We start from the raw sequence: 60,948 nt of genomic DNA, 5'->3' as shown, positions 1-60,948 counted from the left end.
CTGTGGGTTCAAAGGAGTTGTTTAGTGTGTTGCGGTTTGGACACCACCTGTGTCTTGTAGTCAGTCATCTGGGACATTATCTGTCCTTTGCCATGCCTTCCATGGGAGCCATTTTGTGGTGGTGCCCAGAAAAGTCTCTTAAATTGCTAATTGTATGCACAACCCCCAAAAGGTTGCCTGCTCTGCTGTAGATAGATTTTTGCACTGAAAACAGTTCTAGCTGTTTAAATGTTCCTTGATTAACCCCTGAGATAATATAAATAACGACAATAAAGGTCACTGAGTTGCATCAGAATGATTAGAATAGCTTAAAATAGATGCACATACAGGAGGGATTCTTCTCATGTAGGCCCATTTCACTTCTTGTGTCTTCTCACTCCCATCCTCCTGTTAATTTATGGAATAAATCTTCATCAAGTGTTTCATTCTGGTCTTTGGAGCGGGTCGACAGGAAAATATAGCCTCCAATGTACTCGTGAATGACCTTACAATCTGCACTCAGGCAAGCAAATGCAATGGATACGTTCTGATCAAACTCAATGGCGACCTGAAAGGGAGATGCAAAAGTGCATGAATACATACAGTGAATTAACATGCCAAGAGTGGAACAGCAATTCTGGTTTTCATTGTTTTATAAGGAGAACCACACCTCAAAAGCTGAAAGGGCCAAACGCTGTGTGAGGCAACAGACACAAAACAGTCTCTCAACAATTCATTTATTAAAATACCAGTGAAGCTGCAGCCCAGGATGATAAAAGGTCTTCACCCTGCCTTCCCTTGCCATGGTTAAGCTCAAAACCATCCATGGTCAGGCTCTTTGCACTCCCATGCGCACCCCAGAGAACAGATACAGGGGGAATCCGTATCTTTTCCCTTCCAGGGAAGAACGCAACATGGAGGGGGCAATTTGAAAGACTAAATGGCAGGGGAGGAATGGGGTTTGACCCTTTTTCTCTCCTGCCATTTTTCTACCCAATACATAGGGTTTTAAAGGGGAAGCAGTTGTAGGAGTTGTTTTTGTCACCCTGCCAACAAAAGTTCGTATAGTCAAGGCTATGGTTTCCCTGTTGCTATGAATGGCTGTGAAAGTTGGACCATAAGGAAGGCTGAGCGCTGAAGAATTGAGGCCTTTGATTTGTGGTGCTGGAGGAGACTCCTGCGAGTCCCTTGGACCACAAGATGATCAAACCGGTCAGTCCTAGAGATCATCCCTGACTGCTCTTTAGATGGCCAGATACTGAAGATGAAACTCACATACTTTGGCCACCTAATGAGAAGGAAGGACTCCCTGGAGAAGAGCCTAATGCCGGGAACAATAGATGGCAAAAGAAGAAGGGGGTGGCAGACAATGAGGTGGCTAGATGGAGTTACTGACACAGTCGGTGTGAGCTTAGGTGGACTCTGGGGGATGATGGAGGACAGGAAGGCCTGCAGGAAAGTTGTCCATGGGGACAACTTGACTTCACGAATAATGAAATGAAGTTGTAGGAGCATTTGCAGCCTCCCACAATCACTTTTCATTTTAATTATGATACTTCCATCCTGTCATTATGTAATTCTTTCTGCCATGTGCTAAAGCCTGTAGCCCTGAGGTTTTGCCTCCCTGTTGTCGAGTCAGCGACGTGCTGCGTGAACTATTTCAGCTCCTCTACCCTGAATTTATTGACACATTCCAGCAATGATCTTTTGTAACTCACAAAAGAAACAAAGCAGTTATATCCTTTAATCACATGGATTCTAATTTAGTGTTTATATGTGTGCAAAAGGGTGTTCCTGCTCCCTCCTTCCTTTGCATAGCAGCCATCCTCTAGCCACCTTGGAAAAACCACACTAAGTGTGGGTCACCCAGCTGGGAGGGGAGGCTGTGCTAGGGGTGCTGATTCCCCCAAATCAGGCAGGTGCACCTTTTGTCTGCAGTGTCTCTGATCCTCTGTCTAGCATTTTCAGGGGGGTAGAGGGGCTGCTGTGGTGATGAGGTGAGGGGGCATCTGCTACTGAAACACTGCAAAGGGCGGGATACAACAAACAAACAAATGAATATTGCCAGATACAGTGGTACCTTAGCTCACAAACTTAATCCATTCCAGGACTCTGGTCATGACCCAAATTGGTTTAAATTTCCCCATAAGGTTCAATGTAAATAAGGTTAATCTGTTCTGTAACTATTTTTTTTTAATCAGAAAAATGTGAAGCAAAGTGACAAAGAACAACAAAGATCGCGGCCATCTCCTCACCCCCACCCCGAGCATGAGCATGGCCATCTCCCCACCCCACAGCATGACCATGAACGTGGGCACACTTGTGCAAGAAAGATGGGCATGAACTTGGCCATCTCCCCCCTGCCCCCAGCATGATCACGACCATCTCTCCACTGGGGAGATGGCACTCCAATGCGGAGTTCGTGACCTGAGTCAAAATTTTTATGAAAGTTTTGTTCACAACCCGGTTTGGTCGTGAACTGAGCACTGATGCCTAAGCCCCAAATAAAAGCCATAGTGAATAAGGCCTTAAGAAATCTGTGTTACACATGCATACTGGAAGAACTGCTCAGTTATGAATGACATGTGCAATGGATGCAAGGATTCCTAACTGCAGTGGGTGCATTTATTATGCAATCCCACATCCATCCTCAAACTGTAGTTTCACCCTTATCTGCCAAAAACCTTTTGACACAAGTAACCTCTACCAGTGGTGCTCCAGGGAACACTGGGCCTCACCTGCCGGATCTCCCAGTTGACATTCCACTGCTTCATGTTTGAGAATCTCCATGTTGTGATTGGGTCCCCTGTGGCTGTGTCGATCCTTATCAGGCGGTTATAAGAAATCCCCAGCAGATCATCTTTCTTGCTCCCTTTAAATCTACATGGGAAGAATTAGCCATCAATTCATTCTCTCCACAGCCCTGGCCACCCCAGTTGTGCACGATGACTGCGTAAGAACTCCTTCCTGCTACTCTGTCCAGACCAAGGGGTCAAGGGAGAGAAAGCTGGAGCTCTTTTCAGCACTACAGTGAACTAACAGTGTGTATTAGGGTTTTATGCTTGAGGGTACATGCTCGCTGTCCCTCTTTCCATCCTGGAAAGCTGGATAGGGTGCAAACAAGGAGAGATTCCTTCCCTTCCAGAGAAGGTGGGGGGCTTCAGGGCCAGGCAGGAAGCCCTCCAGACTGCTGTCTGTGCAGAGCAAGTGGGATGGGGCTGAAAAAAGTGTGGCTGGCGCTCAGTCTAATCCTCATTTACCCCATAGCTGTAGACTGGATGGCCGATTATAGCACAGAAATGGTGATACAAAAGGTTTAGTCCCACCTACATTTTGCCTCACAGACAGGGGTATTGACAGAAGGCATCATTATGCCTATCTCAGGTCAGTAAAAGTCAGTGAGGGGAGGGAACAGGAGGTTCAAATGACAACACACACTCTTTATCACTGGGAAAAATCAGTGGTTCTTGACCTCACCTAAATTTTCCAAAAAACACTTTGAAGCTTATTTAGGTTTGTTCCATTATTATTTTTGATCTGTATTTTCTGCTTATTTGAGCAGGAAATGTGCACATTTTGAATGGGAAAAGTGTATACTTAACACGTGCATTTTTGTAAGTGCACTTTTCTCCCTATCAGTTAAAGTGAGGAAATGCATTACTCTTTTGAAAAGATGTGAACTAAAAGACACATTTTTGGAACACAATTGAAAACCTGGGGATTTACTAACATTTTCTTAAAAAAAAAAATACTCCTGCTCACATTTGCCTTGAGGATGTATTTGCACAGATTTGTGAACAGAAACAGAATTCTTGCGCATCCTGAAAACTTTTACTGCTCTTGTCACTTGGTGAACTTTTATTTCCCTCTACTGGCCAAAAAGAAACATTAAGCTATATTTGGCCCACTTGTCCTAAAGCCTAAGTATCACTGCCAGAAAGTTGTCTGCATTTCATACAAAGTCATATATGTACATTAAAAGCAACTGGCAAGGAGGAAAAATAATAGAAAAGGGCCAGGGTGGAGTGGTGGCGAGTGTGCTGGACTGGGGGCCTGGGAGATCCAGGTTCTAGTCCCCACTCGGCCATGAAGCTTCCTGGGTTACTTTGGGCCAGCCCTCACACTCAGCCTAACCTACCTCACAGGGTTGTTGTGAGGGTGTCCAGACAAGTTACATGCCCTCTCTAAGGCTCCCAGGTTTCCCTCTGTTCCTTTAATTCTTTTTCTTAACCCTTAAAATCTGTTAAGAACAAAAAACACAACACTTTTTGATTGACAGTACTAGGAACCCTTCATCTAGAAGCACCCATAGAAAGTTTTGGAAGCATTTCTAGTTCATTAAGAAAACAGATTTTTCTCCTAGTGTTGAAAATGTTTTGAGCTCTACTCCTGATTAAGTGGTAGCAATGCAATATTATAGCAGTTACATAATAGTTGAGAGGTGAACTCTCTTCTCATCTCGTCTCTTCTCTGGGACAATTAGCACTGGTATGCTATTTGACAGTCTATTTTTAAAATAGGCTGTACACCGGTGAGTGTATCCAAATTTAAACCTCCCCACCACCTCAATTGGTTTTCTATATACTATTATTTTTTATTTTTTATAAATAAAAGAGGGAAAAAACAAGAAAAAGTAAAATAAAAAAGATACCATGAGACCTTACCTAAAAATTACATATAGCACTAAATGCAAGAAATTACACAAGGAGTCAACAATTATTATTACTTCTGTCAATTCTATAACTACAGCTTTGACTTAATAATTCTTGGTTATTAAAAAAAGATTTAACATGGGTATCAAGTAAATAGTAACTCACTTTACAACATATCCACAAACCCACCAGCAATTAATAATTGATTTTTCCCTTTTTCCCAGATAAAATAATATCATAATTGGAGGAAAGTTTTCAAAAAGAAGGGCCCTGCTTTAAAGGAGGCAGATGCAGCAAGTGTCCACTGCCAAACAGTAGCTAGCTTTTGTTTTTGCTTTTTGCTTTTTGCTTTTTGCTGTGCATGCATTCTTCTGTGAAGGTCTGGTTTTTGTGCAGGTGAATTTTTGAAGCAAGGGTCGGAGCTGGGCGTTGGGCCATGTTCTCTGATCTCATTCCCTTGGAATTTGAGAAATATTTGCCTGTGGTGAACAAACAGTGCTCACCTCAGCACTGCTAGCTGAGGGATTATCAAGCTCTGCCCCATGGTCCAGGAACCAATCTGAAGGGATCGGCGGCACATCCCACTTCTTTGTGGTTAATTCTGGGGTGGCACTGACAGCAAGCTTCAAGGTAAAATGCGCAGTGGGGGCAGGCAGAGGGGATTTCATTTTGATTCAGTGTGAAGCAATAAAATCTCAACTACAAGTAGTCCGCTTAACTCTGATTTTTTATTTTTGGACAACATGTGCTTGCTTTTGCAATAATTGGTCTGAACCCAAGAAGATGGGCATCGGTTTACTTCTTGCTGGTCAGCAGGATTAAATACTGCCTGCACAATTTCCTTATATCTCTGTAAATAAAGCAGCCAGGGGCTTAGTGGTCTCTCTCTCCTTCTCCCTCAAAAGTTTCAAGTGCAAGGAAAGGGCATCAAAAATCACCCCATACAATGTCCTCTCAATACCACAAATACGGCTCTATGACCTTCCACTCTCAAAGTCTAGTAGCAGTTCAGAAATGCCAGGGAACCCTGATAATAACTGTAAACGACAGTTTCTTAATGTACAGCAGTTATCAAGACCTGGGAAAATAACACACGTGAAAAGATTCAGAAACATAATGCCAATTTCTAAGAGACTTAACAGATTGAGTTCCTTAAAAACATTTCGTGTCTTTCAGTGACATTCTTCAATCCTACAGGAGTTTTAGGGAAGCTCAGGGCTTGGATTAGATGCTGTACAATAAGAGTAGAAAATAAAGCATTTTGGTTTATCCACTTCCAGCGTGAAAAGTGTCCCCTGGAGGAATTAAAAGTTCTGCTTGCCACCTGCAATATGTACGAGTATGCACGGAATGAATTGCCTGACATTTACTCGGTACTAGGAGCAGAGAAAGCTTCCAGTCTGATATGAGTCTCAGCATATAGCATCCTTCAGTGGTCCGTCTCTTGCATTCGCTAGGCTGTCCAGGGCAGGAGGTGAGGGGTTGCCATTTTAATTTTCCACAATGCCCTGGAATGACTGCAACTCAGGGACACTGAGGGAAACTGAAATGGTGGCTGTCTTGTTGCACAATGTTGTGCCAGAAAAGAAAATATTATTAGGTGTGGGGAAAGGTAGTTGCCTAAGAATACCACATTGTGAAGCTGGGTGTGACTAGGAAAACCTTATATTGTATATAAGAGGAAATAGGAGGCTCACAGAAAAAACAAAACAAAATGGAAAAATCATTTTGAGAACCTTATGGAGTCAGAACTGTCTGAATTATATTGTAGCTGTTGCATGCTTAATTTTAAAAAGTGGCAAAAGGACTCTGAGAATCTTTTGCCACTATAAAATTAAGAAAGTGTGATATTATGTTTACCTTACAATGTAGTATGATAAGCCAAACTCGGGAAGGGACTGCCATGCCTGTATAAACCTTAATTTGGCTTCCATCAGAGACATGTGGGCGATGTTTTGGTGAGCTTCCAGAATACGAGCCGCCAACTAAGGGAAGAAAGAAGGGGAAAAACACAGGTGTTGGCTAACAGATGCAGGAAATGAAAGATGTGTGTTAAGCAAATGACTTCTCAGGCAGGCAAAGTGTGCAGATGTTACTCCCTTAAGGAAGAAAATTGGCCTCCGGGGATTGAATGCTTTGTGAAGAGCAGCCAAAACAGCATGGGGAAGAGGGGCTCCTGTAACATGCAGGAAAACGCTGGTTGAGCCCCTGCTTTGCATACAGAATATCCCAGGTTTGATCCCCAGCAGCTCCAGGCAGGGCTGGAAAAGGAGCTGCCTGAAACCTTGGTAAGCCACTGCTGTCGGTCAGTGTCAACATACTGGGCTAGATGGACCAAGGATCTGACAGGCTCCTAAACTGAGGGCAGCTCTTTCCACATGGGTGCCTTCCCAAGGAATCAACACCTCATGGCCTCGTGGCAGGAAGGAACACGGGTAGGTCTTATTTCCTACCAGCTTTTGTGCCTCTTTCCTCCCCTCTCCCACTGCAGGATGTGAAGCTCAAGATCAAAATGACATGCAGTGTTCCAGGGGACTGGGAGATAAGGATTTCCTGGATTATTATTCTGGCAGATGGCAGCAGAGTTGGCTGGTACAAGAGCTGTTGCACTTACAGTGCTGTGATACACAATCCTGCAATCATCATGAAGTGAAGTAAAGAGAGCTGGATTTCAAGATGGTCTGCACTTTTGAGGAATTTGTTCTCCCTTAGGGTGCTCCCCCCCACACCCAGCCCCATCATCATCATTCATATTTTCAAAATGGGGAACTAAGTCACAGAGCTGGATCAAGGGAAGTCATGAATATAAAAGATGGTTGTTCACCTGGCAACTTTAAAAATAATCATGAACAGTAGGAAAACACAAACAGTGTGGAGCAAGGCCTGATAATCTGCAGAAGGACAGTCATTCCTCGGTTAGGAATAATGCTACTGTGAAAGATATGGGAGAGGGGCTGTGAAGGAAGCTCAAGTCTCCACAGGCCAGGCAGGGAACCACTGTGGGCTGCAGCCAGAGGGTTCCCTATACCTGATTTATGGGACCATTTTAATGCTTCATTCATGAAATATATTCTGAGTAATATTTCTTGATGTCAGTGAAGTTCACATCTTTGAGGTGCCTTACCTAGAATCAAATCACTGGTCCACCTGCCTGGCAGCAGCTCACAGGGGCCCTGGGTGGGCAGAGTCTTTCAACAGGGATGGCCTTTTTCACCCTGGCCCAGCTATCCAGGATCCTCATGGTAGAAATTGAACCTGGGACCTTATCCTTTATTTGTTTATTCAACTTATATGCTGCCCCATTAGCCTTAGGCTCTCTAGGCAGTTCATAACACACACAGAATGTTACGTTTCTGCATACAGAATATTTTAACAGTTCCCCTTGCCCAGGACTGCTCTCTTATGCCCTTTTTTCAGAAGGGAAAGTGGAAACCGAGAAAGATTGCACAAGGTAAATACAGTGAGTACACTGAAAAGTAGATTCATCAGCCCACATCCCCCAATTTCAAGGCATTACCCTATTATAGGAATGCTAACAGGGAAGATAGGGGGTCCTTTTTAACCCCCCACACACCAGGTACAAAGTACAAACAAGCTAAATTAGACCTTTTGGGTGCTCCATCCAGATGACTCAAAATTTGGGGGACGGGAAGTTCACAGGCTGTATGTTGCCCACTCCTGCTGGACTGGACCACACTGGCTCACTTGCTCTCTTTCTCTCTGTCTGATTGGTTGGGTATTTTGCAAAGCTCCTACATCAAAGGCTTACTGAATTCCGAGAACTGAAGTTCCTGGAATTGCACTTTTTTGACCTGGTTAAGCAAGAATTACACAAACCAGACTCTGGTCATCCTAAAGATGCTTCCCGTCACCTGCTTAGACTTGTATTTCTTTGCATAGCGTGGTGAGAGGAAGCACTCTGGTTTCATGTCCATGCTTTCCACATCAGAGACTTCTTGGGGAGCAGCCGTTCTGCTCTTCATCTTCAGGAATGAGAGGATGTTATGGACCTCAGAATGGTACGAGCTGTCAGCCATCGTCTTCCCTCTGGAAGCCAACATGCAGGCGGCCATCCACCGGGCATACTGATTTTCCTACAGGAAACAGGGAAGGGAGTTCTTCACATCAAATCTTTTTTGCATGCTTTGCTGCTCCAGCCATTTAAAATGTGATATTATTATGCTTCTTTAGTTAGCTTGGAGAGAGGCTCCAATTCTGAAAGCTCCTAAAAATTGATGCAGGGTTTAACCTATAAAGCTTTACTTAGCTGGGGACCACAATACCTCTTGGAGCACGTCTCCCAGCTGCCCTTCTTGTGGGTTGGCCTCTTTGGAAAGTGGGACACTGGCCTAAATGGAGTTCTGACCCTCTAGATGTTCTTGGACTGCAGCTCCCAGTTTCTCTTACCCTTGGCTCTACTGCCTAAGGCTGAAGAGATCAGTAGTCCAGCAACACCTGGGGAGCCACACCTGGCCCAATCTGCTGATGTCAGGTGACCTCCACCTTTGTGGGCCATCCCTAACCACTGCAGGAAACCTGAAGCAGCACACTGCTTGTGCAGTCACAGCTTGGTATAATAAGGAGAATTGCCCCTGCAGAAGTGCGAGCTACCCAGCTGTAAATATGGGGGTGGGGAAGGCTGGGCAAGACGAACCACAGAAGCATCAGATTGGGTGGTGGGATGAGGCAAAAGATGCAGGCATGTGGCCTTCCCTGATCCTGGTTTCCGCAGAGTTAGGTTTCGGACCATAATTCCTAGCAACCTCCTGAGCATTGGCCATGAAACATCTGAAGAGGACCAGGTTGGAGACGCTGTGCTGAAGCATACACAGTGCACATATTCCAGAGGCTGCCTCCTAGGAGCTCGCCCTTATGCCCTTAAAGCCCCTTTCAAGTTCTGTGATCAAGAAAGTCAACACAAAGCCGCTGATTATATCAGGCAGAGGAAAGCGACATATCATGGACTTTCCCCTTCACAGTGGCTGCAGCTGCATGGCAACAGCTTCTCCTCAGTGTGACTTAGCACTGTTTGGGGATGCATGCCCATGAAGATGATGGGAGACCTGTGGAGGATTGTTGTTCGATGCCTCTGGAGGTGAGGGGCGGTTGCTGCAGATGCATCCTATTAAACAGTGCTGCCGTCCCACCCAGAAGCTGTGCCAGTTCACCTGTTTATGCAGTTATGTCCTCCCTTACAGCTTGTCCTGCATTGTAAGGACATATCAATCAAAGCCTGGACGAACAAGTCATCCTGTGATCAGGCTCACTGCTGTTTCTATTGCATTGTCACCTGATTCACTGCCCTGTGGTCCTCATGGCTGTGTACATGCTGGACTGGAAATATGCATGCCACACCTGCAAGATACTGCATGCTTTGCAATGCCAGTAGCTTCTGAGAGCACTGTGCTAATGAAGGGTATATAAATGCCTAAATGAATGAATGAATAAAAATAGGTTTCTCACACATTAATGTATAGCACCCAAGGCAAAATGAACCCTCCTACAGAATCCCCTGGATTTTTTTGCTACTCACGTTATCACATCTCAAGTGGACTTCATTCATTCCATCAGCAACAGGGATGAGTAACTTAATGCCATATTTTTTCCCTGACACACTTACATCGGGGACAATTTCACATCCTGAATGACAGAACACATGAGAAGTCATAAGTGAGGTTATGCTTTTATCGACGTTTTAGGATGAGTGACAAGGACTTCAGGAGAATTTGAAAAGAAATCAGAAAGGTATATTTAAGAAAAGACCAGCATATAAAACAGGACAGAAGACTTTTTTCTTTGAAGCATTTCATCCCATTAAATTTAGAAATACTGAAGATTAATTTGCTTAGGTTCATCTATATGATTCACTGGAGAAATGAATTAGATTTTAGGCCAAGAGTTGTCTTCTAGAGTAGGGGTGGGCGGCATGTGGACCTTGGATGTTTTGGCCTGGAACTCCCATACCAGTGTTTACTAGTAGCCAGTATAGCTGGGGGCAATGGGGATTGTAAGCCAAAATATCTGGAGGGCCATGAGTTGCCCACCCTTGTTCTAAATCACAGAGCCTCAGGGCTCTGTGGTCACCTTGCCCATGTGCGTTGCAACGAGGCTGCCTGCAGCCCTAAGAGGCCATCTCCTATCAAGTGGAGTGCATGGCCATCATAAGCATCACCATCCTTCAATCACTTGGAAATAGCCAGTGCTAAAGCAATAGTGATGATTTAGAAAAGAGATTAAATCAAATTATTATAAAGGCAAACAGCACTGTGTAGGTTTATATGCACACTACAAACAGAGGGGGGAGAATTTGATTCCAGTTACATTTTGATAAGAGCTTATCAAATATGCATCTTCAGGATCAATATGCAAAATGGAACACAGTTGCCCCTTGGTCTGTGCTCAGAAAATGCATATGGTAAGAAAAACCATGAACAAAATGTGTCCGCTAGTGGGCAAACTGTGCAAAGCTCCATGATGTTAAGAAAACTTTGTCAAAAATGGGTGCATTAGGCAAAAACACCTACAATGATGTAGGTGTCAGAAAAAAGTATGCAACACGGTATACCCACTTTTGTGCAGACTTCCTCCCTCCCTCCCTCCAAAAAGTTAAAAAAAAACCAACGTTGCAGACATTGGACAGAAGAAATTTAAGCATGTAAAAATGAGAAACAGAAATTGACAGGTTTGTCTGCCCCTTGCCAAAAGCAATGAGCGGAAGTGCATGGATGCCCCTGTTCAAAGAGTTGTACTTTTAAGCAGCAGAATGAAAATGCATGCAGCCCGCTACCTCTTAGGTTGAGCTTCTCAATGGGTTCTCCATTTTCAGCTTCTTCGTTTTTAAAATAGGCCACTGAGGTGTCTTTGAAGACAAACCAATACTGCTTAAAGGCTTTCAGTGTCAACTTTTTGGACCTGTAAATAAAAGGATGGCTGAATCCATTCTTTTTTCGAGTTAGACTACTTACCAACATGTTGAGTCAAGGAACTAATCCTTAGGAGAGGCATTTCAGCCTTTTAGAAATAGGAAAAAACACTCAAAGGCCAGGAAAATCACTAAATGATCAGCCGCTGAAGGAAAGGAGAAGATGGCATGGCCATCTGGGGAATACCAAAGGGCCGAATTAGGACCGAAGGTGGGCTGGATTTGCTTTGCAGGTCTGAGGAGTTCTGCACGCTTGCCTTCAACCTTTCTTAAAATGTGTAATACCTGTGCCATAAACTACAACCAGGTCCCTTGCTTGTCAGAGTCACAACTGATAGGGCTCAGAGTGGGGCCTTAATATTTGCACCGGTTCTTTGGAAGCCCCCTACCCAGGAGAAGCCATTTTAAAACACCCTTATACTCTTTTCATCACATAAATTAGTGTCTGGCTGTTTGGAAGAGAGATTCCTGGGGCTGGCTAGCTGTTTTGATTCAGCCTTGACACATAAATAGCAGGTTTATGTTCAGCGTTGTCATGTAATCTTTCAAATATATTTGCTGTTCTTGCTCATTTGCCTTTGAATAGAAATGATCTTTCGGAGTTTTGAAAATGATCCAGTCCCTTTGAAGAGAGCCCTTCCTTTGTAAAACCAATTCTTAATTAGTTTGTAAAGCTAATCTGTCAAACCAAACACTTGAGAGTTCAAAGCTTTATGTTCTTTTATCTCAACGTTCCATAGAAATAAAAAGGTTGAATTAGTCACATCGGTGGAAGAAAAGGCTGGCAACTGCCGGGGCAAATTAGGCATTCTATAATGGAGTTTTATTTGAGTCACTGGAAAGTTCAGTTTGATTATAAACATTCATAACTGATAATGCAGACACGTTGTTTGCAGTTAGCTGTAATTCATACCCATTTAAAGATATACCTAAATTAATGTATACTGAAATTGCAGGTGGTTGTGTAGGTTCACTTCAGAAAATCCAAGAAAAATAGAAGATTTTACTTTTATTAGAACCAACCCTTATGACTTCTTCCAAGTACTTGCTGCCTAAGGCAACTGCCTCTCTCTGTCTAATTGTAGGACTGGTCCCAAGAAGATTGTGCACACGCAACGGTAGCCTGGGTCTTGTGTGAATAATTTCAAACTGCCATATTACAACCTTGTATGGCCATGTGACAATCTGATGTTCATAGTGCAGTTTCCAGATGGTCCCCCAGTCCGAAGGAGCAGACTTCTGGGAATGTGGAGGAATGCAGCTTATACTAAGTCAAGTCTATCTAGCCCAGTACCGTCAACACTAACCAGCAACAACTCACCAAGGTTTCTGGCAGGATTCCTTCCTCTCCCTCTTTGGAGATGCTGGGCACTGAGCTAGGATCTTTCTGCATGTGCTAGCACTGAGCCATAGCTCCGCCCCAAGTGGGAGAAGGTAATGATTGGTTGACAGAAGCAAGTAGATAAACCCCTTCTGCAACAGACTCTCTTTCTCAGAGAACCAGTGCCATGCATTTGTTAGCTTACTCGGCTGAGACTTGGGAGATCTGGATCCAAGTCCTCACTGGACCATGACGCTCACCGGGTGGCCTTGGGCCATTCGCCGAGTCTTGGTCTAACACTTGTATGAGCAAAAATGGAGTGGAAAAAGACTGTGTAAACTTCCTTAGGGTAAGCTTCCTTAGGTTCGTTGCAAGAGTTGGCTTAGAAGTGACATGACAAATAATTCGCCAGTAAGTCCATACACGTTTACTCAGATGGTAAGTCCCACTTCTGTTCAGCCAGGCTTAGTCCCTAGTTACTAAATTCCCTCTGTTTAGGAATATAGTGATTGTTAAATCCACTCTGTCTGTGCTTTTCTTTGCGTGTCCTCAGGCGGCTTGTGGACTGCCATTCATCATTGATGGAACTGGATTTTTTGGATGGTTTGGAATGCTGTTCCTGTTGCTTTTCAACAGGATGGATCATGGAATTAAATGGAATTTAATGTGGGTAAATGGAAGAACAATTAATATGAGTCATCTGCAGTGGCATGCACATCAATTGAAGAATGCATTTGGGATTATTTCAAGGGGAAATTGGCTTGCACCCTCTGAAATGTAAATTATGGGAAATATTTCTACATTTGAGTGAGAGTGTCTGACTATGCATGTGTTAACTAGCCATCCACTTGTTGTCCTCTCCTTGGCAATGCATGTTGTTTTTCATAGAAACATAGAATAGTAGTGTTAGAAGGGGCCATGAGTGTCATTGGGTCCAACCCGTTGCTGGTGCAGGACACCATGTTACACCATCCCACTCAGATGGTGCTCCAGTTTCTTTTTGAATGTCTCTAAAAGATGCTTGCTCCTTGGGAGGAAAGCTATGGCAAATCTAGACAGCATACTAAAAAGCAGAGACACCACCCTGCCAACAGAAGTGCGTATAGTCAAGGCGATGGTTTTCCCAGTTGCAATGTATGGCTGTGAAAGCTGGACCATAAGGAAGGCCGAGCGCCAAAGAATTGAGCCCTTTGAATTGTGGTGCTGGAGGAGACTCCTGCGAGTCCCTTGGACCGCAAGGCGATCAAACCAGTCAGTCCTAGAGATCAACCCTGACTGCTCTTTAGAAGGCCAGATACTGAAGATGAAACTCAAATACTTTGGCCACCTAATGAGAAGGAAGGACTCCCTGGAGAAGAACCTAATGCTGGGAATAATTGAAGGCAAAAGAAGAAGGGGGCGGCAGAGGATGAGGTGGCTGGATGGAGGCACTGAAGCAGTTGGTGTGAGCTTAAGTGGACTCCGGGGGATGGTGGAGGACAGGAAGGCATGGAGGAATGTTGTCCATGGGGTCACGATGGGTTGGACACAACTTCGCGACTAACAACAACAAGTGTGGGAGAGCACACCACCTCTCTAGGCAGCTGGTTCCACTGTCGTATTGCTCTGACAGTCAGGAAGCCTTTCCTGATATCTAGCCTGAATGTGGGTTGTCACAGCTTGAATTGATTATTCCATGTCCTTTCATTAATGATGTGTGCAGGGTCACTCCACCAGGATTGCTATAGCCACCTCTGAAGGCAGGAAGATGTAAATGAGGTCCTAAGAGGAAATTCTTAGTATTTAGGTGGATGGGAGGAAGTCAAATCCTTAAGAAAGTGGTTTGGAACCAGTTTGTGGCATTAAAGCTTAACGTCGTCACATTTAATAATTAGCTTGCCTCCCACAAAACCTGCTATCATTGGATCTTTGCTAGTCTCTCCTGCTCCTTCAAAACTGTGAATCTTACCCTCACACAAGAGTCTGGTTAATAATTTACATATTATTACACATTAATAGCTATCCCAGAACATTTTAACAAACCTCCCACTACATTTGATCACTCTTCATGCAGTGCTGCTTTCTATGCACTTTTAATTAATGAGCTTGAGTGTATGTTGTTTAGTTATGTGCGATATCATGGGACATTTCGTTTAAATGGAAGACTAGCACAGACGTATGCTAAATAATACGCACATAGGGCAGGATCCTACGCCTGTGTCCCACATATTCTCTCTTGCCCTGCCAGTTCTGTTGCAAAAGCAGCCCCACTACTTGTGCAAACAGTGATTTGGTGCTTGTGGGGCAACTCTAAATGAGTGGAAGCTTTTGCTTGTTGAAGAAGGCATGTTGGCTGAAGTCAAGTAGGGAACGGCACTGACTTGCCTCCTTCCAGAAACAAGTATTTTGGCTTGCTTCTGAGCTTCCCCTTAGGAAGCATTAAATCCCCTTTGTGGTCCTGCTTGCAAAGTGAGACTGGCAGGGCCCAACAGTTACAGAAGGGAACTGATGGGGTGGAAAGGAAGTAGAAGGGGGTATCAGCACCTTACTGAATTCTGCCCGTAAATACATTTCCAGTCCTTCTGAAATCATGTTTGATGCAGTGAAAACAAAATTTTACCAAAACACACGATTTTTGCAAGTTTATACTTGCTAGACACTGGTCTTTTCTCAGATTAGTGTACATTTTAAGCACAATTAGTTATATGTAAAATTATGATTAAATAAAACAGATTAATAGACAGCTTTGTTATTTGCTTTACTTTTTTACTTACCTAAATAGCTTCAGGTTATGTGCAAGCTTTGGTATGTCAGTGATATCCTCCTATGGAAAACCAAGAATCATTTTAATACATTTCTAGATATTTTCTAGTACATATATTGATCAGTCCCAAATATGGATTATGTTCCCAGTTACAGCTGTCTGCCTGATGTTTTCTGGTCATTTCTTTAAACTCAGCTCAAAGATGAATGTGGAAAATTTTACATTTTTCTATACCATAAACAAACCAACCAAACTTTTTAAATTTGAGAGAGGTGGAATAGGTACAAGATCCTCGCGCCTCCAGAGCATAAAAAGCTGACAAATGTTTCTCCTTCTGAAAATCTCAGCTGAGTCTGAGGCAAATTATCACCTATGCTAAGAACATTGATTTCGGTAGGAGAATCACAACTGCAGGGGACGTGGAATGTGATTGCAAGAGGGAGCTCCTCCACTCCATTGCAGGAGTGAGCCATGTCGCTCTCCGGCTCTTCTGGCCTACAAAGCCTATCAGCCTTAACCACCAGAGCCAATGGTCAGGGATCATGGGAGCTGCAGTCCAAAACATCTGGAGGGCAAAACCCCTGCTCCACGAGGTATCGCTTGGGACCCTGACCCTAACCCCTACCATACAGTCATGACCCTATGCCCCTGTAGCCATGTGCATGGCATACCAACATGCTCTCTGTCTTCCCACCCTCTAGTGTCACTTCCAGATTCGAGAGAGCAGCCTCCACTTCATCCATTTCGGCCTCCGTTGTGAAATCCTGTGATCCTGTAGATACCATCAACTTGCTGATGTGATACTGCAATAAAGATAACAAGACAAAGTCACAGTGGTGGCCCGGAGGAGACTCGTTTACCTCAAATGTAGGAAACATCTGTAGGGAGTATGTTGCAATCCCTTTTGAAGTGGTATTTCCTGGCTAATGGACTGGATTGGACTGGAACCTCCCTTTGGACCAGACCACAAAATCCAAAAGCTGTGTGAGGGTGCTTTGGCTGTGGCCTGCCTCTCTGGGTTCTCTCCCAGTATTCTCTCTCATACTGCAGATAAGCCATCACAGGAGAGGGGAAGGGGCAGCCCAGCAGAAACCAGACCATGCCTCCTTTCTGAACTCCTTTCTCACAGAGAAACAAGTTTGACATCACCCAACATTGCTTTTCTCATTGAGTCCCTTATCTCCCTCCATTCTCTATTTTCTTCCTTTTTAAATGCTTTCATTCATGCAACACAACAGTAGATACAACAGCATGGGTGGGGGTGTGGGAAGGTAGAATTGTGTCTTGTGCCTCTGGTTCTCCTTTCAAGCTAAGGACATAGAATCATGGAACAGTAGAGTTGGAAGGGGCCATTAAGGCGATCAAGTCCAACCCCTGCCGTTGCAGGACATCATGTTACACCATCCCGCTCAGATGACTGCCCAGTTTCTTTCTGAATATCTCTAGCGTGGGAGAGCCCACCACCTCTCTAGACAGTTGGTTCCACTGTCATATTGCTCTGAATATAGCAATGAAAGTCTTCAGGAACCAATATTCAAATTTTTTCACATGGCCTGTTCTATGTCCCCTGTACTTTAAGGTAAGGCTGGAAGTACTCACTGCAATCAGGACCTTTCCTTTTATAGCATCCAAACTTTGGAACTCCCTTCCCAAACTGGCTTACCTGGTACTGTCTATATTTCCTTTACAGCATCAGGTGAAAAAAGATTATTTGTTCAGGCCTTTTAAGGGACAATCTGATGCACAATAAATATGGAGTAAGTCCCATTGAGTTTAGTGGGCTTACTTCTGAGAGGACAAGTTTAGGATTGTGGTATCAATTCTGGATTTTGCATAGGATTTTAAATTGTTTGGTGTTATTTTATCTTGTCTTTTTTACTTTATTTGAAGACTACTCCAAGAGCTATGGTTGAAAACAGCTGATAAATATTTAAAGTAAGAAATATAATTCTCTTCTTGCCTCCCCAATATCATCTGTGAAACTCAAATGTGTGCTTACTACTATGTGACTTTCTGTCACATAATAGTAATAAAAGCATCATGTTTGTATTTTTTTCATGGGCGAACATGACCACCTACAGGCTTTGTCAAATTCTGTACAAGGAATTTTTCAAGGCCTATTACAGCAAAAGGTTTAGAAATGTGGTACCCTTGTTATTAATCAACCATCATCATCATCAGAACCAATTCCCTCCAGAGGAAGGTTCTGGGCTCTCATACTCTGGAGGCATTCAGGATGCAGATGGACAGCCCTCTGAGAGGGATGCTTTAACCTGGAGTCCTGCTTTCAGCAGAAAGTTGGGACCCAATGGCCTTCTTGGTCCCTCCCAACTCTATGATCATGAGCAGCATCATCATCATCATCATTTATGCCTTGAAAGAGCAGTCCACTCAGAAGGAGCAGGGTTTGAGAGCAGTACTCTGCAAGTGTGAGGTGGAGAGCAAGGGGAAGCAGTGAATGGAGACTAAGAGGGACACAGAGAGACTTTAGGAGCAGGAAATTGGGGTGGAGCGCTAGTTGCTCTCTGGGCTTCTGCTGCAGGGTCAATAGAGCAGTTGCGTGCTTCAGCCTACACAATGCTTTGATGTATGCACTGCTTGCATGTGCGCAAAGAAAGCACCTATTTACAGAGTGTGAGTCAGGCACAATCCACCCAATGCTAAGAACACTGATTTCAATCTGAGGGCTGCAGCTATTGGAGACATAGAAAATGATTCCAAGAAGGAGTTCCTCCATTGCAGGTTATGCGTGCTGACACGTGTGTGTGGTGGCTTGAGCAAACTGGGAGCAGACTTTTTTCTGCCTAACATGCACAGGATTGTGCCTTATACCGCTTAATGCTGAGTGGAGAACCTCAAGCCCAGGGGGAATTCAACCCTCCTGGGGTTCCAGTCTTTCCCAGATGGCCTTGCTGCCTCCACTGAGCCCCCAGCCCTCAACTGTTTGGTGGTTTCCCAGCTTTTGTGCACTTTCCCCATTCTGAACGGTTGAGATGCACCTTCTGAGGCTTAGCTACGAACAGCAAGACATTTAAGCAAAAATATGCTGATATAGTTTGCAGCTTGCTCCCATGCATTTTGTCTTCCACCCTGCCCCCCTGGTCTTCAGGCCCTCCCACCACTGGAATGCTGCTCGGAGAACTTTTCCAGAAATGAATTCGACCCACACGTCAGAAAGAGGTTCAGCTCCCCTGGCTTAGAGCTATCCCTGGAACTTCCCATGGCCTGGAAGTCAGAAGCAAATTGCAATACCCTTTGGGTCGGTCTAGTTCAAGCAGTCTGCTGCAGTCAGATTGGTTAGCCCTACGTCCATTGTAGGAAAAACAATGGAAAGGCTCATAATAGAGGGACATCTAGTGATGCTAGATAGGGAAGGGAGGCTGGCAGCCACACAACACAGCTTCCACAAAAACAGGCCCTGCCAGACAAACCTTGTGGAATTCTATGACAAGGTTTTGCGATGGCTAGATGGAGGGGATGCAGTGGATGTGATGTACCTGGATTTCAGCAAGGCCTTTTACAAAGTGCCCCATGATATCCTGGTGGAGAAACTGAGGAGTTTTGGGATACACAAAAGCACTGTCCAGTGGATTAGGGCATGGTTGACTGACCGAAAGCAGAAGGTAACCATTAACAGGGAATCATTGGGATGGCGGTCAGTGACAAGCGGGGCCCCCTAGGGCTCTGTCCTGGGGCCAATCCTGTCTAATCTTTTCATTAACGACATGGAAGAAGGGGTGAACAGTCTGCTGATCAAATTCGCAGACGACACGAAAACTGGAGCAGTGGCCACAACTGAGAAGCAGGTACTCCAGATCCAAAAGGATCTGGACAGACTATGGAAGTGGGCAGGAGACAACAGGATGGCGTTCAATGTGGATAAGTGCAAGGTCTTGCACTTGGGGCATAGGAATAGCTGTCGTAAGTACAGGTTAGGTGGTAAGTGGCTGGAGAGTAGCACTTGTGAAAGGGACCTCGGGGTATTGGTTGACTGCAGGCTAAACATGAGTCAGCAGTGTGATGTGGTGGTCAAGAGGGCGAACGCCACCCTTGGTTGCATAGCCAGAAGTGTGGCTTCTAGATCAAGAGAGGTATTACTACCACTCTACACGACTCTGGTGCGCCCGCAACTGGAGTATTGTGTTCAGTTTTGGGTCCCTCATTACAGAAAGGATATAGCCAGGTTGGAGTCAGTGCAGCGTAGGGCCACAAGGTTGGTGGCCGGTTTGCAGGGGATGCCGTATGAGGCGAGACTGAGGGAACTGGGTCTCTTCAGCCTGGAGAAGAGGAGACTCAGAGGGGATCTGTTGGCGACATACAGGTATGTGAGGGGATGTCACATGGAGATGGGTAGAGACCTGTTCTCCCCTGCAGAGGAAGGCAGGACGCGCTCCAGCGGAGCAAAGCTCAGGGAGCCAAGGTTTCGTTTGGATGCCAGGAAGCACTTCCTGACAATCAGGACCCCGAGGGTGTGGAATGGGCTTCCACGGGAGGTCGTTGAGGCCCCATCGGTGCAGGTGTTCAGGGATAGGCTGGACATCCACATGGTGGGCATGTCGTGAGTGGAGCTGGCTGGTGCCGGAGGGCAGACTAGATGGCCCGGGAGGCCCCTTCTGACTTGTTCTGTTTTCTATGTTTCTATGTTTTACAATGCTTTAAGTACCCAGTTTCTGCTGTAAAAGTGTGAGGCTTCTGTTAATTATTTATATAGGTTTAAGCAGAGTTCAAAACAGTGCACCTCAGATGAGTGGGGCAAAAGGCCTTACTTGGAGAATCAATCAGTGTTGCCTTCATTGTGTTCCTGCCCCAGCAGCTGCCAAACCCAGGAAAGGGAAAACTGGTTTTTCCACTTAAGATCAAGTATATACCTGCAGTGCAGCAAAGATGAAAGTCTCTTCCTCTGTACAGTCTATTTCTTCCAGCAGAATAGCCCATCGGGCTTGTTCATACAGCTGGTTTATTCGCACTGCATCATACTGCCAAGAGAAGATGTGACAGCACATTGCATTTTATATTAATTTTATTTTCATTTCAATAGCTGGAGCTCCCTGTGTGGTGCACAGCAGTTCATAAAAACAATATAATAAAATCCAGCAAAATGCCATAAAATCTCATCAGAAATACATTTTAAATATAAAAATTAAGAACAGCTAAAAACATACAAGGAAGAGTAGTCCTGTAAAAATCAACTTGGATAGCTCGGTATATGCTGCTGGAAAGGAGGTGGGAAGGCCTGACTTTAAGCAACAGCCAGGACCATGGGCCCTGGAGCTTAGGGCAGCCAGCTACACAAAAGCAAATGCATAATTGAATATGCAAAAATAATATATTTAGCTTGATTCCTATATTTTAAGGAGAAACACAATACATCTCACCAGCTGTAGGAAGACTGTGTCCACATGAGCTCCTGTGTAGCTGCTCAGCCCGCTTTCCAAGGGCTCACGGTTTGATGGGCTTTAAACCTGGTGTCCTTCAAACAGAGGGTTGCTGAACATGCCTCTACCCTATGGCTGCTCAGGAGTGCCGCTGAAACCTTACCCCAAAACTGCTGTCCTGTAGTAGACATGCCATGGGTCTACTGCACTCAAGTTGCTACAGGTCCCCCAGAGCAGCCCAGGTGCTAATGTTTGTGTTCCTGCTCTCCTTCTGGAAGTGCCAGAGAGCCACAAAGTGCTCATTCTTCATTTATGCCAGTTTTCATGCAAAATGTTGGTAGATTGTGCCACAAAAGAAATCAAGAGGAACAACTCAGAGAGCCCAAACAAAAGAGAACACTCAATGGAAATGCGATGTGTTTTCTTATGCCTCAAAATGCAAAGTGAGGTCAGACATCAGAGATCAAAAATGTTCTTGCTTTAGGCTGCAATCTCATGGGCACTTGCCTGGATGGATTTCTCCACAGGCACGCATTGGCCTGCACTGTCCATCTGTGATGTCTGTTTTCCTTCTTGTGCTATATTAATGTAATGTGGCTTCTACTTTGTGAGTGGATTATTTTATTTAAGAGAACACGTGATGTGGTACTGCTGTGGATTGCCAAGATAACAAATGCAAGTCCTGCCAAATCTTAAATTCACATTTTATCTCAGATGTCAGAGTTGTGACAGGCTATGAAGAGAGGTCTTAGCACTTGCATTACCTTTGCATTCAAATCGAAGAAAGAATAGTATTTAAAGCGTAACAAAAGCTGATCATCCTCCTGAATACCCTGTTCCATAAGTGATCGAGAGGAATCCAACCAACTGAAAGGAGAACACACAATGTCAGCTGAGCTGAGCAGGAAGGGAAAAGGTCCAAATCATCCAGAAGCAACAACAAACAGGTCTGTCTTACAAACCTGCAAGCAACAGTTACATGCAGCAAGCATCACTGCTTTTTTGAGGCAATGTCTCCTGAATAAATACATCCAGGACTGCAGCCTTCAGTCACATATAACCCCAAAATACCTTGGGTAAGTATGCACGCAATGCACACACACTCACAAGCACCCCTAAATCGTCAAAACGAGCAAATTGAGATGTTCAAGAGAAGCTGCCCTCACCCTGCATTTAGTCTGGATTTGTCGACCAATGTCCGAGGCTGATACAGTTTGGCAAGCATCTCCGGGGTACAGCTGGAGTTGCTGAAAGCCAGGCCGCCCCAGTTCTGTTTCGCTAGAGGGCTGTCACTGAACCAGGTGACCGTAGAAGGGGCAGGTGAACCACTGACAGGATCATAAGTTGGAGTCATGGTTTTACTATATAGGCCTTGACTCGCTGAAACATTAAGAACAGGAATTAAGGAAACATCAGTCTACCATACAACACCATATGGTAGTGTTGTTCCATATGGCACCATACAACATCAAATAGCCAGCACTTTCCTACCTACAGCTTCATACATTTCTCTATACATATAAATGTATATATATTATTTAAGTCTGCATAAAGAACTGAGTTGAATTTATTCCAAGGACTTGGTTTCTGAAAAGATGCTCAGGAAGTCAAATTCCATCTGCCTTGGAAGCCCTGCTTCTTGCCTTGATTCTAGGCTTGAGTGGATGGATTGCCTCATTCACATGGCAGGGCCAAAGCTTTTTATTATTGCTTCATGCATTCCAGGATCTAGTCCTGGTACTGAAGAGCAATTTGGGGCAGATCACGGGCACAAATTATACCATGTTTGTAAAAAGCCACAGTGACATTCAGTGATTGCACATCCACAAAAGGTCAGGGGAAACTGCAAAGATGTCCCCATAATTTGTAGAAGCAGAGGGACAGAGGAGATGAGCTGCCCCCAGGCTTTTCCATGGTGCCTAGCTCTGCACACACTTCAGCTGAATTGCTCAGCATAATGACACCACCAAGACCAGCGACCATTGTCCAGGATTCTGCAGCCTGCAGAGTGTCCCCTAGGAATCGGTGCTGCAGTCCTTGACAACCTGGTGCCCTCCAGATGTGTTAGCTGGACCACAGCACCCATCAGCTCCAGCCAATGGATGAGGGTGGTGGGGGCTGCAGCCACATTTCCGTATCACCCATACTGGCATCTTGAATGAAGCACTGGGCATCAAAACAACTATCTTTTATCCATTGGCTGCTATTATGGTTGTTCTTCTGCCTGGTCCTCCCACTGCCTGCTTTTATCATGTCAATGCGTTCTACAGGTTCATGCATACTTGGCATATCTGAGGATCCTCATTGTATCATGCTCATCTGACAACACTGGATCCTCCGAAGCTAAAGGCCTTGCTCTCTCAGTGCCATGCTCCAGGTAAGCAGCTTTGAACTGTACCTGCTGTGCTTATCCACGAGGCAACAGTGGACCCAGACCTCCCGGGGACCATCTCATCTGCAGTGCCTCCCTGCGAGGAAGGGCCCCTTCTAACAGAGTGGGGCTTGAGGCAAGAACCCCACAAGCTCTGTCCAGCCACTCAGTTGCAGTGGCAAACACTGCAGCAGGAAAACCAGCAGTTCTCCCTGGCTGGCAGGTAGGCAGGCAGAAGCAGTGGGCAGCAGCTGTGAGTGCATGATTTGCCACTAGTCACAAGCTGCCACCTGATCCCTGCAACTCACGTTAACCTGGACTTTAGCAAGTATTGTTTTCCCGGTATTGCCTGCTTCATGGTGCGATAGGAGACCCATCCCTCTGAGTCAACTAAAGGGTCACAAATGATTCTACCCAGATGCTGAGGATACAAGGAAAGCCTGTGCTTTGAACTGTCTCTCCCTTGAAGGCCTACATCTCTTTGAAGAGCTGGTAATGGTGAAGAACTGTTTTACTCTCCTTGCCTCTAAAAAGTTTAAGAAGTTAAAACATGCCTTTGTTCATTGGTGCTAATCCCCAGCTTAAGTACACATGATACAATTCCTTCCTTCTCTTTATGGCAGCCTTTCCCAGCACATCCAGCTACCATTGCCAATGGTCAGGAATGGTGGGAGTCACAGTCCAACAGCATCAAGGGTCCATGAATGGGAAAAACAAATATGGCTTTACTGTGCTGAATTTTAGGGGGTAAACAACTCAGGAGAGGGACTTGTTGCTACTCTGTAAGGTGATACATACATGGAAAGCACCCAGCAAAACAAGGAAAACAAACATAGCACTACTGGATAGCTACCTGGTATTCCCAGAGTTACTGGGGAATGGTGCAAATCTAAGATATTTTCAATGGCTGGTTCTTTGTCCTTCTCTTTTCTCTTTTTCTTTTTTGTGTCTTCGGGTGGTTTCAGTAGAGAAAGCTCCTCAGACCGTCTAATACCTACAAGAAAGTTTTAGAAGGTAGATCATAAGCATCTTAAGACAAGACAAGGACTGAGAAGACTGAGGGGTTCCTTTGCCTTGAAAGAGTGGGTTCCTTTTGGTATAACAGCACTGTCTCAGATGCTGATCTCCAAGTCTGGACACACACATATGGGTTCAGGTGAGCCTTCAGATAACTTGATCCCAAAGTACTCAGAGCATTAAAAGCCAAGGGCTGTGCTTTAAAGTAGACCCAAAAACAAACAGGCAGCCCATGTAACAGATTTAACACTCAGGAAACTGCCTAGCCTCAACCATCTTTCTCACTGCCACATTCTAGAACACTCTCATGGGAGTTTGTAGTCCAACACCTCCTGAGAGCTCCAAAGGTGTTTGACTAGGTTATTGTATACCAGTGGAACTTTCCAGACCATGTTAAAGGCGGCCTCAGGTGGGCTGCATTATAGTAATCCAACGTGGGCATAAGTGCAGCTTGTGTCTCTCAGGCACAGTCCAGTTCCTGTTGATCAGGACCAGCTGAGATGGGTCAAAGGTATGCCAGACAAGCCAGATCTGCTGCCAGTCATGCCTAGTTTGACCATTAATCACTATCCTTCATGAGAAATAACTTATAAACAATGAGAACCAGTGTGGCATAGCAGTGGGAGTGTCAGACTGGGATGTAGGGAGACCTGGGTTCTCGTCTCCACGCAACCTCAAAGCTCACTGGATGACTTTGAGCCAGTCACTGACTCTTAGCCTAAGGGTTGTTGTGAGGATAAAATAGGGAGGTGGAAAAGTATTACGTGAGTTTCCTTGTAAGGGCATAAAAATGAGATATAAAAATGAATGAGAGAATGATACAGTAATAACACATCTACCCTACTGGATGATTTTGAGCCTAGAGCGTTGTATAACCTTTCAGTGTTTTAGGTGTAAGCTTACCCTACAAATATTTATATTGAAAGGCAGTGTATAAATCTTGTGCTGGTTTTGTTAAAATTATTTTTTAAAACTATTTTATATATGATTACCAGTTATTTTAACACATGTAGGTCTGGAAAACAAAATAGAACACATTTTACTATTTATGGGACAACGATTCAGCCTTTAATACTGTGCATTATTTTCTAGCCCTTTCCTAGTAACTCCTTGCATTTCATCTTCCTGTTTGACCAGTGCAATAGAGATAACATTTTTCAGGGTGGCATCTGTGCTCAGGAAAAGAGAACATGGTCCAAATGCATATGAAATTATTACTTATTTCTTCAGCTCAGGTAACAGAGCTGACTTCTGGCACTGCACCAGAAGAACCACTGTATTATAAAGTCATCATCAGCTGCATCATGCAGTCCCTACTCTCACCTTTCTTTAATTATAGTCTTACAATGCATTCACTGAATTGATTCAGCCACACCCACTTCTTGCAGGCTGAACTAATTTATCTGCTCCCTAACTATTTATTTGTGGTTAGGGAGAAATTCCAGTTGTGCAATATCTGGGGCTTCCATCACTGTAATTGTAACACTCAAGGCATGTTTATGGTCATGTGCCTGGAATGCAGATAGTTAATTGCATAGCTGTTAATATGGCTTGAGGTGACAAATTCTGTTCCCAGGGAGTGGGTGCATTAATTCTCATACCAAGGAAGATGTGAATGATATGCACCACCAAACTGCAGTTGTTTTTGAAGCAGGCTTGTTGGATTGTGGCAGCCACCCCCAAACTGTTACACAAACAAACATACTCCATAACTGGAATTTGACTCCCAGGAAACAGTAGATGGCATCCAATGGCACATGCAAGCCCCAGCTGATTCTTTCACACTCCACTGATTCCCTTCTGCAAATGGCACCCACGAATTTTATCACTTCCAGGGACAACTCAAAACAAGCAGAATTGCTCATTTCTGGAAAGGGTCAGTTCTATGGAGCTCTCACACATAACCTCCACCAACTTGCCCCAGTCCAAGAAGTGTTTCCACTCATTTGGGGGATCCCTCCAGAAAGTACAAAAGGTGGCTTCAACTTGTGCAATGGAATTGGTGAGATGTAGAAGAATTGGTGATGCTGCGCTGAATGAGGATGGTCCACCAACTTTAAAAACAGAGCTGTCATTTCATTTCATTTTACTGAGGTATCCCAATTTTCTGGATCAAAGAAAAAAGCAGCCCGTGGCATACAGTTAATGCAGAATGCCCCATTGCCAACATGAGAAACATACACAGATAATAAAGTAAATGGTGGCAGCAAATGGCAATGAATTGCAGTACTGCTACTGCAGCTTAGGAACAGAGGAAGGGGCCTGATCCGGAGCCAGCCCACTGGTCCATCTAGCCCAGTCCTGTCGACACTGGCTGGCAGGATTTCAGGCAGGATTCCTCCTAGCCCTCCCTGGAGATGCTGCATATGGAAGCTGGAACCTTCTGCAGTCAAAGCAGGGGCTCTGTCACAGAGCTAAGGTCCTTTTCTGACACACAGGGTCTAAAACCAAAGATATTCTGCAAGAAGCTGATCTTAGCCTGCTGTTCTGGTTCAAATACAAGGAAGCAGCCACCAAAAAACACCATCGAAAAAGGTGCCCTTGCTTTCAGACAGTCGTTGTTCCTCGACAGGCACCTCTGTAGCTAGCAACACACCCTGGGACACCTACCCCCCGTGAACCCCCCCCCCATGCACACACACACTGAGTCCTCCTCTTGCTGCCCTGTTCCTATGGAAAACATTCCTGGTCCTTCATCAAGGTCAGATCTTCCATCTGTGGAAGATAGGCCCTGTCAGTGCCCTGCACGTCACCCCTCCCAGTTCACCAGCCAGTGCGCCAGTGGGAGGCCTGGCACAACTGCATTTTCAACTGCATTTCCCCTGGATTGGGGCAAGTTCTCACAGGAAAGGGTTTTTCTATGCCAGACAAATAACCCAGCCCTGAATACCCATGTGCAGACCTGCCAGACTTGTGAAAGCATCTTGAACACCCATTGCCTGAGCACCTGCTTTGTAAAATGTCACTGATTTCCCTCCTAAGGCGATAAGAACACAGCAAGCAACCAAGAAAAGGCATCTTATGCTCATGCACAAGAACCTCAGCAGCAAAGCAAAGAGGGCTGCAGGCTGATAAAACAACTTTCCAGTGAATTTGGGGGGTTATCATTTTATTTATTTATTTAGAGTTTTTGTATGCCATCCCATCGCTTATAGCCTCGGGACGGCTCACATAAATAAACATAGTACAAAATACAATTAAAATCCGGAAACACCCTGGCTGCACAATTAAAACCTACAGATATTAAACATTATTAAAATATTTTTTAAATAAAAAGGTCTTAGCCTGGCGCCAAAAAACAAATAATGACGGCACCAGGCAGACCTCTCTGGGGAGCGCATTCCACAGAATGGGGCGCCACCACAGAGAAAGCCCTCCTCCGGGTACTTTGCCTCATGATGTCTCTCACGGAGGGCTCCCAGAGGAGGGCCTCTGCTGCCGATCTCAAGGGGCAGGACGGCAAATAAGGAAGCAGGCGTTCCTTTAGGTATCCAGGTCCCAAGCCATTAAGGGCTTTGTAGAAGATAACCAGCACCTTGAATTGAGCCCGGACTTCGATGGGGAGCCAGGGAAGCTGGTAGAGAACTGGGGTTATGTGAGAGTAATTCCCAGTCCCCATCAGCAACCTGGCTGCTCTGTTTTGCACCATCTGAAGTATCTGGACTGTCTTCAAGGGCAGCCCCACGTAGAGCGCATTGCAGTAGTCCAAATGGGAAGTAACCAATGCATGCGCCACTGTCGCTAGTCAGTTGACTTCCAGGTAGGGACACAGCTGATGGATTAGCCGAAGCGGAAGGAAAGCGCTCCTCGCCACAGCAGTCACTTGAGCTTCCAAAGAAAGCTCTGGGTCGAGGAGCACTTCCAAGCTGTGGACCCTGTCCTTTAGAGGAAGTGCAACCCCATTGGACAAGGTCCAAGTCACCTATTCCAGAGCCCGAGCCACCCACCAACAGGACCTCCATCTTATCTGGATTGAGCTTCAGTTTATTGGCCCTCACCCAGCCCATTACCTCAGCCAGGCACCGGTTCAGTACAGCCACTGCCTCACCTGGATTGGTTGTGAAAGAGAGGTAGAGCTGGGTATCATCAGCGTACTGATGATTCCGCAGCCCACACCTCTAGATGACCTCTCCCAGTGGTTTCATGTAGATGTTGAATAGCAAGGGGGACAAAATAGACCCCTGCAGTACTCCATGGCATAGCTGTCATGGCGCAGAGGTAAAGTCCCCCAGCTTTACCTATTGTTACGACTGTGTGACTTTTTATCATTCAAACAAGTTCCTGTTTGCTTCCCTGAATGTGCATGTTTGCATGCATGTGTGTCCATGCTGAGTTCAGTCAGATTTCCTCCCAAGTAAGGTGCCTTCCATTGGACTGGCAGCAATTAACCAGCTACAGCACTACTTTATTAGGAAGAATGGCAGGGTATAAATTGATTTCTTTTCTTTTTTTTTTCTTTTTTAAAAAAGGAATGATGGACATTTGGAGGGACTGGGAAGGCAGTGGAGATCCGTAACTGAATCTTCACCTCGAAGGCTGGAGCTCTGTCTTTGGCCTTGGGGAAGGGAATATGCAGCATCCAGGGACCAGGACTGTTGGTTTGTTAGGGCCTAAACAACTCAGTAACAAGTGCTGTTGTTCCACGAACCATGGTGTTATTTAGCCCCTGAACAACCCAGCCATCTGGATTCAGACAACACACTTAGCAACCTATGAAAGGAGCTGCTCCTGGGTTGGTCCAAGTGGTGGGGGATGCAGTGGGCCCAGCCTCTCCTACCCATTTATGATAGGCCATGCATTGCTTAAGCAGTGAGCTGCTGTATCAGCTGGAGCAGCCCAATGATTCCCTTCGGCCTTAAGTAGTCCCTCAGCCTTGCTTTAAAGTACAGTTGATTCTAGTCAGGACTTGCATGCATAACAGCCTAGGTTCTCCTGCCTGATCTGGTCTAGCATAGGAGATTAATGTTGGAACAGCAAGCACAATCTGATAAGTTTGTTTTTTTAAGATAAAAGAGGCTCAGGTATTGGATGGTATAAAAATGAAATAAATAAATGCATAAATAAATATGTCAGTATATCTTAGGGGTAAACACAGCTTGCAACCCAGAGGCTTTCTTTCTTTTGAAGTCATGATGAATAAGTACTTTACTAATGTGGAACATTTCTGAACACAGAGTTTGGCCCTCAGGATGACAGGGATTCTCTCCCCACATCCCTACTGCCCTTGATCTGTAAGTAAGTGGTACAGACCTGGGTCTACAACAAAGTATATGATAATGTAGAAAGTATATGTGAATGTCTCACCTAAAGACTATGGGGCAGTATAGAAATAAATTTAATAATAAACATAATGCTAGTTCAAGTAAATACATTTTACATATCATTTTCCAGATTTCTCGGATGAAGGACCTGTATTAATCGTTGAATAGAGCATCTTTCCTCCACTAGACCAGTACTTTTTGACATCTTCTGGTTTTTTTCACCCATTTTGTTCACGTCTGGGGTTCCCCATAGGGCCACATCTCCTTTCCCTGAGCACTGATCATTCAGTCGTTTTCCCACTTTTGTGCAGAGTTCCTATTCTAAACAGTCTCCTAAACCTTCGTTACTGGAATTAAAAGCTTTAAGCAACAACATGCTGGGGGAGCGGCAGCGGTTGCATTTTGGCCTGGCCCCTTTGCCTGCAGCCCCACCTACCACTAGAATGCAGCCCCAAGAGCTTCTCTGAGCTTGAATTTGTCCCCTAATGCAGATACTCTGCTGAGTAAATTACCATAAACTTTTCTCATTTTATTTCAGTTGGTTGACTCTGGTCTGATCCAGCCAGGACCAGAATACAGGTCAAGATCACTGCACCTGATTATACATTCAGGGATCCTGAGTCTATGCTCTTGATTTATAAACTTAAAAAATACTTAGAGTCCAGTGAAGAAAACAAGCAAATAATGCAAGGCTGAAATTTGCACAGGCCTGCTTTAGAGACAGCTTGACCCCAATGATAAACTCGAAATGCCACTTTCTCACCTTATCCCAGGGGACAAATTCCAGCTCAGAGAAGCCGCTAATTTGCACACTTACCGAGGGTCCTGCAGATGTCTCCAACAACCTTGAACACCACTGAAGAAAAACTGACATTCAGTCTTACAGTTTGCATGCTGGGCAAGCGAAGACGCAGCATTTTGTGCTGAAGGGTAAACAACAGCTTGGCATCTGCCTGCACCCCATATTTATCCAGCGTCCAATGCGTTTTAAGAAGCCAGCATTGCTTTTGCTCCCACCAAAGGGCATAGTCTGACCAATCCTGTGATACCCCTGAGGGAAAAGACAACGAAACAAAGCATGAACACTGATTAAAGCATAGCTAACACTTCCCATCTTTCAAAAACACCAGTGGACTGAGAGCCTGGCTACGCTTGACATTAATCGCATCAGAAGAAGCCACCTGAAAGAGCAGTCTGGATGTTCTCCTAGACACAGGAACGTGGGACAGAGCGTTCCCCTGCAAATCAAGCATGGAGAATCTTTTTCCTCTGGTGGGTCCCGTTCTCTCATATGAAGAGGGGGCAGTGCCAAAGTTGGTGGTGAAAGCATATGGTTTGCAGAATCACTGCAGCCCACCACATGATGCCCCCCCTTTTGAACATCTGGGCTGTGGCAAGTGGTTGCCATGGTTTATCACATCATGCGAACTTAGTGAGGGTGGCTTCTGCAAAGGATAACAACCCCTGCATATGCCATGGTCTATTTTAGGTTTCTGCAAAGTTTGTTTAAAAGGCACTCCCATCAGGTTTTCATAACATGATGAGCTATGGCATCCACTCACTGCAGCATCAATATTCTGAAGGGCCAGTGCCATGCCCTGCAACTCACTGCGGCTGGAAGAGGCAATGGTGAACGGCAGCAGTTATGCAAACTGGTCCACTGAGCATCTGTTGGAGGTTGCCAGGAATTTTCCTTGGTGGGCTTGGGCCACCAGCTAGGGGGACGGAATTGCCTACATTATCTGCTTTGTAAATTTCCAGAAATGTGCAGTTCTCTAACAGCTGCCTGCATGCTACAGTTTCCTTCCACTTTGGGATGTGTGTGTAGAGAGATATAGATACATAGATAATAGAATGAATGATCCATATAAAGAAAGCATGGCCTTCTCCAATTTGGTCCTCTCCAGATGCACTGGCCTGCAACACTCGTGACCCCAAACAACAGGCCCATTGATTAGTGGGCTGGGGATGATGGAAACTGTAGTCAAACAAATCATGAGAGTGCCAGGTTGGAGAAGCCCGGATAATATTTGCTGAATTAATTTAGAGATATTGCCCAAATTAATTTGATCTTCTGCCCTGATATCTTTAAAAGTATTACATACAGAAAAGTACTAATAAATTTAGGCTCACCAATTTGTTCTACAAGCTTGAGCATCACCCCTCCAATATGAAGGTTGCCCGATACTTGCAGTTTACTCTGTTTTTGTTCTCCACCATATTTGTGATCAATAGTAACAATAAGCTCCCAGGTACTGGAACCATATTCTTGTGAAGACGTCATATTGCTGCAGAGAATTCCACAGACCCAACAATGGAAAAGAAACTCAACGTCTGTTGAAAGAAAAAAAAGTCACTGCATTTTCCTAATATTTGCTATAGAGGGAGAAGACTGCGTCTCTGGGATGAAGGCATGAATGACAGAAGCCAGACATTCACTTTGGAAGGACTGAGAGGGCTGGCCAAAGACTTTTCTCTGCCTCAGGCAAAGCAGCAAGTGGCACCTACTCCAAGTCAAGATGCACAGCACCAAAGGCCAGCCTGGTTAGGTTGGGACCCAAAGCTGAAGAACTGGCAAGAAACTTCTTCCCTTGCCCTGGCAGTAGAAGGAAAGCAACAGCAAATTAAAATAGGGGATTTGCTATTCTTTCATGTCATCTCAAATCTCCTGTCTAAGGAAACGCTCTTACTGTGCTTAGTGGTAAAACAGGCCCTACTCCTGGATTCCACACTGGGCATGTTCATCAGAGATACCCCACCGCTTGGTGACAACACCCATTTATTACCCCCTCAGTGGATGCCAGCTTGTTATCATATCATGGAACAATAATTAAAAGTCACAGCTTTACTGATGAGAAATCCTCCCTTTAAAATGGGAATTGCAGTCTAACACCATCTGGAGGACCACCAGTTATTCTGCCATGGATTTGACGAGAACCCATCAAAATACAATTGCACTTGTTGTTCCACTATCTGTGTGGCTCTGGACATTAATCACCCCTTACTGGGTTGTGTTGTTACTAAGCTGCAATGAGTTTTTCATGATTATAATTATGGAACATTCAACAGAACATAAAGTTATTAAAGACTAAAGAGCAATCCTACGGCATCAGGATGCTTTCCTAGGGACCACAGGATTGCTTGGAAACAATTCCAGGACTGGATAGAGTATTCCATCCTCACAAAGGGGGAATCAGTGAAGCTCCACTGATCAATCCTGCTAGTCCTCTGGGAATTGCTTCAGTGCAGCACACTTCTTAAGCACAAGCCAGGCTTCAGCTGTACTGGCTTGAGGGGAGTACTGTATCTCTATTTGGATACTGCATCTCTATTCTAGGGACAAGAGTAAAGATATCTTGTTCAGGGTCTTCTTGCAAAAACCATGGCCTTCAGTTCATGGAAACTATATTTATTGGATTTCTATCTTGCCTTTTCTCCCAAAATGAATTCAGAGTGAGTTACATCATTCCCCTCCTCCTGCTCTCAATCTTACCCCCACAACAACCCTGTAAGGTAGGCTGGGCTGCGAGTCTGTGACTAGCCCACAGTCACCCAGTTTGCTCCATGGCTGATCAGGGACTCAAACCCCAGCTTGCCTGAGTCCTGGTCCCTCAGTCTTAACCACTACACTATACTGGCTTTGTTATGGATTGCATGCTTGCACCTTAAAGCCAGCAGGATGGGAAGAGCAACAGGGGTGATCTTCACCTCCCCATCCTCCATCTCTGGCATGTTTTGCTAGAAGAACATTTCAGTCTGTTTAGGAAGGGTGCTCTGGAGAGGAAAGCTTGAGGAGACTCAGGATATGTTGTATCCTGGCCTCTCAACTCTCCTCTGTCCCCTTACCATTGGAACAACACCTTTTCTCCTCCACTTCTGATTCTAGAGGGCAGTTCAGATGGTTTTTTTCTATGCCAACCATGAGGGTTCAGAGAAGGGGAGCTGATCTCTTCCAAGGATGGAGAACAGGAAGGGTTTTCTAAGCAATCCTATGATCCCTGGGAGAGCATCCTAGAGACATGGGACAGCTTTCTTAGTCTTGAGTAACTTTCTGTTCTATTGCATTTTGATAATTCTAATCAAGAACACCACCCTTGTTGCTTCTTTTATTTTTTAAAGCAAAGCTGGGGGAGCCTGTAGTCCTGCAGGTGTTGTTGAGCTCCCATCCGCTTCAGCAATTGTCAGGGATGATGGAAGTTGCAACACCACCATGGGCTTTCCACCACTGCTTTAAAAGGCCACAAGCTTCTTCAGATGCTTCCACAAACATAACACAACCTTGCATTCTTTGAGATGGTACTGGGATCCTTTAAGAGTGAAGGACATGTGGCAGATTTCAGAAGGGGGTGTCTTTTGAAGGGAGTAGGTGGAGATTCAGCTACTCAGAGTGTAACCTCTCTCTCACTCCTCTGCTCTTCCCCTAGCGAACAGGAACCCCTCATTTAGCATTCCCCCACCTCTAGCCTGGGAATTCTAGGAGTTGCAGTCCAACACAGCTGGACTACATCCTGCTGGAGAAGGCATCCTGTTGGAGAAGGCTGCCTAATTCGATTGGGGGGAACGTCATGCTTCCCTGAAACACACACATACATCCACAAAGTAGAAATTGTCCGCAATTCCTCTGGCTGTCAACATTTTCAACGCCTTTTCTTTCCAAGTCCCTGATTTTTTTTAAACATTCGACCCCCTGTGTGTTTTTTAAAAAAAATCTTCAAAAGTCAACATTCCATTATCCTGTTTGCACTGCTTTATGAGGAAGAAAGGATTTGCTCTGTGAAAAGCAAGTCTGCTCTCTCTAGAGACGAACCCGATGCCTTTATAACGTCGCCCGAGGAAGGACTTTCTTACTTCCAAGGCTTACGTGTTGAAGCACAAACATATATCGATATAAGATGCATGATTTCCAGATAGCTAACACGACAACTCCGATGATCCCCATGTAAAGTTCCCGCAGATGGTTATTGATGGGGACTGCAGTCCAGAACATCTGGACGGCACCTGGCTGTGGAAGGCTGCCAAAGTCTCTCTCTCTCTTTCGCGCACGCACGCACTTTATCTCCCTCTTTTAAAGTCTTGCATACCTCAGTCCAGTCCTGCGAAGGCGCCGTCAGGGGAAAGCTCCCAACCGAGCGTGAGCGAGGAGGCTCCCTGTCATGGCAAGGCTGGCCCAAGCGGAGTTCCCGGGCTTGCAAGGTCGTCGCGACTATGCTCAGTTGGTCTGCCGCTCTCTCGCTCCCCTCCCTGGGTCCCGGCAGCAGCGGGGGGGGGGGGGGGGGGAGGGGGAGATGACTTTTCCCCGACAGACTCAGCCCCACCCTCCAAGGTGACGGCCCTTCGGAGCGGGAAGCCCCTTCGAGGTGGCTGCGGAGGCCTCGATTATCTGCTTTCTCCTCCAGCTAGCAGGGAGGCCGCGCCGGCGCAAGCCTGGTTGCGGCGGCCCGAAATTCCTGAGCCAGCCAGTCCCCGCCCTGTCTGGTTCCAACAGGCAGGTAAGAACAAGCGAGCAAAGCAGGCGGCGCTGCCTCCAGACCCCTCTCTGCCCGCAGCTGCCTCGCAGCACTGCGCTGAGTCAAAGGGGAGAGGCTGGTAGCAATCCTATGCACGCTTGTCTAGGAGCACACTCCACCGAGCACGGGCAGACTTGTCTGGGAGTAATCCTGACCACTGGCTGCGAGGATCAAGACTAAGGCTGTGGGCTTGCGCACACTTACCTAGGAGGCAATCTCACTGAACTCCCTGGAGCTGACTTCTGAGTAGACACTTAGATGTTTTGGACTTCAGCGCCAAAACATCCAGATATTTTGGACTTCAGCTCCCAGCATTCTTGGCCTTTGGCTATGCAGGTAGGGGCTTCTGGGAATTGAGGTCCCAAACATCTGGAAATCTAAGCTAAGGGTTATAGCCAATATTACTGGAGGACCCAGCAAAATGAATGGGACTTAAGCACAACTAAGTCCCATTCATTCCTTAGTTCTAAGGAAGACTAACTTTGGATACATCTTGGAAGCAGATCTTCAAGCTGATCCTGTGCGCATAATTATTCAAAAATGAGTTACATTGTATTAAATGGGCTTTATTCCTTAGGAAGGGTGTGCAGGATAGTAGCTTTTGTGGCCCACATATCACTTTACCCTCTGTTGACAGTGATCCACCAAGCAGCATTCGAAGGCTGTAAAATGCACGAGGTACTGCTACCTCTGTGCAAAGCTCAGCTGCACACAAAAGGAACAGCTTTCAGAGAAGTCGTAGCAGCAAAAACGGAACGCTTTGTGGCAGCTTAAAAACTCAGTACATTTTTTCTGGCATGAGTATTGGCAGGTGAGAGACTACTTTGTCAGTTGCATGAAATACTTTCCATGGCTGGTATATCACACCCACACATGCAGTGGGGGGTGGGGGAAGGCACATTATTGATCAGCATTAAAATGAATACCAGTTTTTTCTGCCGAGCAAGAGTTTAAAGCCCATGAAAAGCAGTAGGTGCATGAGACAGTTCAAGCCACTGTGCTTTTATGATTAGATCTGTGGGAGAAGCCCACCTAATGGAGCGATTCATGGGCATCCACTCACAGGAGTAAGAGGATGCGCCACCCCTGCCCCAGATTCCAGCCATGACAGACAGTCGCAGGGTTGCTGTGCTGAGCTGCACCAACTATCGGCTTGCAGTTTCCAGGCATGCAGGGAAGATTCAGAACAGGACAGTCAGTAGATTCAACACTGGGGTGGGGAGAAAGGCCCAAGTTTACTGCCTGCTGGTGCAAAGAGGTACCAGCAGGCAGTAGCATGACCAGACTCCTCTCCTCCACTTCATTCTGACAGTGGCAGTAGCACCTTGTGCTGCACGTGCCTGCCTGCCACATCCATCCCTACTCTCCAGGTCCCCACAGCAGAGGCCAACAAGTTATTTTCTAACCACAGTGAGGCATGGGGAATATCCAGGAATGCCGTCCATCTGGGAAGTATGTGTACACGGTGGGTACTGCTTGTAAGGGGACTCCCTGCCTGTTCCAAAATCACAAGGGGAAGGTGCAGGTCTTCTGTACACTGGCTTTTTCTGGTTTAACACCGCCCCACCCCTAAATGTGCTGTAAACATGGGTATGTCAAAATAGCTGGGAACCCTCTGTTGTCGCTCACAAAGGCTGGGAAGTGCTGAAAGAAGCATGTGGGAAAGGCAGAGAATGCTCACTGGTACATCATGAGGCTATCTATTCCAAATTCCATTCATGCTCATGGGCATCCACAGGAAGGGGTAGGGAGGGTTAATTAATTCCCTGGCAATGAGTTGTAATCAGATTTCTTCAAAATAAAGTCTCTAGCTCTTGTAGAGACAAAATATACAGCCACTGTTCCGCCTATTCATTTTGTTAGAAGCTAGCCAACTCCCTCCTTTTAGAGCTTATCACCCATGAGTGAATCACAGCAATCTTTAGAACACCTACTATTTCAGTGTGTTAAGCCTTTTGAGGGAAGGATCTTCCCTGTTAGGAATTACAGTCCCATACAAACCAATTTAGAAATCCAGGAATCTCCTATAGTTGGATTGGGGCAGTAGCATTTCTACCAAAAAACAAAAGGTAAAGATGGGCGTTCATGACCTTCTAACTCAGGTTTTCTGAGTTTATAAATATTAACAAAGATTATTTCAACTCTGCCAATAAAGTTCATCAGTATTATGCCCATATTATAGCATATAATTATGAGAGGCAGGGCTGTGGCTAAGGGTTACTGAAATCCTATAAAGTAGCACAATGTTGTTATTCCCATTTTGTGGAGGTGTGTATGTGTTAGAGTAGTATATGACAACTCTGTAGCATAGTCCAATGCTGTTGGTGTGTTAGGGAAATGCAGATGGTCCTGTGAAATTGATTGCAGCAGCAGTGCAATTCATTAAGTGACAGAATGGGTTGTCATGAGCTACATTTACATCTTTAGAAGAGCCTGCCATTTTTAGTTTAGTTTTTACAGGAGGCCCACATGGAACTTCTGCCCATCTCTTTCTAGTGTTGGCCTCAGAACTGAGACAGCATGCTATGTAGCTCTATAGAAGGTCCAGTACTGCAGAAATAAAGTAGCTTCTTGTAAAGATACCTGAATTTATTGTGAGTTGCCTGTAGAATAGAACCTAAAAGCAGGCTGCAAGCTGAGCAAGTCACCCATTCCTTGGTATTAACCAAGTCCTTCACCTCTATAATGGGTTTTAACCCAAAAGATGATTATAGAGATGAAGGGAGTCATGGAAAATGCCAAGTCTTTCAGCTGTGGGTGGAAAGATGATCTGGGGTTCTATAGTCTAAAGAATCTAAAAGGTGCCAAGTTGCGGGGTACTCTTCTGGATCATGTTCCCCCATGATTCCAACCTGGAGGAAAACATTCTAAGACAAGCCATATACAGCTGCCAATGTTATGATAAGAGCCTAGCCTGTATTTTGCAAAACAGGCATAGGCCCAATGAACACAGATTTGTGGAGGGGACAGAGAAATGACAGCCAAAGCACCAGGAGTATGGTTTCTACCAGTGCAGCCCAAAGCAGATTTCCCAGTGTTGCTACACCATGGTGTGAATTTCGTGTCAATCTTTTTCTCTGCTTTACCAGCTCAAGAGGGCTTTGGTCATGATCCTATCCCACCCAGTAGAAGTGATTGGAGGATAACATTGCTCTTGATGCTCAGATCCTAGCCCTCAAGGCACACATTTATTAGGCTTCCAATGTACAACATGCCCTTTGTGGCTGCCTGTCATGACTGAACAGGAAAAGCTAAGCCTGGTTGCAAGGCAACAGTACCAATGAAAACCCAGCAGTATTTGCATGATGTCATGCAAAACCGATGCTCTGCCACCAGTGAGTAATCATGAGACGTGCTTGGCCAGGTGGAATTCAAAGAGATCAGCAGAACAAGGAAACAGATCACAACATGATGGAGTTTCCTACACAAAGTCTGAGGTAATGAACCAGATCTCTGTCATCCTTTCAAATATGACTCCCCAAATCTGGGCTCCATTAGGTGGCACTAGAATAATTTGTCATGCTTGGAAAGACGCATCAGACTATCAAGACTCAACTAATAAGCTTCCTGGAAAGTGTCAAAGGCTGTAAAGCTTCCACTAAGAATGGAGTGGGTAGACCCACAAAACAGGAGGTGTGGCAAAGGACAAGGTCTGTCCTAACACAGTGCTTTGAACCCAGTTTCTAGCCTTGGCAGAAACTTGTTTCATTGTGGTTGCAGCTGCCAGAAAGGAACAGTGTGGGTGTGGGTGTTTGTTTAAATGGGAGGGATAAGTCACCATGCTGGGCACCAAGAAAGATGTTTAGGGATGCATTGTTGCCTATTCCTGCACTAAGGTGCCATGGATTGAGAGAGGAAAGTATTTCTGCTATGTAGGAGTTGAAGGGTGAACTGGAAACATACCAGAAAAGCCGGAGGTGGGTGGGTGGAATTATGAGTACTTTGTGTACAACTTCCTGCATTAGTCTGCAATAACTGGAAGGGGAAAATATGCTGGCTCAGACTAACTGGGGCATTATAGCATGAACACAGAGAACAGCCTACTTTATTGTCTTCGTTAAGTTCTGGCACAGCCCAATCTAACACGCATTTACTTGGAAGCATGCGCCCTTGTGTTCATTTGGGCATGTTCCCAGTTAAGCAGCATGGAACTGTGGCCTAAAGTACAAATCTCATATTTCTGTCTTTTGGGATATAAAAGAATTACACAGGGGCACAATTTGAAGCTTAACTGGTGCTGGGTTCATGTTTGGAACCCCACAAAGGAACAGAGACTGGCTAGAGCGAGTCAAGGAGAAAAAAGTCATGTCCCAGAGGTTCAAAGGAAACACGCCCTTCTCCAGTCACCTTATATATGCTGAAAAATAATAATAGCCCTAACAACTATCTGCAGCTTTCTTTTTGTCTGTTTATCCTGAGAGCCAGTATAGTGGCTGGGGTTATGGTTTGGGTGCTGGACTGGGACTTGCAAGATTTGGATTCTAGACTCTGCTTGGCCAAAAGAGACTTTGGACCAGCCACTGACTCTCAGCCTGATAGGCTTCATAGTGCTGTTGTGAGGATATAGATGAAAAATCAAGACACTTGGGGTTCCCTGCCCCTACCCCCTGGAAAATAATGAAAGATAGAATCACAGTTGAGCAACCATTCTTTTTCTGTAAAGGACTGGATTCTCTTGCTGACAATCAGTCAGTAGCTACTTGTTGGCAGTGGACCACTGATTATTTCCTGGCTTTTATTCCATTTCCCCCATTCTAAATTATTGAAATGCTTTCCCCAAGGGCTTAGTTACTGTCAGTAAACAATCTTTTGCCACCTACCCCTTTTGCCTTCAGCATCAGTCATTACCAGAATGTGCCCTCAAGAGTTTCTCTAACACAGAATTCAGCCCTCAGGAGGAAAGGGATTCCTCTCCTTCGTATAGGAAGCAATGGAGATTCCCTGCTGTTCTCCATAGGCCTTGCATAGAACACTCCATTCTACCTGGTAAATCAGAGTCGCAACAAGCCAGCAAATAGGACTAGGGAGTTCTCTCCCATGGACTGAATATGAGAAAAGACAGGTCATCGTTCCTCTCCGACTGCTTCCTACTGTTAACTTTTCCAACAAATAAAAGTTTTATGATCCTTTCAAAACCCTCCCTTTTTTAGTTGACCCTCCTCAAATGTGAATCAAAATAGTTCTTCACATGTGGCTGCTCTCCATTGGCACCAGTGCTATGACTCAAACCTTTAATGAGCTTTGCTGTATGGACGCCAACTTAATTTCACAACTGTTGGAGACAAATACATTTCCATCCTGAGGCCTGTTTCTGAAAAAGTTTCTTGGCACTGAAATAGATATGCATATAATCATGCCAAAGTTACACTGACCCAGACACACCTACATAGACTCCAAGGCTCCAATACTTATTAGGTAGAAAGCTTCATGGAATACAGTGGGACTTAGGACTGCACTCTAAAAGTCTTGGGATACTTCCAGATCAGCGGGTTTCTAGTGCCACCAATGAAAGGGCATTATGCAGCTGTTCCTTTCCTATGACCTGCACCCTAGTGGACCTTCTGTTGTAAGGGGAAAAAATCCAGAAGCAGCAGTGAAAAAACTGGGAAAACAAGGGTTACAAGTACGAGATGAGGATGCCTCTTCTCCACATGCCCCTGAAAAATTCCACACTTGTGGTGGGACGGTTGCACAATAAAAACCTCACTTGAAAGCACCCAAAAATAAGTTAAAGTCAGGAGCATTCTCAGCTGCACATGCAGGAATGTTATGAATATGCTCCCCCCTCCCACCCGACCCGGTGCTTCTGTCTGCAGCGAGGTGCATGAGCCCCTGAACGTTCTGCAGCTGCTAATGACAACATCAGTGAGAAATACCCACAAGCAAGCAGTGTTTTTCCAGGAGGCTTCACTAATCCAGGTTGCAAGCTGCAGCATGCAGGGCACCGAAGCAAAAGGCTAGCCAAAGGAGAAATGTAGAGAAGGAGCCATGGTGGCTGGGTGTGTGTGTGAGAAGCAGGCAAAAGATTGCAAGGAGGAGCTGAGGAGCCTCTGCCTGAATCCTGGGCAGGCACCTTGCTGGGTCAGGTGGGGCAGCAGGCCTGTGGGATACCCTGTTGCTTAGGCATGAGAAGAATTGCTGTTGAAAAGTATGTTCTGATGATCCTCCTCAACCTGGGTTTACGATGAGCAGTAGGGAGTCCGTCTGTCCATGTGGAGTATGTGGTCCTTCACATGTTGGACTGCAACTCCCATCAGTCCTCACTATTGCCTGTGCAGGCTCAGACTGATGAGAGCTGCAGTTCAACAGCACCTTGGGGGGCCCTATTTTGTATCCCTGCAATAAAGAATGAGTGAGTGGACAAATGAATTTAAGGTGGCTGTCAGGTGCCCTATGGTTCCCCATCATAACACTGTCAGTGGTTTCCCTTGGTCTCAAATGGGACTGAATTACAGCTTTGCGCCTAGTGATGAGGAACAGTGAAGTATTTTAATGCAATATTTAGTGCGGAACTTTCCATGTGAAGCAAAGATAAATCTGTCCTTCTGGCCAATCCTCTGTAAGACCTGTGGACTAGCTGGGCTTTTCAGGCTGCCAAAGTCAGTAGCCCTGTTGAACAGCTTTAGCCAGGCAAATGCAAACCATGACCTTGTAGCTTTTGAGCAAATGCCACTCCAGCCAGTTTGGTCTGCAACCAGACAGTGCCAGCTCCAGGTTCCTGAGGGACCTTGGGCAAGGCCTCCACCAGCAAATCTGCCTTCTCACTGCCATTGTCAACAGCTGCTGCTGCTCCTCCTCCTCTTTCTCATTGCTTCCATGCGTTTGCTTGACAGACAGTCAGCCAATGAGCCATTCAGTGGCAACTGTGGCACCTCTTCCTCCCAGCCACCATTGCCAGAGCAAGAGGCAGGTGAACAAGCAGGTTGCAAAGGCAAAGAGGAGGAGCAACTTACCTACCCATTACCTGCCACTGGATAAGGCTTTGCGTGCACGCACACAAGCACTGTCAGACTTTACTCTTAAATCTGGCTGGTAGTGGTTGACAGGATGTTGTGCATCTGGTCAGTCCAGCAGATCCTAACTTTATTGCAAGCCTCATTAACCCCAATGCAAACCACTCAGCTACCTGGTTTCTTCTGCGGCAGTAAGTATGATAAAGGAAAGGAACAGTGCAACAATTGGGGGGAATTGGGGCTGGCCCAAGACATTTTGCTGCCTGAAGCAGAACAGGAGATGGACCACACACATAAAGACAAGCTGCATGCTGCCCTAAACCAACATACCTCCCCCTTTCTGGCAGTAAAATATACAGCCATGATAAATAAGAATGTGCTGTCTTTTCATCATACTCAAAATCCGCCTGAGGCTGCTGTCTCACTTGGCCTTATGGGAGGGTCAGGCCTTTGGACAAATCCTCCTTAAAGACAAGGGGGAGATGGCTTCAGCTATGGTCTTAGAGAGGAAACCTTTGCCCTCCAGACAGGACAATTCCAATTCTCCAGTCCAAGGACAGAGAGGTGCTCTCATCTTGGTGGGAAGAATTGGAGTTCCAGCTTCCTGTCCCCCCACAGGCAGTGTGACTGCTCTGCTAGGTCAGGAACGCAGTTTCAGAGAAAGCAGCACAGAGGTCTGTGGGTGTCATCATCATGCCAGAAGCCCTTTGCCTTCCTCTCCCTTCTTCTTCTCTGCTCTCCTCTCCAGTTCAAAATGTTGGGGTTTGAGTATGCATGGGAACTGAATCATCAGCAGCCCACTGTGATGCATCTGGTGTGCTTGTGATGACATGCTGCTGATTCCCATCAAAGACTGAATTGGTGGCAAAGGGGCTGTCAGGATGACTGCAGTAAAAAAAAAAAAAAAAAGGCTTTACTTCCCATATCTAGGCCGGGAGTGGTTGGTGGAGTTTCAAATTGCCTATTAAAGACAATATCAGGCAATGGGATGCTGGAGGACATGTTCTTTATGGAAAATAAAGCCTGCCTGATCACTGTTTGGGATAAGCAATAGCCAAAAGCAATATATTCAGAAGCTGGTGTATTCCTTGGTATGGGGAGGGAAGACAGAAGAAATGTAATTTAGTTCTAGGGAGGAAGACATGTGGATCAAAGCACCAGAAGACCTTCTGATTTTCAAAGAAGTTTTGTTGTGTATTTTAAAAATGGCTCAAGAGAAGGGAATGAAGCAGAGAGGTCAGTAACACTGAGGGAAAGGAATATATTCAGTAGAGGTGAATCAATTGGCCCTGTATTAATTAATTCCAGGGTGCTCAAGGATGAAGAATGGAAAAAACTGATTTAATGGATAATGAAATGATTTCTTAATAATGGAATGGGATTTATTGTGTTTTAAATTATGCTGCTGCTGTATCATTTCTAGAGTACATAAGGACCATTTTGTATTGAAGGCCACATTCCCTGGGGAGTAATCTGTTAGGGGCTGTGCACCAGTGGTGGGCGAAGCTTAAACAGGTGAGGGGGCATGGACAAACCAAAAGTGGTAGTGCAGCCATCCCTTTTCTCTCAGTTTTTATTACCCTGTATTCTTCCTCTCCTTTTAATCAGAGTTCTAAATTGATCCCTTTCAAAAGGCTTTAAAAATTACTGTAGTTCAAGGGCTGCCAATAGCTATAAAAGCTGCAGCACTCCAACCTATTTTTCCCTTCACTATAGGGAAACAAACTTTTCTTCAAACAAACAAACAAACAAACAAACAGAAAGGCAAAACAGCTCCTAACTACATTTGCTGTCTAACTGACACAGTGCAAAGGTAAAATGAATGGAAAGGGAAGAAGGAAAGCAAGCAAATTCATGCACCAGCTCTTCAAGTTACATAAAGTATACCAGGAGTAGGAATGTGGTAAGCATGCACACCAATGCACCTCCATACACCTTTCCTGGCACCTGCCAAGGTGTCCCAACCCCCCCCCCCCCCCCCAAACTTAAACGCTCTACACATGTTCTTACTAGCAGCTGGGATTGTTGCGAAAGAGGCTTATCTTGGGACCTCTTGGTTCAAAGGAGTTGTTTGGTGTGTTGGTGCCCAGAACCCGCCTCTGCCTTACCTTTTTGAGCAAGTTACTTGTCCTTTACCTTCCATAGCAGCCATTTAATGGTGGCATCCGGAATAGTTTCCTAAATTGCTCAAACGTGTCCATGGCCCAAGAAAGCTGTCTATTTCTGAGCTGCACAGTTGATCTGATGGTGGCCAGCTGAAAAGACCACTGATGAGACTGTTCAGGGGCTGCAGGAGTCAAAACCTGTTAGCTGCTGTGACAGAGCAGGTACAGCACAGCTTCTCCCAAACTGGTGCCTTCCCAGATGTTTGGGACTATGCCTCTTGGCATTCTGATCGCTGGCCACAATGTCTGGATCTGATGAGGTTGTTCTCTAGAACATCTGGATGGCACCAGTATGAGAAAGGAACCACATAAGCCATACAGAATGGGGATGGCGGGTGCTGCCTTCCCTTCCCTTTTGATTTACAGGCTTCTTTCTTTTTTTTAACCAATGATTCGGAGTATTAGTACATATATTATTCAATTCCAGCAGACTTGCAAAGAAAGTTCCCTCTGCTTTAGTCATCCAACAAAGTTTTGCTCATCACACCATGTCAATACTGCTAGCAGTTCAAGGCACAAAGTTATGCAAGCTTAAACAGAAAAGGGTCCACCAACTCCTAGCATTCCCAGCCAGTTATTTGGACTGGGGAATGCTGTGAATTGTAGGACTTTTTTTTTTTTTTTTTTTGCTGTTTAAACATGCTTTAGATGCACCTAAGGGTACAATCCTATAGCCTTGCAACTTTGTGCCACTACTGGGGCTCCAAAGGCTGAGCCCCCACCCTGCTCTCAGGTCACAAACTGGACTCAAAGAGGAGGAAGAGGGGTGTGCTGGTGGAGAGGCGCAGAGGAGGCTGGGACTGAAGCTATGTCCAGAAGGTGCCCTTGTCCCCTTCTTTATTTACTAGATTTATATCCTGCCTTTTTTCTTACAAAGAACTCAAAGCGACTCACACCATTCTCCTCCTCCTCTTATCCCCACAACAGCAACCTTTTGCTGTTAGGCAGGGCTGAGAGTCTGTGACTGGCCCAAAGTCACCAACTGGCTCCATGATCAAGCAGGGACTGGAACCCAGAATACCCGAGCCCCAGTCCTGCGCTCTTAGCCACTACACTGCTTTGTGTTGCTTCATCTGAATTGCGAAAAGCAACTCTGTAAATGAAACTCAGGGTTTGAGGCAGGGTGGCAGCCTAGATTGCCAGCACCTTGCCTCCCACCATGCATCTCGTGTGGAGGGGGCACAGGGTAATGCCCTTAGTTGCTCATTGAGGCAGCACAGGAACCTATCTGAGTAATTTGTAGGTCAAGGTTTCATTTTGTATATGAAGCATGGGAAAGTACAATTGGAATAGTTTTCAATCAAGAAATACCTGCTTTCTGGACAATGTTGCAGGAAGTGCAAACATGCAGTGAAGTTCTTGCAGGGGAAGTTATTGCTGGCAGGGCAGGGGAAGGATTCAGTAAGCTAACATATGTACTACTGCTATTTAAATAAATACAAAATAGAAATAAAAATTACAAATATTGTGGCCAGTAGATGTCACTGTACTCACGTCTAGTATCAACACTGAATTTTTAAAGAGGTGCCATCAGATTAGGCTGAAAGGAGAATCTGACAGTGGATTTTGGAGGAAATGGTAGATTTTGTATCTGTGAACTACATATTTATTGCATGTATTTCAACAGTCAGTCATAGCTGCATGAAGGAACTGAAGTCACTAAAAGGCACTCTGCTTGGGATAATAAGAACATTTTAATCTCTGCTGTGAAGATGAATTCACCAAGTAATGTCTGGACGCTTTAAGAATCAGTCCAAAGACATGATGTATTAGCAGTTTCACAGACTAGATCTCAGCACTGCTTTAGGCTTCAGTGGTCCCTGTAACAGCCAGTTCTGCAGGCAGAGACCATCATAAACCCAGTGTGGGGGATCCCTGCATGGCCACGCTGGCTGGCAATAGTGTGAGTTGGTAGGTCTTTTTTTCTGTATAAACATGCATAGGATTGCACCTTTATCATGCTATTTATTGACTATGTCTCTCATTCCTCTAGACTGTCCAGCTTTTGGTATAAAGTTACATTTTTCCACTGTTTCCTTGCCATAACTTGAGTGTCACTTCCTTAGAGGTTAATGGACATTAATTTATTCAGATGCATAGAGGAAACAACAGTAGAAAGGAGTACACAGGTGGTAGGTGACAGATCTCACTGAAGAGCTGAAGTCATCTTTATTAGATGCCAAGAGATTAAGAGTTCAGAGGATCAAGAAATGTCTGCAGAACTTAGAAGTGGTTTGCAGCTTCTCTCAGATGACAGGTTTATTTGGGCACTCTATAATAACTGACCTGTTAGACATTTCCTTATTGAACAAGCAGTTTTTAAGTCTCATTTGGTGTGTGTGTGGGGGGGGGGGCATGATTTTCAAACAAATGAGAGTTCTGTGTCGAGAAACTAGGCTTTTTTAATTTATATAATATCCTGCCTTTCCATCAAAAATCATGCTCAAGGCAACTTACAATAAAGATTAAAAGCAGAACCTTAATTAAACTGTAACATAAAAATAATTAAAAGTAATTAAATAAACAGCACCTTAACAACCAGTTAAAACCCCCTTCAGCAACAGACAGATTTCTGCTAATGGCCTATCTGAATTTTTAAGCAATCTCTTTGCCTGCTGGAAGAAGGACAACACAGAGCAGACAGCCTAGCCTACATCTGCAGGGAGCTCCAGAGCCTGCCCTTGGCCTCATAGAAGGTGCTTTCTTACAGTCCTATTAAATAAATCTCTGATGGTGCCTGGTCAAGAAGGGCCTCCAAGCAGACTCATATAGGAGGATGTGATCATTTTATGGCATCTGGGAATGTTATGTTATGGACTACTTCCTGGCAAAAATTATTATATGTAGCTTCTGTATGGCCTGAAGTGCCTGATCCTGCCTAAACTTGGAAGCTTAAGCAGGTTTGGGCCTGGCTGAAACCTGGACGGGTTACTTAAAATGTTGTGAACTTCCCAGAGAGCTTCGGCTCCAGGAGGTATAGAAATGTAATATAATCATAAAATTATGGAATTGCTTTGATTTGTTCCTTCACAGTTTACGTCCACACTTGCCACTGCTGACATTCATTGCTAATCCTACTGTGTTTTCTTGCCATGCTGCCTCTATCTGTTTACAAATGCACATTTTATGCAGATCAGCATGCTCTTTTTTTAGTGACATGTAAATGGCTACACTAATTCTTAGGCAGCTGTATCATTTCTGCTTAGGAACTCCTGCAAAGGAAGATAACCCTGGCTCTAACAAATATAAGAACCCAATACTCAAATTACAGGGGTGGAGAGAAGGCTTAATGAAACATACAGCTGTTGCTGCCTAACTTGCCTCCATTTTAGCCCAAATGCTAGCTGTGATGTCATTAAAGAGGATGTCGGGCTCACTCCGCCTCCATGTAATAAGAGCAGTGTGAATCTTGTTTGGCCAGTGATTTGATAAATATAGAGGTTTACAATAAAGGTTTATAATACATAAGAAAAGCATGCGTTCTGCCATCACACTGTGCCCAAAGCAAAACTGGAAAGGGCAGAAAGCAATCCCTGTCCCCTGCCTGCTTCCAAAAATGCCTCTTTTGTTGTGTTAATTCTCTCTCTCTCTCTCTCTCTCTCTCTCTCTCTCTCTCTCTCTCTCTCTCTCTCTCTCTCTGTCACACACACACACACAGTCATTTTCAAGCCCAGACACTTAGCAGCTTTTTGGGTGTGTATGTTGGAAGTGGTAATAATGCTGATTCAGTTCTCTTATCATGCATTTGATTTCGGCTTCCTTCATAAACAATGTAGTCATTTTGCAGGTGGTGGGTTCCCATCCGCCCCTTCTCAAGGAAGCTAGCTAAAAACAGTTACGGACTATTATTATTATTATTATTATTATTATTATTATTATTATTATTATTATTATAACATTTCTATGCCGCCCCTTGCCAAACTAATCATTGTGTGTTCAGTTGCCCCTATTCAAATGGGATCACAGAAATGATTAATCAGAAGCCAGGTTTGCCACCCCTGTCATAGTTCACAAGAGTGATGGCACCATTTGTGGCATTAATTAGAGTGGTGCCTTACAGGGAAAGATGACAAAGATGGGAACCTCCTGCCTATCTCTGCCCACACTAAAAACACAAAGTGTTTCCACATAAATAACTAATTCTGAATTACACAGAATGCATGGCCAAGATCTACTGGTCAATTTTTAAGCAGAAATGCTATCACAACAGTCCCCATAGCCATACCCACCCAAATAGAGTCCAAATATGAGGCAGCTGTGATGATCCATATTAGCAAACCAGTTCTAGCAGTTTTCATCTGCAATAGGAGTTATAAACCTCATGGGTCCTAAGTGCTCATTCAAGACTAGACCATTCTAAAATACTTTGCATTAAAACCAGAAGCAAACCCAAACAGCTTAGGATCTTATAGCCAAACCCAGCATCTTTTGCTGGGCTAGGACAGTGTAATTGTTGCAAAGCATTGGGTTCCCATTGACTTCTGCCTGTCAAAAGACAGAGGGCAGCACTGTGGACCAATTCAAGCTCCAGGAGACCCCGCAAGAACTCAGTTACAGCAGTCCAATCTGGAAGTCATCATGGCATGAATAAAAATACCCAAGCAGGGCCAGGTATTGTACTTTATAGAGTCCAGTTCTGGGCATCAAGGTTTAAGAAAGATGCAAAAATTAGAAAGAGTCTAGAGGAGGGCAACAAAAATGTCCAGGGTTTGGAAACAAAGCCTTATGTGGAGAGACTGAGAGAACTGGGTATGTTCAGCCTTGAGAAGACTGACAAGGGATATGAGATCACTTTATAAGTACCTGAAAGCTGTCACAAAGGAGGAGGATAAGATCTCTCCTCACTAATATCAGAGTGTAGGACATGGAATAATCTACTCAAGTTGCGACAACTTCGATTCTGGGTAGATATCAGGAAAAACTTCCTCAATGTCAGAGCAATATGACAGTGGAACCAGTGGCCTAGAGGTTGTGGGTTCTCCCACACTAGGGGCATTCCAAAGGAAACCGGACAGCCATCTGAGTGTGATGGTGTAAACTGGTGTCCTGCAACAGCAGGGAGTTGGACCCAATGGCCTTCATGGCCCCTTTCAACTCTGCTATTCTATGATTCTATGATAGTCTCACCATATGTATGGTACAGAATTTTTCTTTTCTAAAAGGTTGAAATGCCTCTCTTAAGGTTGGCGGTATGAGACTTAAGCTAAAATAAGCTGGATGATGGTGGTGGTGATAATGATTTAATATTTCTCCTGCCTTCCTTTTGTCTTTGGCCTGTCCCCTTTACCTTCAGCCCTGTCCACCCCTGGAATATGCTCCCCCAGAGCTTGTCTGAAATTGAATTGGATCCCCAGCCTGAAAAGAGTTCTATGACCCTGTTATAAAACAAATCTTATACAGGATGATTCTTATAAAAATGTTATAAACAACAATCCTCATCTATCCCTACCTGGAGGTCACACTTCGGCACAGGATGACAGACAGTGACCAAGGATATGTTTGTGCCTGGTCCTTGGAAACGGATGCCAGACAGCTAGAGCGCCTTGTAGTTTCAAACATGAAAACAATGTTACAGATTTGTAAGTTTGTTTCATTTAATACCCAGGCCTCCATAAAACAGCACTGATTGAAGATATTAATGTTTGATTAAGGCCATTAACTGGCATGTTTAAGCCAGAATAGAAGGTGACTTTGTCTTGCTAGCTTGCCTCTGTTTTTTAATATGTAAAGACATATATAATGCATATAATTTGTCTAAATAAATAAATAAATCCTTAATAGAATTTGGTAATTGATCCAAATTTTGTTCATAGTTATGTCTTAGAAAGTAATAAGCACTTCAAACTAGGTCAGGGCAATTTACTTGATTTAGTATTGTAAGGCTTCAATTTATGACCACATCCCTAGATGTAAGCCTGCACTGAGGCTTACTTTTGAGTAGACACATTCCTCTTCAGCCAGGTCAGCTTTAGATGTGCTACAAGCTGGTTGTGTGTAATATGATAGGCTGGATGCAATTTCCTTCAGTCCCAGGCTGCCTCCAGCTGGTGCACAGTGTGGAACTGACAAGCTTCATTCATTCACATGTTACTGGGGGTGGGGGACCCATACAGCACCCTCCTCCATTTGTAATCCTCCCAGGCTTCCCTAGATTTTCTTCCATCTTTTAAAACGTCATAGACAGTCTGATCACTGGCTAATAAGCACAATGGCAACACGCCTATGAGTATCATTTGATGAGTAACCCAAGTGGCAGGGTGTTATTCTGTTCCTATCTTGCTGCTGGGCTTTCCATAAGCTGGGATGTTGAACCTCTTTAAGTCTGAGGCTGAATTATTTTGGAAAAACTATTGTAAGCTGCATTCCAGTGGTGGCTGGGACCAAAGTCTAAAGGGACTGAGACACTATACCCAAAGCAACAGCATATTTTACTTTAAAGCTCTTGCTGCCACTAACTCTGCTTTAAGAGAGCCATTTCAATCCTTTAGAATGGGGAAAATCAGCATGTAAGTTGGGAAACTCCCAAGCAGTAGGTGGTATGGGGAAAGGTGGTATGTGGCCAGGGGATGGAGGCATGGCCATCAGGGGAACTTCAGGGGGTCTGAGACTGGGCACCCCAGAGGACTGGAACTGGCTCCGGGGCCAGAGGTTCTGCAAATTTGTTGTATACATCTGGCCAGCCACTGTGCAGACTGAGTACAGGACTAGATGAGCTGCATACTGTTAACTTCTTTTATTGTTGTCTTTTCAATTGTGCTTTTAATGTATTTGTTTTAATTTTATGGGTTTAAGTTTTTCATTTTAATCCCAGCTGTAGTTGCATCTAGTGCTACTTTGAGTGGAAAGGTGGGATATATACTTAATTAATAAGTAAATGAATTTATGGCCCTTTGCTCTGATCTAACGTAGCTCTTATGTTTTGTACTTCGTTATCAACCAATGTTATATACATGGTTGTACCCCAAAGAGAGCTAAACACTTTATACTTAATTTACCATTTTAACCTGTTGAGTCCTAAATGTGGGGTCTGTGCAAGTGGGCAATTTGTAGAACACTGGGATTAGAACATTCCCCTTACTGTAAAGAAACAGTTTATCTTCCTGCTGTAGGAAATTTGAAAGTGATTTTCTATTTAGTTCCCTGCAATACTTTTAAAGTTATGTACTGTTACTGCCTGTTTCTCAATGGAAGAGAAATTACATTTTCTTGATGAAAAATTGGAAATGCTTTCCATATGGGCTTATGCAGTCTGGGGGATATATGCAATTTGTCAGCATTCAAGCAATCCATTATAAGATACTGTAATGGGAAATTAAAGGTAATAGCATGATGAAAATTATAAGGGGGAATGGTCAGCAGGAAACAGAAATAGACTTTCTTTGGCAATATTATTCCAGTCAATATTGGCCATTTTTTTTCAAGGTCAATAGATAAATATGTGCTTTTCTAATTTTTTTTGGTCAATACTTAAAATATAAGTATAGTTTTCTTTGTTCCTTTTTGTTTTCAAAGATCACTGAGGACACAGTTCTAAGGCTTCTGGAGAGCATCAGCAAACTTAGAGCTGGAACTTGGAAGGTCGAGACCCCATCCCACCCTCTTCAGTGATGGCATGGAAAGAACCCTGCCTGCTGCCCCTCCAAGGTCACAACTGGGCAAAAAGGGCATGCTGGAGGGCAGGGAGGGGATGTGGAAGAAAAGGAACTTCACTCTGGGTTTAGGCTTGTCTAAGTAAGTAGGTTTTAAAAAGCATGCACATCAGCAATTGCAGGAGAGAGCTGAAACTAACGAGGCGCCCCCTGAAAGCAACACCTGTCTCTGTCCCCGAAGAAATGTTCCTTCCTTATATAAGATTCTTTGGCTATACAGAGAAAAAGGCATAGGTTTCTAATTAGTACGTATGTAAATTGCACCTATCACGGATGCACCAGTTAACACACACATCTTATCTTCATGCTTTGAAGTTGATTTACAACAGGCAGAGACGCCATCTTGCATCAAAGCAAAACGTGAGATATAACAGACACAGAATACATCATGGGTTATTACAGGTATGATTTACTGAGTCTTCCCGAGTATACTCAAGAATGTATACATTCTCCCCAGGTCTAGCTGACCAGGGAAAATAGTCAACATCTCAATATCTCCTTCTTCAGAGAGGAGGCTGGAACCAAGGGCTTACGTTATGGGTGTCCCAGCCTCCTTCCCTCCTCTTCAGGGCATTCTGTCCAGATGGTCATCTAGATAAAATACATGGCATGAGGCATGGCAAAGAGCTTTACCACTGCACATCACTCCATGCATAGGAAGAGCACATGGCATTGGACTGTGCTTACAATTGTTTAGCAAATTTCAGGCTGTTATCGTTGGTGGTGGTGTTGCATGATTCCATAATTCTGAAACACAAAATCATAAGCATGTGCTTTTAGGATGCGGAATCCATTGCCATTTGCCTTTTCGGAGGGCAGGGATAACTATATTCAGCCCATAGTGATATATGCATTACCCTCTTATACATAGTTTTGATTGGTTTGGGTGTATCTGTTTTGAAGTAATCTCCTTCTTGTTTCAATCCTGTCTCCTTTTCCTGAAATTTGTGCTGACAGTTCATCTGGGGAAAAAAATTCTCCAACTAGACTTAATACAGAAGGGGAAATACTACTGTTACCTCAGCTTCCTGCTCCATCTACATCACTATATTAGAGCTAGGGCTGGATTCTCCAACTCATGGATACCAGTGTACCTACAGAAAGCAATCTGGGTGCCTGTTAGGCCCCCCTGCCCATCCCACTTTAAATTTGATTTCTTAATTCATTTTTTTAAATAGAGAGCGCCATGCTGCAGAGTCAAGTGCTTCCTCTGTCTTTGGATTCAACAGAGTTACTTGGGGTCTGTCCGTTTGCCTTGTCCTTAGTTTCTTGGGCATTTATTTTCTTAAGTCTCACCTGTTTGCCTTCTGAGAAAGGAGTGCTTTGTGGCTGGCTGTGCCCACCACTGCAACCAGCTTAATCAATAAGCAAGCTTCCTACAGCAGCAATTTTGGGTGACTGCCCACGACTCACTCCCAACATTTCAGATTGCCCACTGACCCCACAGGTTTGGGGACTCTCGGTGTAAGCATATGCTGCACCTAATCACAGCACACCAACACTCAGTATGTTCCTAGCAGAGAGTCCATAATTCATTGGACAAGATACACAGCCCGGGAAATTGCACTCCAGCCTCATATTGTACCTCCTTAGAAGTACAGAAAGTGTAAGTATGTTGATGGGATGGAATCAGGGAGAAAAGGCATTTCACCCAAACATAAAAAGAACATGCTTCTGTTGCTTAGGTCCCATGCAGGGGCCCCGTTTCTTGATACCTAGCCTATGACTGATTACAAATGCACCATATGCTGCTCCTGAATTACACGATTGGAAGAGAGACACATGCTTTTAGCTGCCATGTCAGATTCATTTTCAGTTCTGCAGGAATAATAATAAATGTGATAAATAGAAATGTAGGCTAATTGAATTGTGGTGAATTATATAAAGAAGAATTAAATTAGAACAAATCAAATTAAGAGAAATCAGATCCATCATGTTCACAAGATTGCCATGTGCAGAAAAGAAAACAGAAACCTTATGGTTATCAGAAATTAAAAATAGACTGTGAGGTAAAACCAAACCAACTCTGATTATGGGTTGGATCAAGACTTAGAGTAGTTCCATTTAAATCAATAGATAACTGATAATATCCAGTGGGGTGCTGTGCCCATGCCAGTCCTGTTCTGCAAGCAAGAACAGCAAAGGCCACTGTTTGCACAGTGCTGATTTAGTGCCTCAGGCAGCAACTAGAGGTAAGCAGAAACTCTGCCGCAGTCCAGAAAAGGGTGTTCCTATTCCTTTCAGGGCTTCCTGTAGAAAGTTTCAAATCCCTGTTGTGCAAGCAGCGAGTCCTGCTTCTACTATGGAATCGACAGGAGGAGCCACATGCTTAGTAGGGCCTTCTGATGTTGTCCTATTATGCATAAAAAACCCGCCCTCGGGGTTTCACGGCATTCTCAGGTTGACCTGAGTGACTGCCCTCAGGTCGTCTAGTCAGCCAACAGGGTTGAGGAGAGCCAGGGTGGTGAAGGGGTTAGGAGTTCTGGACTGGGACTTGGGTGATCTGGGTTCTGGTCCCCATTCAGCCATGAAATTCAGTGGATGACTTTGGGCCAGGCACAGACTCTTAGCCTAACCTACCTCACAGGGTTGTTGTTGTGAGGATAAAATGGAGCTCTGTAAGCTACCTTGGGTTCCACAAAGGAGGAAAAAAGGTGGAATATAAATGCAGTATAATAGCAATAATAAGGGATGCAGGTGGCACAGTGGTTTAAACTGCTGAGCTGCTGGGCTGGTTGATCAAAAGGCTGCCGGTTCAAACCTGCACAATGGGGTGTGTTCCTGTTTCTCCGTCCCAGCTCCCGCCAACCTTGCAGTTCATAAGCTTGCAAATGCAAGTAGATAAAAAGGTACCACTTTGGTGGGAAGGAAACAGTGTACTGTGCACTTCGGTGTTTAGTCATGCCGGCCACATGACCACGGAGATTGTCTACAGACAAATGCTGGCTCCCTCGGCTAGGAAACAGAGATGAGCACTGCCCCCTAGAGTCAGAATGACTGGATTTAACATCAAGGGGAAACCTTTACCTTTACCTTTTTATAATAGCAATAATAATAAAGTGTTTGTGCTTGCTCTTTGTAATCAGACACAGTATACTATGCTAGCGCAGGACTGACTGCTAGCATTAAAGAAATCCCCCCCCCAAAAAAAAGAGTGGAAATGCTCATTTCTAGAACTGGCCAGGTCAGCTGAGTTCCTTTCTGGTTGTTTCAGGTTCCACTAGCAGGATGGGGTGGGGAGGGTAATGTAGTACACTGTCTAAAATCAGTTTAGGATTTAGGAATTTGCATATAAGTATGTGGCACTAAAATATGTATGTGCGTGCACATGTATACACATGTCAGTGTTCAAAAGAATATTGGAAGCAACTGTGAAATGCAGCAGAGGCATCAATACAACCGGCAAGCAATTAAGACAGGCATGGAGGACTGTAGTTAAAACTGTAGAGAGCTATGCAGATTTTCTTTCAAAAACCAGATTCCTGCCTCCTGCCTTATTCCCCAAAGCATGTTATTAATTCTCTTGGCATGTAACATAGCAGAATGATTGTATTTATGAGTTTGGCTGCCTCTTTTAACATGATCCAGTATCTGCTTCCTAAACCTCTTGTTTTTATATCCGTTACACACATTAAGCACTGAAATAGACCAAAGAGCAGCTCATGTTGAAGCAAGATTGCCAGTGGTAAAATGTGGATATAATTTTATAACATTACATTTATAATTAAAGTAATAAGTGAGGTTTCCTGCTATTGTTTGAAAATGTGTCATGATACATTTAAATCACAGATAAAGACATAGAAAGTGCTGTGCAGTAACATGTTGGCAGCAAGGATGGTATATAAAGGGAAGGATGAGGAGAGGGACATGTGCAAACAATTTCATTGGAATAGTTGTGTTTATGGCATGTAGATTCTGTCTTAGGAACTCTAACCACTTAGGAAGTGCTTTCATTCATGCCAGAATGAGGTTAGCCTGTTTGCTATTGTACATCTATGTGGACAGTCTTTTTTAATTGAGAATGAAATATAATATGTTGGTTTTATGAGCAAACAGTATTTCAACCAAACTATAAAGAATGCCCTGAAAGAATGCAGATGGTTACTCAGAGTGGAATCCTGCTTTTGGTTAGTCTTATATATGGGCGTGTGCATGTGTACATGCGCACCACTGAAGCCCATGGCGAGGATCCAAAGCGCCTTGTAAGCAGTTCCGTGCACAAAGGGGGGCCGGTCTTGTGATTCCCAAAGAACAGTCCCTCTTTGCTTACCTTTGAAACTGAAGTTTGGTGGGGTCTGATGTTCACGAAAGGCAAAAAGGTCATCATCATCCCAGTGGGAATGCATTGGGTATCCCTAAAACAGCTGTTTGGGTTCTGGCTGATGGTTCTTTTTGCCTGTGTATAAGTAATGCATCCTTTTTTGTGTGATTCTAGAACAAAAGGAATTTCATTTATTTGTCTAGCTGTAAAATGTATATGGCAACCTTCTATCACTGGACTGCTTACAATCTTGTCAACCAAAACCATAACCCAGCCAACACTAAAACAAAAATAAAACAGCACACAATGTCATTCTGACTAAAAGTCCTGGGTGAATGACATATATGTTGCCTAAATCACAGGAAAGAAAATGCTGGTTGGGTCTTCTGGAGACAGAGCAGTGGGGCATTGGAGGTAGAATCTGTGGAGATTCTCAGCTGGGAGGTTGATGCCATCCGCCCTCCTCCCCAGAATTCCTTGTTGAGGGGACAACTTTGGGAGGTCCAGGGGTCATTTTCTCCCCCATTCCCCCACGGACACCCCCTGAAGGAAAAATAATACAAACCAGAACAAAATGGTGTCTGAAGCTGTTTTGGTGCTCCCAAAATTGCAAACAAGTTAATTTGACCCTTCCGTAGCTACACAGAAGCTTTAGATGCTCACCTTTGCCATTGAACTTAGCTTCTATAGTATCTAAGGGAAAATAATTTCCCCCCAAGCAATATATTTTTTCCTGCAACAATGCAAAATGTTCTGGAGTATTCTGGTCTGGACTGAGCAGAGTGCCCAGTAGCTTTGCAAAATACCTTTTGCTGGGAGAGAGGAAGTCACTGGAACTGATTTGTTGATAGGGGTCAGCACAACTGTCTGAATATTTGCAATCTCCTTTGAGGTGTGGCCCTGGGCATTGTCCTGCTGTGTATCAGGACTTCCAAATTTTCCACTACACCACTGAGAAGGAATTTCACACACAGGGGACCATGGCTGAAACTGTCTTGGGTTCCATTCCTGTACTTCGGATAGCTGGGAGCACCTAGAAGAAGGCATCAGGAGGTGACATTTGAATGCTGGCAAAAGGCGTTCCTCAGCTGAACAGCTGACTGCCCATGAAAGGAAAATGCTGGTAAGAATCAGGTATGATTGATGAAATGCAGCCCAGGAGCAGAACATTCGAAAGAGCAGCTGGGGTTTCTCTGTGGCCTGCTGTGTGACAGCTTGGGCTCACACAGCTGTCATCTTTGCCAACAGTGTAATCCAGCTGAATCAATGTTTCAATGGCATGTTTGCAGGAAGAACTTTAAACTACTAATATGTAGTTCTGTGTACGGTGGATTTGAATGAATGTCTGTCTGCTAAAACAGATCCAATAGTGGGCACCATGTTTGTTTATTCATGATTAAAAGAGGATTGGGGGGGATATTAAAATGAAAAGTGACATATGAATGAGGGGACTGAAACCTTCCCCTTATCTATCATACCAAGCAGTTTTCTTCCAGTCTGTTGGTTTCAGCATTGGAAATGGGCTCAATAAAAAATCTGGTGACTGAACGCAATATGATAAAATAGGGTAAAATAAATTTACCTTTATTGTTCTGTGTTTGTGTTGGATGGCAGTTGTTAGTGTTTTGACCTCTTGTAAACTTCTTTGGTCTAGAAACGTGGTACAGAAGTACAGTAAATAAACAGAACAAGTAGGGATCCTCTCTCCATACTCACACACCTATTCATGTTAAAATCACACACCCCGTTATACATGGATGGGGCACATGCCATGCTTAGCATGCCATCATTAGTATGATCAAATTTAACAAGAGCAACCAGGAGGGAGAGTGGAAGAAAACTGTGGCTTCTGGCTCCTTCCTTCCCAGTGGGGCCTCTCAGCAAGGCCCAGTGACCACAAGGTCCCCACAGAGAGCTGCGGGGCACCATCCTTGCTTTGCTACCAACACTGAGAACACTAAGCTCCTTGCCAGACTCCCAGTACAGAGATGCCACCTAATAAGGGCATCTGTGTCATTAAGCCTCTTGATCACTGATGAAATGAAAGACAGATTCTCTGTTCATGTCAGTGAAACTGGTTTTAGACTCTTATTTCAGATGGCTCAAAACTGATTGTGTGATGTGATCATCATGCTGGGTAAATTAAGGGAAACTCGAAAAAGAGAACAGCATACTGCAATGAGGATGTGGCTTTTTCTTAACTCTGCCTCTGTTACAGTTACTCCTAGTCACTTTTTAAAAAAAGAGTGTTGGAATTTCTTCCGTTTTGGATTTTCTCCTTCCACGCATGAGAACACAAACAACTCTATGCTTAATCCCATGAAAGAAAATATGGGTTAATCTAGTTCACTTCCAGTATTTACTGTTCTAGCTGGTACAGGAAGGAAATTGATGCTTTGAATATGCAATGAAACACCAAGCTTGCAAACTGAGTTAGCCTCTCATAATGTTTGAGAACCAATACTGCGTGACCTCATCATGGTAGGCTGTGTGTTGGATTAGACTCAACGTTCCTAACGTAAAACGCAATATTCGATCATAGCATTAAGACCACAAAGTTAAAGAGGCACAGAATGCTCAATAATGTGGAATTTCAGTGGTGAATCTCTTAATTCTGATGGGGAACAATCTCTTAAAGCATAGTTGAAGCTTGCTCCAGTTTAGAAAAAGTTACTACATTCCATGTTTATGAATGCTTACTCTTCTCACCTCTCATTTTACAACAAGGCTTGATGAGTTTGCTTTATTTGTTATCGTATCATTTTGAACTATCCAAATATTTGCAGTTGCACAGGTCTTAGAGAACAAGGTGTACAACTCATGAAGAAGTGGTTGGTAGAGTACAAGTAAGTCCTTCCACTGATGGAAGAGCTTCTGTTAGTGGAAGTGAAAGTAATTTCCTTTTTTTGCCCTGAAGCACCCATCTTGCTCCACATATGCTCTAGTTGGGGATGGGAGATGCTCCTGAGCAGAGTTCAGGAGGCAGAGAGGGCTTCAAAATGTACTGGTTGGAGCAGTGAGTTCTCATGATGCACTCTGATATTGCCTTGTCTGCAGGTTGCCTGTGGTGAGGTAGCAGAGGTCAGCTTAGGCTAAGTTTCTTAGGGAAGCCAGAGAAAAAGATATGCACCCAAGAAAGCACCGGGTGGAGCTAGGACTGGAAGCCTCACAAGGTTGTCTCATGCTGCTACAACAAAGAGCAGATAAAGACTAAGCCTTAAGTAAGGGGTTGCTTGTTTTTAGGCTTGTTGACTCTGTAGTAGTCATAGCTTTGCCTTTTCAAGGGGCCTAGTTTGTTTTAGCAGCCTCCAATGACAATAATATGGGAGAGGCTGAACACAGGAGATCTGGCTCCTGGGACATTTCTGGGGAACTAGTTCCTGGGGAAATGTAAGCCTCATGATGTGTTTCCATATCTGAATCCTTTCCTGATCCCTTAGTCTGCAGCCTCCTTAGAGACAAGAGTCATGATCTGCCAAGGAGGCCTGGCCCAGAACAGAGAGGGTTTCTAACCAGCACCAAGCTTTTGTTCCTCCTCAGATTGGTGGTGTAATTCCTACCATGCACATCGCCCTACATACCTTGCTTAATATTCTCTGGAGTGCAGAGTGGTATCTCATCTGCTGGTGGCCCAGCGTCATCCTCTATGGCAATGGCTTTGAACTGGTTGTGCAAATCTAGGGCTGTATAACAAAACTGAGGTAACTAGAAGATTCTGAGGTAAATTGAGAGTCGTGAGGCAAGGATAAGGAATTGAATGCAAGAAATCCCGATGCACTGCTAACAGCAGTCGAAAGAGAACTGAGAAAAGGGGGGGGGGTGCTTATTTATAGAACAGCGAGGGGTGTGGGGCTCCCACCAAAAATTCTAGGCTTAGCTAGAGGAATCTTCCTGAATGTAGCACTGTGTAGGCGCAACACCCCTATATGTGTGATGTACAGAGACTATGATGAAGAATATCTCCTGATTGTCTTAGTCCTATGAGTCGCGTTCTTCCCGTGATCTACCTGTTTTCTTTCTCTTACTTAGGAAGCTCCCATTACTGGTGCTGCTTCAAGAGGGCATCCTGTCTCTTCTCCCACAACCTGTCACTTTTGCTGATGAACAGGAGGATATAGAAGGTATTCACTGAGCCCCTTTACCTTCTTTTCCAGCAGAGCTTGCATTTGCTACAGGTATAGCTCTTGCTATCTTCAGGCTGATTAACAGCCATGGCATACACTCCTCTGGTCCCTTGGGTTGATTTGGAGGTTGGAAGCTGCAGCTGTAGGTTTGTCCATACAGTCTCAGGGAAGATACACGAGTCAACACTGAATTGAAAAGCGCTCTGATGTACAAGATATTATTATTATTATTATTATTATTATTATCATTATCATCATCATCATCATCATTATTATCATCATTATCATTATCATTATAACATTTCTATGCCGCCCCTTGCCGAAACCTCGGGGCGGCTTACAACACAATAAAATACATTGAAATACAATAGAACATAATAAATTACCATTAAATACAAAAATACAAAAAATACACTGAGTTACAAATATAAAATTAAAATTATCAGTTTAAAATAAGTAAATTAATAATATAGGAGGAGAAAAGAGAAGGAAGAAGAAGTTGCCCTGGCCAGATCATATGTTTTAACAATTAAAATGATGTTTAAATAAATATTCTGTGCAGGGGTGAGAATAGATTTTTCAAGATTAATGCAGAGTCCCAAACAGTCAAGGACATCACAAGTGGTTCTGATGGCTTGTAACACATTT

The 60,948-nt window shown here is 44.4% G+C and overlaps 1 protein-coding gene across 1 annotated transcript; it reads right to left on the bottom strand.

The window, feature by feature from the left end:
• Nucleotides 1-373: 373 nt before the first annotated feature.
• On the bottom strand, nt 374-31,925 carry FERMT1 (FERM domain containing kindlin 1). Its single transcript, XM_044444250.1, has 14 exons — nt 31,775-31,925; nt 30,459-30,692; nt 24,217-24,357; nt 22,159-22,372; nt 21,757-21,859; nt 20,486-20,593; nt 16,289-16,420; nt 15,628-15,677; nt 11,419-11,543; nt 10,165-10,271; nt 8,504-8,725; nt 6,492-6,616; nt 2,718-2,859; nt 374-547 (listed from the first exon to the last, which is right to left on the bottom strand). The coding sequence occupies exons 1-14, from the start codon at nt 31,923-31,925 to the stop codon at nt 374-376; spliced, it is 2,028 nt and encodes a 675-aa protein (XP_044300185.1).
• Between the last annotated feature and the right edge of the window lie 29,023 nt (nt 31,926-60,948).

This window comes from Varanus komodoensis, unplaced genomic scaffold (assembly GCF_004798865.1).
Source record: "Varanus komodoensis strain SLA01 unplaced genomic scaffold, ASM479886v1 scaffold44_3, whole genome shotgun sequence".
Lineage (NCBI taxonomy): Eukaryota > Metazoa > Chordata > Lepidosauria > Squamata > Varanidae > Varanus > Varanus komodoensis.
Note: the sequence above shows the minus strand (reverse complement) of the source record. Positions and strands in the feature narration are given on the sequence as shown.

Excerpts from the sequence above, each read along its gene's own strand:
- FERMT1 (XM_044444250.1), bottom strand. The coding sequence starts at position 31,925 with ATGACGTCTTCACAAGAATATGGTTCCAGTACCTGGGAGCTTATTGTT. Across the intron at positions 24,358-30,458 it reads AGACATCTGCAGGACCCTCG|GTATTAGACGGTCTGAGGAG; the intron begins GTAAGTGTGCAA and ends ACTTTCTTGTAG. Across the intron at positions 11,544-15,627 it reads CATAACCTGAAGCTATTTAG|GTCCAAAAAGTTGACACTGA; the intron begins GTAAGTAAAAAA and ends TTTTATTTACAG.